The sequence below is a fragment of the Centruroides sculpturatus genome, unplaced genomic scaffold, assembly GCF_000671375.1.
Source record: "Centruroides sculpturatus isolate CEXI.00-Female unplaced genomic scaffold, Cexi_2.0 scaffold757, whole genome shotgun sequence".
In the NCBI taxonomy this organism is placed as follows: Eukaryota; Metazoa; Arthropoda; class Arachnida; order Scorpiones; family Buthidae; genus Centruroides; species Centruroides sculpturatus.
The window spans coordinates 240,138-312,226 of record NW_019385107.1 but is presented as its reverse complement, the minus strand read 5'-3'; the positions used below and the strand labels follow the sequence as shown (position 1 = coordinate 312,226).

The 72,089-nt window shown below is 31.0% G+C and overlaps 4 protein-coding genes across 4 annotated transcripts; 3 read left to right on the top strand and 1 right to left on the bottom strand.

Annotated features, from left to right (window-relative positions):
• Positions 1-903: 903 nt before the first annotated feature.
• LOC111634809 (patched domain-containing protein 3-like) lies at positions 904-5,162 on the bottom strand. The gene is made up of 3 exons (XM_023379642.1): positions 4,223-5,162; positions 2,998-3,315; positions 904-2,165 (listed from the first exon to the last, which is right to left on the bottom strand). Exons 1-3 carry the CDS (start codon positions 5,160-5,162, stop codon positions 904-906), a joined length of 2,520 nt encoding a protein of 839 aa, XP_023235410.1.
• A 19,228-nt stretch (positions 5,163-24,390) lies between these two features.
• On the top strand, positions 24,391-27,988 carry LOC111634808 (patched domain-containing protein 3-like). Its single transcript, XM_023379641.1, has 3 exons — positions 24,391-25,129; positions 25,207-25,524; positions 26,711-27,988. The coding sequence occupies exons 1-3, from the start codon at positions 24,391-24,393 to the stop codon at positions 27,928-27,930; spliced, it is 2,277 nt and encodes a 758-aa protein (XP_023235409.1). The 3' UTR covers positions 27,931-27,988.
• A 3,762-nt stretch (positions 27,989-31,750) lies between these two features.
• LOC111634807 (patched domain-containing protein 3-like) lies at positions 31,751-56,964 on the top strand. Its single transcript, XM_023379640.1, has 4 exons — positions 31,751-32,531; positions 32,609-32,926; positions 34,113-35,173; positions 56,836-56,964. Exons 1-4 carry the CDS (start codon positions 31,751-31,753, stop codon positions 56,962-56,964), a joined length of 2,289 nt encoding a protein of 762 aa, XP_023235408.1.
• Positions 56,965-68,927: 11,963 nt separating this feature from the next.
• LOC111634815 (monocarboxylate transporter 13-like) lies at positions 68,928-71,439 on the top strand. Its single transcript, XM_023379647.1, has 4 exons — positions 68,928-69,141; positions 69,411-69,554; positions 69,620-70,390; positions 70,943-71,439. The coding sequence occupies exons 1-4, from the start codon at positions 68,949-68,951 to the stop codon at positions 71,077-71,079; spliced, it is 1,245 nt and encodes a 414-aa protein (XP_023235415.1). The 5' UTR covers positions 68,928-68,948; the 3' UTR covers positions 71,080-71,439.
• The last annotated feature ends 650 nt before the right edge of the window (positions 71,440-72,089 follow it).

Below are 72,089 nucleotides of genomic sequence, written 5' to 3'. Positions count from 1 at the left end.
TCCACTTCTCAATAAATCATCGAGAAGTCCATTATTAATAAAATTTTATTTCGGCATCATATGTTAACTTCTCACGAAAATTGTTGATACTGGATGGTTCTGAAATTCTTTGTGATATTTCATCCAGGGATTTTTGAATTTCTTCTTGGGAATGATGTAATGTTTTGTTTAGGACAATTACGGAGAAAATGTTGATGTCTTGTTGTAAATGTTACTACACAAATTTCAAGATTAATTATAACAAATTAAATGTGATATTATATAAAGAAATATAACAAATACTTTATGTAGAGGAGTGGAAATAAATCAGCCAAATTATTTGTGGAGAAATCAGTGTATCAGTAGAAAAAATATATCTTGATACGTGCTTCTTGTCCTTAATTACACTATTTGTGTTCACTTTGGACATTCTTCTATACTAGGACTTTTTATAATGAGGGAAGAGAAACACACAATTTCCAATGAAAATATATTTATTGTAACGTATTCTTATATGCAACTACAATCGAGTATTTCAGGCCAATTTCCCTCCCTTTTTAAAAACTTATATATATTAATTGTAGTGTAATTTCTAAATTGTAATTATAAAATGGTTACGTCTGCTAAAGACAATGTAGCTCTAGATAATCCGGGTTATAACGATCTAAATGTGATTACTATAGTGTAATTTGAATTGATTAATCTTTGACATTGTACAGCACATCTAAATACTCAGTAGCAACAGGTAAAGAATATCAATGTACAATGTAAACAAACTTACCTTGTTTACATTTTCATTTTCTGCTTACAGTAAAATAGTTACGGCATAAAATAATGTAGTAGATAGGAAATTCGGTAGTAATATGATAATATACATTTATTAATATTAATAAATATTTTAAAAAATAACAAATATTCTCTTATTCATTTCATGCTCTCACTATTACAGACAACATATTCAGATACAGAACGATTATTCGTATTTTTATTTTTAGATGGAACTGGGATTATACTAAGAAACACAGGAATGACAAACACAGCATGGAATAATGTTTCTAGAGATATAAGAACAATAATTTTCACAAATGTTCTATATACGTACATATTAATATATAGAAATATCAGTAATACAACAATTGTGGACATGGAACCTTGCAGTATGGGAAAACCGACGTGGTAAAGTGATTCCTTCAACTTTGCTTTTGCTTCAGAGTGTGATGAAGTGAGAAAAGCGTAACACATGTGAGTCGGATAATTAACACAAAATCCGTTACAAAGTATTATAATCATCATGGAAATGACGTCAAGATTTACACCCCAGAAAGACATGTATCCGACGGTTTCTACGATTATTGAAACAACCGCAATTGCAACAGTTAATGCGCAAGCGAAATTCGGAACAAATGCAATAAACACAATAAATATTAATAGAGCTGTTAACCAGAATAATTGGAGAGTAACTCGTTTGGTAATAAGGCCTTGTTCCACCAAAGGAGAAAAGTAGGAATGCACAATAACGGGTAATTCGATTTCTTCTGCAATTTTCCACATATCGTTAATGACTTTACTTTCAATTTCTCCATGGTAAATATTCTTTGTCACTACGAAAAATCGACTTCGTATAATATCTGTGAAATTATTATTAAAATTTATGTCACTTGAAAATTGCTTGGCTGCACCAATTCTCAAAAAGACATTGCGAAGTCCGTCAATGAAATCTTGTTTTCGTGACACGTTGTAACCCTTCATTGTAAGCCTGGATATTGGATGATTCTGGAATTGTTTATAGTATTTTAACCAGGAAATCTCAAGTTCTGAACCAGCGACATTCGGATGAGACTGAAATTTCATCATTATATTTTCAATAGATTTCTGAACTTCTGTGTCGGAATAATCTAATGTTTTATTGATGACAATCTGAAGAGGAAATGTATATTCTGTGAAGTCGTCATAAAATATATGATATCCTTTTGTTATCTTTGAATGTTTTGGATAGAGTGTAAATAGGTTTACTCCTTCTTTTAAAAATGTTACACCCCAACTACCTATTCCGAGATTAATTATGTACAGAAGTATAATCATGGCTTTGATTACGGGTTGAGAAATAAATTCAGCCAATGTATCTCTAAAGAATTTCATAAATATGAATTCACTTTTCTGCTTTGAGCTGGATTCGCTGGAGTATTCTGAAAATGGTAAATCAGATTATATACAAACATAACAATATGCAAATACAGTATACCTCCTATAACACTGTAGATAATTCCGTGTTATATGAATTCCATGTTGTATTAGTCACTTAGATTTTACAAATACTTGTGTCGGTCTGCGAATGGCTCACGTATTTGTACAATCTAAGTGACTCGTACAACATGGAATTCATATAACACGAAATTATCTACAGTGTTATAGGGGGGTCTACTGTATAACAAATTATTTAAATGCTAGTACAATCAGTGTAGTGATTTTTATATAATTCATTTTCATATAAACAGGGTAAGTCAGATGGAGAGAAAATCAATACTATGTGTCACTTTATGTAAAGAACTATATGAACATAGGTATTCTTCTCAGTAGTTTAAGAAATATACTTGAAAGTTAGTAACTCACAAACAATAATAATGAATAGTATATGTGATACGTTCATAAAAAATGCTCAAATATTCCATCGTGAACGTCAATACACTTTATAATTTCTTTAGTATTTATCAATATCTTCATGTTTAATATCTGTTTTCAGGAGACTCGAATGTTGTGACTGAAGATTATTATCGCTGCCTAACTCAGAGAAACGACACGTCAACTTCAGACACCAGTTGAAAATTGTATTGAGGTTCAAGTGTTCAAGTATTGAGCATTTTATTTGAAAGTAACACATGTATTTCTCTCTCTTCCTGAGCCACCATATATTTAATAAGTAAAGACTGTAATAAGATAGATACATTTTACATATTTTTTAGTTACATTAACTTTTTTTCCTAAAAGAGCGTACAAATAAATTTAAAAATTAATTTTTACCTTTTACAGTTTTAAATGTGAACGGGTTAAGATCTCTTTCTTCTCTGTATCCACTAAGAGCTAGGCACGCTCCGAAGAACGTAATCTGATACAAATATGCAAAGCAAACACAAGTGGTAGCATAATAAGAGAAAAACCGTACACCGGGGAATTCTGTGGTCATCGCAATGCAGAAAGATAAAATATTTGTTAAAGTCGTTATAGTTATAGAAAGAGCGGATTTTGAATAAGTTTTCGCCATTCGCTCTTCTACTTTATCGTGAACGTTGGTAATTCTCCAGTTTGCTATTATCACAAAGGCATCATCTATCTCAGTAGCTACAAATGAAATAAAATTATTCTTTTTAATATTTTAATAAATGAAAAGAAAAACAAATAAAAATAATTATGTTAAATATAGTGTATCGGAGAGATCTTTATTATTATACAAATATAAAAATAAAGCGGTGCATTGAAATACAGTTTGAGGTGAATGAAATAATGACCGAAAAAGTTACTACTGGTAAGAAGTAATACCGCTTAAAATGCATTTGAAGAAAATAGAATGAATTAATTATTAATTCAATTGTCTTAACGTCCTTATATTAGTTGACAATAATATAAATACAGAATGTATCTACTTAGTATTTTTTACGTTCTATGCATTAAGTACAAGAGGTCTGACATGAGGCCCAAGAAGGAATATATAATAAAAGACAAAGTTAATAACAAGAAACTACTTCTACAGAGTGAAAAGGTGGTTATTTGTTCATATTCAATAAACCACTGTATTCCATGGATCCCCAATAGAACGCTTTTCTAAACTATTTCTCCGACCGGAACCTTTCGAGTTCTGAACACTTCTTGTTTCTCTAAATTTCTGCATTCATGTGTACTTGAAAGACACTCAGCGTTGACTTTTCATACTTCCAGTGATACTTTCTATGCACAGTTATTGCAAGTTTGTTTAAGTTAACAGCTAACCACAATACCGTACATGTTCTTTTCCGCGTTATCGCGATTTTTAATTCATCATTATAAATATTTGCAATAAGAAAAAGCTTTTTGAAGTATTCTTTCATTTGCCACAAATCGCATTTCAATGGACCGTTTAGTTTTTGTGTTATGAATTTGTATAATAGATCTCACTCTCTCGTACACTCTGTATATTTGAAGAATTATTACTTACCAAATATTAAAAAAGGTAAAGTAATGTTATAACTAATATTTTGTATTTCGAACGCACCCATCAGTCCAAATGACGAAACAACTGCTAATCCCGCAGAAACAGTAGCAGCAAATCCCATCCATGGTTTACTCCTTACCCAACTGTTTGTCATATAAGTCATCACGCAGAACAAAGTAACTACAACGATTGCAACGCTTATCAAAGGTGTAATTTTGTCAACAAGTGTTTTTATGTCTAATTCAGTTGCTAAAAATGGGCAAGGATATATCTCAATCGAATGAAATTTCAATTTGTTGACATTCCACAAAAATGCTTTCTGCCATTCTCGAATCCATTCTGTTTTAGACGAATTAGATTCATCAACAGCATAAATTAATCTTATAACTTTCACTTCTTTCACGTCTCCTTCATTATTATGTTTTACACCACCTAAATTCATTACCCACAAATGAGATGTGTAAGTAACCGGATCGATTTCAACTGGAAATTTTAATTTTTTTCTTCCAGAAAGTAGATCGTCCATCTGTGGTAATACATTTATTATTGGATTATCAAAGCATTTATCGTTGACTATTCCGCAGACCATACTATAATTGATCATCCTTCCATCTACCATAGTCGTTATGTTCCTGATAATTTCATCTAACTGTTTTATTTCCAGTAAAGTCTTCGTCTTTAATAAATTGCGACCGAATTTATTCTGGACGTAAATCATTGGTGATTGAGGACGTTGCGTCATTCTGAAAGCGTCGTAAAATTTGGAAGTGTTCATAGGAAACATCTTATCAATGAATTGTTTATCTGTAAAGACTTTTCCTCTGTCGGAATTTAATAAATAATCGACATTATCTATCGTTTCAAGATTAAACGTTCCAGCAGAAAATAAAGCTGTTATAATAATCGCTGTTATAATAAAATAAAGTGGATGTCTTGCGATAGTTCTTCCCAATTTCTCAAATAGATAAGATAAGGAGTCACTAATACAAGTTTTTCTCATTATTCCGTAATATTATTAAATCATATAATTTTGTTTCGATGTTTTCCTATATTATTCTTCCTATTGATGTAGACAGACTTCTGAAACACTGTAAGAAATAAAATTAATATGTATATTACATTAACAATATTTTACATCTTTAATATCCTTCAGCTGTGAACAAGTAACAGAAAATTAGAATGTGAAATGCATCGAAAAATAATTATATGATATAGAAGATATATACGTCATAGAAACTATTGTTGTACTATATGTGCAACTTCCCTCCTTATTGTCCGTACTAAATGTTAATGTATCTATAAAGGTACACTTTTTGAGTCTTGACGGAGTAAAGTATCACGGAAAGTCACACGAAATCGTTCCTTGCGAATAAAATTCAATACAGTTAACCCGAATTGACATAAGCACTGAGAAAGGGAAAGGAAACAAAGAATAAATTCATTGTTACTAAAGTAATTGCGTGTATGACGAGTTTATACGGATTTTTTAAATTTCATTTGTTGGCGATACCTTCATTTAGTATGATTATAACATCACTTTGCTTTCCATTCGACCCTAGCTATAACTTTTAAAAACAAGGTGTACTTCTCAGTGTTTCAAACCTAAACAACAGTCCATATTTATTGATTTTCTTTTTGAAACCGTGTCTTGTTCTATATTTGTGGCGTAGTAAACACTATTATTGTGTTTTATTTCAAAGACACATGGCAAATTTTCCATCAAATTCCTTTATTAGTTGAGTCGATACGGTACATTGTTTTGTACATGTTTCAGGCTTTGCCCCTCTTCAGTCAACTTGTATTTTCTCTTCCTTTCTGTGATCTTGGTGTCGGCTTCTTTGTATTTTTGTTTGATGAGTCTTGCCGTTTCTAGTTTCTGTAGATTTGTTGATTTCTAACAAAGGAATTTGATGGAAAATTTGCCATGTGTCTTTGGAATAAAACACAATACTAGTGTTTACTACGCCACAAAAGTACATATTTAGTTTATGATTAATTGACGTTTTTATCAATTTATTACATAACAGTAGAAATTTAATTACAGGTTTAAGTTGTACCGTATTAATAAATGACCTGAATTATTTCAGAAAAATACCGTTATTCCGTAAGACTTAAGAAACAAACCTACTGATAAATCGACAGTCAATTTGTAGATAAAGCTGTGTTTTATGTTTCAAAAATATCTTACAAATCTTAAAATAAATCTGTAATATATCGATGACATATTTAAGGATATTAAAATTAAACTTGAAAAACTTTACAAACTCTTTCTTTGAATTATTTGAACTAACGCATAGTTGCTGTATATTTTAATTTACGTGTGAAACACCCTACTGTATTTAAATGTAACTGTCATTTAATATTCATTGTACTGTCACTTCATAGAGTGTACATTAATGCTAATGTAAATTAAATATTGGAATTCATCTACGCTTTAAAATGTTTAAATGATTGATTTTAATAATGTAATTATCTTTTATATTTTTATTTTAAACAATGCAATTTGTATATATATTTTTTCATGTTATAAATCTAGAATCCTTTTTATAATACTTATACTTTTAATTAAAAGCGAGAAAATTATTATTAAATATAATGCATGGCGTCACGTAAAATTACAATCGAATTTCAGTTTCTACCGGACGTTCATATATAGTTAATCGGATCCTCCTGTGCTTCCCTCTTCTACCTCCAGTCATTACTTTCATCTATCTCACACCGTTCTCGAGACTGAGGAAGGACAGACAGACGGATGATATTGAACATTTGTGAGTCTACAATTTTTTTCAAATTGCATCTCAATAATAAATAAATAAATAGATATTGAAATGATAAAGATGAATAGTTATTTAGCAGCATTGTTTTTTAACACTGAAGTAAAAAAAAACGTAGATTCAGTTACTAAAGTAGATGAATCCGAGAATAACAAAACATTATATGAATATTTTCAATATACAGGTTGTCCCAAAAGTCTCCATATACTGAAATCAAGCCCACTAGTGGCCGAATTTATAAAACTATTGTACACGGGTATTTGGTCATTGGTTCGTGTCTGATCAATGGGCTGGCCACCATGCAGTGCTCTGGGTTTTCTTCATGTGTCTAACACTTCAACAAAATCCCCATTGGCAGATCATCCGTGTGTTCTGTTGCCTTAATCCGTCAATTCACTGACACAAATATTAATGCTGAAATTTTAATGTCTTGTGAATGAAGTTACATTTCACCTTTGTATGTATGGAAACATTTAGGATACCCTGTATTACTACAAAAAATGCAAGACGTTAGGAAATTTATTAAATAATTTTACAGAATTAACATTGATGGAAGTAAGTTAATGATTCGTTTTCACATAACTAGACATACCAGAAACAGAATCACAAGAGAAAACGTTTCCTGTTCTTTTTCTCCATTAAACCAGAAAATGAACGTGGTATTACACAGCAAATTTTCATCGATAATGATAGAAATTACAAGTAAAAATGGCTGACGATACTTTTATAACGCTGTATATCGTGTCAATGTTAAATTTATCGTTTCGACGCCACGTCGAAAATCAGTGGTAAACAAATTATTTGGTCCTTTCCTTTCAATTTAACTTCAAAAATTTAAGACGTCAGATAATGCCAGCAATTATAAAACTTAAGTCACCAAAATATTATTTTCCAATAGGTTAAGTTTAAAAATTGAATGTTTAACGGAACAAAAGAGAAATATATTTTAGTTTTCTACCGTTCGGAACCCGTTTGATCTGAAATTTTTTGGAAGAAAGTGACATTACGTTTCTTTTTCTGTTCTTTTTTTAGAATAATTTCCAGAAAACGAGCTTAAGACGAGCTTTTAAGACATATAATTCAAAAGTTTCCAATTGAAAAATGAAAAATCATAGAGCAATATTAGACTACTAACAATTCAACTCTAAAACTTAAGTTGTTAGTAGCTATAAAGGTATTAAGGCTCCATTATCAAAAAGCATGTACGAGTAAGAGATAAAGGGTTAATTAATAATTCGCTCTTAATATTTAAATTCTAGCAGAAAACCAGTGACTATCGCCATTACATTAATAACAATAAATCTGATTTAACTGTAGAACAGGTTCCAAATCTTTTAAATAATTCAGTTTTATTTTTCGTTAGTGCTTCTGATCTATAGCTAAAGTGAAACTTGTAATTCAGAATACGAAGAAAGTTTAAGAACAGTGAAAGAAAGATGTTATCATAATTAATTTTTAATATTTGAGACAGAAATAGTTTGAAATTTAACATATATTTGATTAAAAGGTTTCGTTTTCTGTACTAACTAACTACACTAGTGTAACAATACTGAGCATTGTTATAGCCCTGATAACATTCGAGAAATAAGTTGTACTTATTGATAATTTGTCAGGAGATAAAAAAAATCGTTAAACGTTTTAAAAAATCCAGCAACGAGTTGCTTAACTTTCCCGGCAACATTTGGTGGCAGCATTAAATACAGTACAGTTGTCCCTTGATAATCCGATAGGTATGGGACCAAAGGTGTGTCAGATTACCAAAAGTGTCCGGATTACCGAAAATAATTACATATTTCGCATTGTTTCGCTAGCAGTAACTTACAATATTTTTTACTCCAACTGTTCGAACAGAACTGCTCACATAAAACACACAAAATGTGTGTCATCGAGTAAGAATTGGATGGGGAGATTCACATCGCGACATTCTTCTGTGCAAGCAGACACGTAACGGGGACGGGTACCTTGATGGGAGGTGCGTCGGACTACTGAGCATGTCGGATTAAAAAACGTCGGACTATAGAGGGACAACTGTACTATTAAATTAATATACTCCCTTTATCTCCCCATCTCCTTCACCTTTAACCACAAAAATTTAACAGTATTAAACCTTCTAATAAACAAACTTCCCTGCGTAATTTCAGAAATTTTTGACAAAAAGCACAGGAGATATTAGGTTACAAAAGAATGAATAAAATCTGCCCCCCCATACACACACTAACATCCATACATATAGAAGAAAACCTCCGTATGTTTTTTGTATTTCTCGATGTTTCAAGATGTCCTAAGTCCAAAAATATAAAAATTTGCTATATTTCATGTATAACAGCCGGGAAAGTAATAAAACTTAGTTTCGATAACATTTTTTCTAGTGACCTCCATATAACTGGTTTTTTCGTTTAATAAGAAAAACTCCTTTTTAAATCAATAATATTACAAGTATTTCAGGAAATGATGTTCCTGTAGAATCAAATACTGATGCAGTTGAACAAAATAATACAAATGCCTCATACACAAATTTTGCCGTTTTCTGGCTTTCAGAACGTTTTCTGTACACAAAAAGTGTTTTAGATACTGATTACAAATGAGGTAATAAAACTTTGTATAAAAAAACGTGAATTACACAGTTTTTCAATCTCCAAACCTAATTTTTCTTCAAATTATTTCCTTCTTCCGCTTTCGCAATCGTTCTGTAGAACATAACACCTACAAGACAGTGTAATTGACTACTCAACCAAACTATGTTGCGACTGTTATGTTCTATGATTGGTTCCAAAGTTTTACCAAATGAACAATTCTATGTTACTTCGATTATATCATATAATAATAACTCAATAACACATTCTGCACCCATAATCGTATGCTTACCATATCCGTAAAGCATAATGATGTGCCATTCAATGAGCGAGTTTAGTAATTGAGGGAATTTTAATCTTCCTCCCTTGATTTTATCCATATTGAAAGTGGTGCCAGAAAACCTGTGAACGGCCTGTTTGCTTATTATTACCTTTTATTATTAATCAGACACGTCTATTACTACTTTAGGGAGTGCAGTTTATGTTAAATCTCTATAATAAAATAAGTTATATATATATATTATTATATAAGATTGATTAATTTAATGCTAGATGTAATTTAAATAGGCTGTATGGAGTGATTACTGTGAATATTAAATATCCAATTATATTCAAATACAGTATAGTGTTAGTTCTTATAGGATCTTGCCTTGTGTGACGTTGCGTGTCAGCAACCTTACATAAGGATAACATACAGTATTAAGATTCTGATTTATTGATACGATGATTAATATATACATATTAAAATATAAAAAATTGTTTTGAATATTTAATTTAGTAACGTTAATTAAATAATCTAAATTTGAAATTTATTTTTCACATTAGAATAAAATTAAGTCTATTTTAATGTAAGAATTATATAATTATAAAGCATTAAAATTTTAAAAGGCATGTTACAAAGATATGGAAATGTATTGTAAATAAGTCTAATTCTGAATAAAGTCCCAACGGAACCCATCGCCCAGTGAAATATATACAAAATAGATTTCTTTGTAGATGCTAATTTAAAAATTTAAGTGTAAAAAATATCAGAAAAGGAGCAGGAAATTGATCTTTAGATAATAAAGATTTCAAAACTTAAAATACTTAAAGGAAGTTCAAATCACGCAATATCGTTTANTTAAACTGTTTCAGTCATTACTAGTTTATAATAAAACTAGCAGATAAGCTCGGCGTTGCTTGGGCAAAAAGTAACGATAGCGAAGATTAAGATTATTACATTACAGCCAATCTTACTAGTTTTCACAGAATACAAGAATTACGTTCCCCTGTTTCCAGACTAATTAGAAAATTTTTAGATGGGTCTAAAATTATGTTCGATTTAATGTAAAAAACCGCATCTGCGCCTGTAAATCTTGCGCGTTGCTTTCTCTTAACACTTCCATTCTTAACACTTAACACTTCCATTCTTGAAGCCTTAATCCTGTCCGTTTCCCCGCGGAGGGAGAAGGGAAAAATTTTAAAAAATCCCTTGTTAGTGTGCGTTCTCGTGACGTACCCTAACTGTGTACCAAATTTCAAGTTTCAACTCCTAACCGTGCTGAAATGCTCACGATGGAATGCTCGTATACACGCACGCCATCATTCGTAGGATAAATGTACTATGCTAGAAACCTTCGAAGGAGTGTATTAAACAACTTCCCAAAGTTTCATGGCAATCGGATAAATGATGTAGTAATACATGAAGGACAGACAGCCATACATTCATTTTTATATGTTTAGATGAATACTTATAGCGTTAGATTATATATTATTGCCAATATAATTACTTTAACGTTAAACATCCTTTATAATATATTACGAGTATATATTATAAAGTATTTTTAACGTGTTTTTTAAATTAATTACTTTTTAATTAATCATTAATCTCAACAGACACTATGACCGTTGGCCAGTAGCGTATGGTAACATCTGACGACAAGGAACCTGTGTTTCTGTAAGAAGCCGACTTCCTGGGGCAATCAGTTAATCGCGTGTGATAGTCTAGGGTCCATTCGTATTCGTTTGTTCGATAAATCAGTAAAAACCGTAGATTTCTCTAAATGTATTTTTAATATCACAATTACATTCTGAATCGCTAGCCACGATCTAAGGGCTGAAATTAAAAATATAATTTTAAAAACTTACTCGGTGAAATAAAATGTGTGGTGGATACCTGGTACAAAACATTATTCAATNTCAGCAACCTTACATAAGGATAACATACAGTATTAAGATTCTGATTTATTGATACGATGATTAATATATACATATTAAAATATAAAAAATTGTTTTGAATATTTAATTTAGTAACGTTAATTAAATAATCTAAATTTGAAATTTATTTTTCACATTAGAATAAAATTAAGTCTATTTTAATGTAAGAATTATATAATTATAAAGCATTAAAATTTTAAAAGGCATGTTACAAAGATATGGAAATGTATTGTAAATAAGTCTAATTCTGAATAAAGTCCCAACGGAACCCATCGCCCAGTGAAATATATACAAAATAGATTTCTTTGTAGATGCTAATTTAAAAATTTAAGTGTAAAAAATATCAGAAAAGGAGCAGGAAATTGATCTTTAGATAATAAAGATTTCAAAACTTAAAATACTTAAAGGAAGTTCAAATCACGCAATATCGTTTAATGATTTTCTATCGATAACTATAGAATAATTAATAAGATTTTAATAGAATAATTTTTATATAAAAAAGTATTAATAATAATAGATTTATTAACCTCTTTCTGCCCTGTAGGCACTAATAGACACGTTTTAAATCGTACAAATCGTGGATCCGACCAAATCCACGAAAGAGGTGACTGGGTTTTAAGGGACGATAAACTATATATATATATATATAATACATACATAAGGGTATATTATATATAAGAGACGAACCCTACACATATATTAATATATATAGAGCTCGTTGCTTATTATATATTATATAATTTTTAATTATTTTTAATAGATGTAAATAATATTATTTAGTTACTCCTATATTAATTTTAAAGTTTTCATTATTATTAAAATTACTGTAAAAATATTATTTTTCTATTAATAGTGATTACTGTAAATTAAATTAGTAACAAAGTATTATTTATATAATATTAAATATGTAATATTTATATTCGTAATGAATAAATATTATATAATAACGGTAATTGTGTTTAAATTAGCGTATTTTTCATGTAAAAAGATATTTCATTGTAATGAACTTACCTGAAATTTAACCTGGCTTTTTCAATCTACCGAGTTTTGTTTAATAATTCCTTGTATTTTATAAAGTAACTAACATATATGTCATACGGAATGTATTGATTTTAATCATAAAACTTGCTTTGATTATAAAAAGTTACCCTTTGAACCAGTTTCTTTCTTATTAACTTACTCTAATATCATAAGATTATTGACATTTGAAAGCAGAATAAATCGATACATTGAAAGTGTCTAGATTTAAAATGTTTTTTTGATTAATATTTTTATTTAAAATTATATGTAGTATTCATTATTTACTTATAGTACGGGTTTTATTACTTTTGTTTGGACTGAAAGTAATAAATAATAGGAATTACTGTCGTTGAGGAATATCAGATTGAGCTAATTTTCTTAATTTTTAATTTAATCTACAGACAAATTTAATCGAAAAGATGAATTTATATATGTAAAATTTGTAAAAATAATTTTTTGAAGAAAATAATTTATTTGTTAGAAAATAAAAAACTATACAATAAAAGTTTCTTCTTCATGTCTCCTCTTCTCACACATCAGGATATAACAATCTTACGGGGGAGTCCATCTTTATTTAGAGGTTTCTCGTCTACTTCAATATGCAAAACATTTCCCTCTGCTGAGGCCCAATTAAAATACGCGTAGCTATTGACCTAGTTTAGTTTATTTGGTTATGACAATGCATCAAGTGGGCCATCTGCCAAGGAATAGACTATTAATTCTGGAATTGTTTTTAAGTAAGAAACTTCTGGAATCAATTACCATAAACAAATTACTTATTTCTTTATGATAATTGCCTCCAGTATCATCTGTCAGACAGTTTCAACATTCCCACTTCGTTTTATGTAATCACTTTCATTTCTGTCCTGGTTTTTTTCTCTACTTCATGGAGTAGAAGACTATTCCCTGTGCCACTCGATGGTGTAAAAGAATATTCTCTACGACCCCATCAAACTTAACAAACTTATGTTGGGTAAGGAAAACAGGCATTCTTATTCCTCACAGGGCTGAAAAGATTTAAAATATCATAAAAGAAAAGAGTGATAAAACTTCGAAATTGTATGATTAATCAAGTTAAATCATTGTTGTATTCATGAATTTCTAATATTCGGTAGTTTTCTCCATTCCTTCAGGATAAGAAAATTTTATTTATAGATGTAGTAACTTGCTAATATGCTAAATAAAAATCAAAGTGTTGACGTCAATAAATAAATCATACGTTTTATGTCTGTAGAAGATATTTCGCAAATATTTTTCGTGTCTAAAATTAATTTACAGTTAGATATTCTGATTACCAGATAAAGGTATAAATAAAACATATTTTAAAGCTGGTTAAAGTGATAAAAAAAAGTTGTTTCATTAAATTATTATGTCAATGGATGAATTATTCTCATAAAACTTATAAAAGTTAATAGAATTAAATTTGTCTATATAAGTTTATGAAATTATTACCTGTTTTTCTAATTAATTAAATGTGTGAGATTCTGGACAGACCTCCCTAATTAATTGAAAATTTATGTCAAATCCATAATTTTTAGAAATAGTATTTCTGATTTAAATGAAAGAATTTTAAGTTTAAAACGAAGGAAAGTGGTAAAAACTGACTTCCTTCTCAACAGAAGTTCTATATCATTTTTGTTTTCCCTTATCTTCACAAATTTTGAGTCACATACAGTCCAGTTACCCCTCTGTAAACCTCTACTCTTCCTAAACACGTGGGAAGAATACACGTGGAAAGAATTCCCTTTTTTGATGTTTTTCTCCAAGGAGATAGAAGAAAAACTTCAAAAAAACATAAAAAAAGGGAATTCTTTAGTATTATTCGGGGAGTATGCCACGAAATTCCATAAGAGAAGGACGTATTCCATACCCGCTCCTCACGGCCAACGCCCATAACTAATTCCCGAAGATCATACAAAGTTTATTTATAAGTTCCCAAGTTGACGGAAATGTTTATTGAATTGCTGTGCAAGAATTAATAACGAACATTCATATCGATCTAAATACAGAAGAATATAAAAGAATATACTTTGAGGTAGTACGATTTTAACTGAAATGTGATCTCTCTCTCTCCGTTATATCATAATTATATCTTGAAGATCGAACTTGTATATTTTCGCTTTTCTTTATTAAATATTCGATATTTTTATGTTAAATAAATGTCTAATTATGTCTGAATCAAAAGATCTCATCCTTTCCGTGTCGATTCATGAACGACTGTTAATCCGCGTGTAATAAATTCCATTAACTAGTGTCATCATCCTGACGTGGATCTGAATCTCAAAATTTGGATCCTTTTTAAACTCCCTTAAGGCCATCCTTTGACTAGAGACCGGATCTCTCGATCCGTGAACTCCCGAGAACAGATTTCACTTAATCTGTGCCGATTAAGTGGTACAAATTCTATGGATCTCTACCCCCGGCTGACTCACAAATGCATCGATATAAATTATTTTAAAAAATCTTTTAGACTTTCCTGGCGCTCGAACAGATTTCCATTTTGGGGGTAGAGGAATTTATAATAAATTGAAATGCCAAAAAATTCTTACCGCCAAATTTTAAAATATTTCGTCCACGGAGTCCTGAACAATAAGATAAATAATGCAAACACACATACACTCATACATCCATAAATATATAACTTTGTTCTAATTTTTTTAATGTGTTTGGAATTAGAGAATATTAATGAGAATGGAGGTATGCAACCTGAAAAATGAAATTTTCACCAATTATAATAGGGCTATTTTCCTCTGTTCTGTACTAACAGGGAAAGTAAGAAATAGTACAAACGTTATAGGACACCTGTTGAGAACTGGAAGAGTTGACATTATTTTAATACGGTAGAGCCTCGATTATCCGACCCCCGATTAACCGACGCCTCGGTTAACCGACCGTCCTAGTCGGCAAATTTCAAATGTCCGCTAGTGATGTGGCGCTACAATATTTGGCTATGTCTTGGCTACTTTAATATTAATTTTACGTGTTTTAGCTGGCAACACTTGATCGACCATGAAAGGGAGCCAGTATTTAAACGAGGCATAATTTTCTAATTTTTAACGATACAATAGTGACGATTATTATTTTAAAAAATTTTTGTTAGGCTTAACATCGATGAAAATTCAACGCGAAATAGGTTAATAGCGATATACTAATATACTAATTACACGGGATATAATAATATACTACACTAATAATGGATTTTTTCATACTTTTCGGTTATCCGACTTTTCAATTATCCGACCAACTCCAGTCCCCAATTGGGTCGGATAATCGAGGCTCTACTGTATAGCCTACAGATCCTCTTACAGACTTTTTATAATAATTCACTAATATTAGGAACCTCTTAGGGTCTTCTACAATTATTTACTTATGGAGTGTGAATCAAGACGTCGTAGCTTTCTCAAATACTAAATTTAGTAAAGTTTTTTAAATTTTTAAAAATCCAGCAATCGGTTGTCTCACTTTCCCGGAAAAAACAGCGTGTCACTATCTGAATAAAATTCAATTAAAAGAATTTTTTATAGAGGAGAAGGTGCTATTATGGAACCCCAATTATATTTTAGTGAATTGTAAACGAAGTACCATAACTACACCCACATTTTTTGTGCGAAAAGTACCGGTAACTAGTAAACTAAATGTTCCTAATTGGATTTTTCGCTAGTGTAAGTATAAGTATGGTTTTTGAAGGCTTTTGTACAAAAAGTCCGAAAGTAGGCTTAGAGAAAATCTGGTGGTAATATGGAACCTTACTGTTTATTTTCAAAAAAATGCTTTAATGTAGCCAAAAACAAATAGGAAAGGACAAAAAATGTTAAATAATTACAAAATTATTTACTCCAATGTATTTTATCGCAAAAATGCTTTTATAATAGAAAAATATGACCTCCATCAACAATATATATTCCAGCAGCTCTTTTACGATATTTTCTGACTTTCTACCTAGTGTCTTTTTCACAAATTGCTCCGGACGAATGTCTAATTGCAAAGAGAGAGTTCGGAGAAGTTGAGTTCCATATTACTGTAAAAGCACCAAAGGGGTCCGTATTTCCGCATCGCCATCTTGAATTAACTTATATCTGTCGAGACCAAAATTTAAAAAACGTGAACATCACACAGATTAATATGTACCCCTAAATCTCTGGAACGGAATACATGCACCAGTGAACCTACAACTATATGATTTATATTTTAAAAATAATTAAATTCACTTAGCATTCAAAACTTGCGAATTTTGAAAAAAACAAATTTGCTGATTAAATGCGAACAACTGTTTAACTGAAGTAAAACGGGTTTTCCCCTTGCTATGGATGTCTGCCTAGTTCAGTTCAGCCACATTCCGCTACAGTTCGCCTTTATTATCAGTTCGAAACGGGGTGGTTCCATAATACCTGCAGTGTTCCATAATACCACCTTCTCCTCTATTATTAATTTTTTATAAAATGGCAAAAAGCTTCAATTTAAGGGTGGAGATGAGTTTTATTAAATAAATTTAAATACTAAGAACGAGTAATATATTTTGAAACTTGTTTTCTATTTGAAGCTTAATAACTCGTGTGCTTTTAGTCGAAAATTTTTGAAATTTTGCAAGGTGGTCTGTGTATTAGGGGGATTGATGCTATTTAATTTTGGAGGTTAATGGGGTGGAAAATAAAAAAAGGTCGCGTGTATCTCCAGTAGGGTCGGACGTAATGACGATTTCACTCGTTATTACTATTTAGAATTTTTTATAAAACTCATTTCTACCTTCAAAATTAAACTTTTTGCTATTTTATAATAGTTAAAAATATAAAAACTTTTTAAAAATAAATTATGATAACAGATGACGCCACTAATATTTTTAAATGTTGCCGGAAAGTTGAGCAACTCGATGCTAATTTATTATTATTATTTATTTATTTATTCGTTCATTCATTTACTATTTTGCATTTCTCCGCGTTTCAAAGTGCTCTGAGTCCAAAATGTTAAAATCCTGAGTGGATTGCCATACTTTCCCTGTTATATATTAGCCAGGAAAGTAAAAAATTAATAATAAAATTGGAAAGCTTCCACTTATTGTGATAAAAATACACCATCAAAAAACTACAGTTATATTTTAAGAAAAAAAAATCCAACAACGAAAGTTGCGTAACTTTTCCGGCTGCTGTTATAAAACATGTTTATTATTATGTGAACAATAAAATTGTATGTGGCGCCATCTCTTATCAGAGTTCATGTTATTAATCAAATTATTTACATTCCTTTTGTAAACACATGGAGATAACCTTGTACATTTGCTACGACATAATTCCTTGCAGGCTGTATTATCTCAGAGTTTATAAAACATTTAAAAATAACTTATAACTTAAAACTAAATAAACCTAAAAGTATGTTTAGGTTTAGTTTTAACTGTTTGTTGGAACAATAGTTTTAATTAAGTATATATTATTACATATGTTTTATCTAAACGAAACAGCTAAGTAATATGTTAATTTTTAAATAAATTTTCATAACTTATTAAATATCAGTTTGTACAGTACTTTTGCCCTGATTATGGATCTGTTTATAATAAATTATATTAAAAAATTTAGTTTATTTATCAATACATTATTTCGAAACTACTTATTGTTTGCTGTAAAATATTTTGAAATTTAATATATAAAATTATATTGATTAAATTGTTAAAATAAAAAAATTGCACTCCGATATTTTCTATTAAAAAATAATGAAATTTATAACTGGGAAGAGAACTTTGTAATTCTTTATCAATGAATTTTACATTATCATTATGAATCTATAAACTCATTAAATATTATTTTCTATGTTTTAGTTATCTATCTTCTGAGCATTTTCAATTGGTGTATTGAAATAAATTTAAGAAATACACCATGTACAGTTACATTATTTCTAATACAGTTTGAAAGTTTAGAATTTTACTTAGCAGCTACTTGAAACCATTCTTAAATATTAAAAAGTAAGTTTATTTTCTTTCACATTTCTTTATAATCTGACAAAAATTCGTTGATAAAAATCTTGTTTATAAAAAAAACTATTTATATTTTATTATAATTATAATTATTATTATTATTATTAAACTGTTTCAGTCATTACTAGTTTATAATAAAACTAGCAGATAAGCCCGGCGTTGCTTGGGCAAAATATAACGATAGCGAAGATTAAGATTATTACATTACAGCCAATCTTACTCGTTTTCACAGAATACAAGAATTACGTTCCCCTGTTTCCAGACTAATTAGAAAATTTTTAGATGGGTCTAAAATTATGTTCGATTTAACGTGAAAAACCGCATCTGAGCCTGTAAATCTTGCGCGTTACTTTCTCTTAACACTTTTATTCTTAACACTTAACACTTCCATTGTTGAAGCCTTAAACCTGTCCGTTTCCCCGCGGAGGGAGAAGGGAAAAATTTCAAAAAATCCCTTGTTAGTGTGCGTTCTCGTGACGTACCCTAACTGTGTACCAAATTTCAAGTTTCAACTCCTAACCGTGCTGAAATGCTCACGATGGAATGCTCGTATACACGCACGCCATCATTCGTAGGATAAATGTACTATGCTAGAAACCTTCGAAGGAGTGTATTAAACAACTTCCCAAAGTTTCATGGCAATCGGATAAATGATGTAGTAATACATGAAGGACAGACAGCCATACATTCATTTTTATATGTTTAGATGAATACTTATAGCGTTAGATTATATATTATTGCCAATATAATTACTTTAACGTTAAACATCCTTTATAATATATTACGAGTATATATTATAAAGTATTTTTAACGTGTTTTTTAAATTAATTACTTTTTAATTAATCATTAATCTCAACAGACACTATGACCGTTGGCCAGTAGCGTATGGTAACATCTGACGACAAGGAACCTGTGTTTCTGTAAGAAGCCGACTTCCTGGGGCAATCAGTTAATCGCGTGTGATAGTCTAGGGTCCATTCGTATTCGTTTGTTCGATAAATCAGTAAAAACCGTAGATTTCTCTAAATGTATTTTTAATATCACAATTACATTCTGAATCGCTAGCCACGATCTAAGGGCTGAAATTAAAAATATAATTTTAAAAACTTACTCGGTGAAATAAAATGTGTGGTGGATACCTGGTACAAAACATTATTCAATTGTATGAATATACTTTTAAAAAAAGTATATTCCTACAATTATATATTCATCAATACAATATCCATCATAATTAAATATAGCTTTGTAAAGAAACCCACATAAAAATAATATAAAATATTCTTTACTTTTTAAATCTTAAAACAATCCACTTAGTCAAATAGCTCTCTACGAGTGGCTAATGGATGGAATCAGAGACAGTCCTGGTAGGTGTGCAGTGCGTGCATGTACGCGGGCTGTCAAATCCCTAGGGTGCCAATACCGGTCAGTGTCAAATGCATCATTTGTGGCATCACTCGTATACCTCAAAGAGACGCGACAGGGTTGTTGTAAATTTTAAACGTTTCTCACCATAGCTGTAAAAATCTAAATAAATTAAACTTGATAGATTGTCCGTCGTTTGTTTTCTAACTAATTCATTTTACGATCAGGTGGTGTCCACGGAAATTTCTAAAATTTACAACTTTTCGTTCACTCTCGTTGAACTCAAAAAATTTCTGTCTTTATTACTACTAATATTACGAAGAAATCAGTCCTCACTGTGCTCGGCTAGAGATTGGTTCAGTTAAGTTGTTTAAGTAAAATTTCGGCTCTTTCACTAGGGTTTTATTTATGTGCCTAATTCCCTAATCGCTTAATTATTAAGTAGAAATAAGTCGAAACTGGTTACTTTGTATTTGAATATCTGTAATCTTGGGAAAGATGTGAAAAGACAAATTTTTATGACAACGGATACATAAATCGTAAATTTAAAGAAAACAAATTCTAAAACTTTTTTGTACCTTGTACATCTATCTCATTTACAATGAGATTTTCAAAGTTTTTTCTGCATCCCCTCATAGATGGGACATACTAAATAGTAATATTACTAGTTTAACATTGAAATCTGTAAGCAATACAAGATGGCAGAGCAGAATAGAAGCAATATAAATGTATCAAATATTTTAATGAATTATTTTAAAATCTTGTCAACTATACAAAACTATCATAAAAAGATACCAGTAAACTCTTTCGGTTGGGTTAAGTTATAAATCTACTCGCGATTCACATAATGGGGCGAGGGAGGCTAAACAGCCCAGAACCGGTCCTGGTTAGAATCATTGGAAGCGTTATATGATATTTTAGTGTGTAGCATCCACCAGCTCGGTTGGTGTTCTTTAACTTAAAGTGCTTGCGCAAATGCGTATAATCTGGCTGCTTTACACTATTCAGATATTTTGGCCGTAGAAGCTGTCCCGTATTCGACAATACATCGCTTCCATTCCGCCAATGATATTCGAATATACAATAGTAATCTTATCGTTTTTTCACATGTAGTATAGAAATTTGTAATGAGATACATAATGCGGTTATAATAAAATATTAATTTTAATTAATTCAAAGTACACACAATATGTACTGTACTTTCAAGGACGGCACGCCACTGCCGTTGGCCTTTTTTCAAGTGCCAGAAAAAATACAAGATAAACAAACAACAAACAACAGGGAGGGGGAAAGACAAATATTCATTTTTGTGTTTTAATGCAAAAATGCAGATACGTTGATTTACCTGTTAAAACATTTCTGCTTTGAAGATTTGGCTAAGGGGTTTTTTTGAATGTTTGATTTAAATTTCGTCTTATCAGTTATCTCTTGAAAATCTTTATGTAACAAATTCCAGTATTTTATCATTTGGAAAGCTGCCACGTAATATTTAAAAGATGACTGTTATTCGTTTTAAGATTTATAAATTTAAAAGAATAAAGTATAGTTTGTTTTGCATATAATAGTTTTATGTTGTCAATTTTTTTTATAACAATAGGAGATTAATTTATAGTAGTTTAATTTAAAAATGGCTCTCATTAGATGATTTTGTTGTATTTGTATTCGGTTTGCGATATAATCAGATATAGTTCCCCATATAATTATGCCATATTGAATTTTCGGTGTAATACAGGTATGATATAGTCGCATTATCGTATTTATATTCGGAAAGTTTTGTATTTTCCTAATTATGGCAGTAAACTTAGAGACAGTCTTAGTTAATTTTTCGATGTGTCTATCAAATCTGAGTTTATCGTCTATCAAAACGCCGACATATTTTATGCAGTTAATTCTTTCTATCTTCTTTTGATTCATTTATTTTTTTTTTTTAAGTTGTTCCGTATTACAATTTTATCTTTATTTACAAAACCGAGATATTATGTTTTATTTGCGTTTAGTTTATCCTCTTGCGTAATTATTTTATTGATTATATCAATTAATTCTTCTTTTTTGAAAAGCTGGTACTCCTACGATTTCTAACATAGAATTATGTGATATTTGCTCGAAATTTTTTATTTTATTATTATTTTAGTTCCGATTTTATACTAGTAACTTCTTGGTTCAAATCGGGGATATTTCCTCGAAAAGTGCTATTATTATTATTTTATAAAGACGTTATTCTTGCCACTAAATTATCGAAACTAAGCGAGAGAAAAACAATAGATTTTTGTATTTCACTGTTTTATTAGTGTTTTCCACCTCTTTGTATATTGTCTTCAATTCTTTAAATATTTTATCAAAATTCTCTTGTACAGTAAAGTTAAGTATCGTTGGAGTGTGAGATGTTTTATCGTTTTTGACTGCCAAAAGATTTAATCATTTCGCCTTCTCTAGGTTCATGTTAGAATTGTTAGACTCACCCGAGTTATTTTCGTCTGTTATTTCCACTAGGTTTTCTGCAAAAGCCACCTTATCCTTTTGACATTTTTCTCGTCTTGCAGCTTGAGCATTTCCAATTTCCCTTGGACGTTTTGTTTAACTTTAAAAAATTTGAACGAATTACATCGTAGCAATCAAAATGCGCTGACTTTAAACATTTTTTAGTTTTGCAATTTGATTATTACCTTAAAAATTTATTTGTCAATTATCTTTATTGTTTCTGTTATATTTATAAAAGATTTAACGGTTTTAATCATTGTTTCGGAGCTGCAGTATATAGTGTATCAATGTGTATTTCTAAGAAGAAAAAAAAAGTAAGGCTGTTACAAAAATCACTGCATATTTCTAATATTGGAGAACGGCATAATTCATTGTGTATGAAAAACTAGATTTAACTACCCGAATGTACAGTACGCCCGATCTTCGCTTCAATAGGTATTAATTCACATATAACATATTGGTCCGTGGATGGACAAATATGCTTATATGTGAATTACATGCCATGTGCACTGATGTCGCCCAAGTCGGCTCCGTACATAATCAGTATGTTACATCTAAACTAGGTTTAATAAATTTTAGAAAAATTTGGTATCTTTGAAACACGGGTTTTATGTATTTGCAAGAACAATATAGCAAATATGAAATGTGCCATAAATAATTTAACCACGACAGATTCATTTCTAACTCTAATGATACAAACAAAATTGAAACTATTTCGCCGGAATAACAAACTGAGGAACATGATGAATAAGAACACGACCACTGGACAGTGTAGCCTAAGTGATTGGGATGCCACGTATAAAATGATTGAACGGTTTCTAGTTTTTCAATCTTATTGTGAACAATAGAGTTGAAGTTAAGTAAAGATGAATGGGAAAAAGTGAAAAACTTAAAAAATTCTCTCGGCTAAGTTAAACCACACATCAACCACACTTTAAGAGCTGATGTAACACTTGGAGGTTTCTTAAAATAGTGGCATAAACTCACTAAAACTTTGCAAGACAATGCAGATGAAACTGCAATGGAAATTTTATGAGAAACCATGAGGGGAAACTTTGAAAACGTATAATTTCTTGCCGGAGATTACGGAAGGATTTTACTAAATCTAAGTAAATAATGAAAATGAAAGAAGTAGTCTTAGATATAGCCCAGTAACTTGAAAAATAGAAAAATTTTCGATATTTCAATACGGCGCAAATGATTGAAGGATTCGAATTTTTAATAGAATAATCTCATAAAATTTTTCAGTTATCGCAGCAAAAATACAGTATCACTCTTCCAAAAGCACTTCAAAACATGACGATTTTTAAAATGAACTCGATAAACAGGAAAATGTTTCTGAACTCACAGTTCAGCCGCTCACGTTTCGCATGTAGTAACTAATACAAATGCTAGCGCTACTATTTCTTAAAATTTTAAAACATTGTCCGTCCTTATATGTACTTTAGGCATATATTATAAGCCCTTGCTCTGTGAAACGACAACAAACAAAACCTTATGATAGTAAATTAATTTTTTATCCTTCTATTTTTCAGAGATCCGTGGTGTACATCAATATGTAAAGAATTGCAACAACGATTGAGTATAAAATAACATTAAATAATGGTAAGAAAAACTTTTATTAGTGATAATTTTTCCTATTTTTTCGATAAATTGGGAAGAATTATTGCACGACATCCTTCTTCTTTCTTCATTTCACCAATATTGCTATCAGCTTTACTCTCTGTTGGATTATTTAAGCTCAAAAGTATAGAAAATGCAAATTATCTACTAAATTCTGATAGAGGTAATGTGTTCAAAGATAAAGAATTTATAGACAAGATGTTTCCTACGAATACATCCAAGCACTATGACTTGATTAGAATGACACAAATTCCTCGATCAGCAATGGTTTACGTTCTAAATAAATTTGGACAAAATATGTTGCAAAAAGAAACTTTACTCGAAATTCAAGTTTTAGACGAACTTATTAAAAACATAACCGTTGTTGTAGATGGAAGAGTAATAAATTATAGTAACATTTGTGGAATAGTCAACGAGAAATGCTTTGAAAATCCAATACTAAATTTAATGCCGGAAATGGATAAATTAATTTCCCGAAAGAGAAAAGTAAAGTTTCCTGTAGAAATTGACCCGCTTACATACAAAACCCAATACTGGATAATCAATTTTGGGGGTGTTAAATATGATACACGAGGATATGTCAGAAATGTAAAAGCTATGAGATTAATTTATCCTCTTGATGAATCAAATTCCTCTAAAGAACAGTGGCTCCAAGAATGGCGAAAAGCATTTTTGAAAAACGTTAAACAATTTAAATTTAATTTCATTGAATTGTATCCATGTCCAGTGCTCTCGACTGAGTTAGACATGAAATCAATTGCTGACGATACGTTATTTTTGATTAGTGTCGCCATTATAGTAGCTGCTTTATTTTGTGTAGTGACTTATACGACAAATAGTTGGGTAATGAGTAAACCTTGGATGGGAATTGCTGCTGTCTTCTCTGCTGGATTAGCAATTGTTTCTTCCTTCGGATTGATGAGTTCGTGCGGAGTAGAAACCATTAGCTATAACATTTCATTACCTTTTCTAATTTTAGGTATGTAATTGCAGTAAAATATTCGTGTAATTTTCATATAACTGTATTTATAACAAATAATTTTAATTTATTTACAGCTATAGAAATAGATGATTCTTTTGTGATAGTAGCAAATTGGAGAGTTACCGAAGTTCAAGACAACGTAGAAGAACGAATGGGGAAAACTTACTCAAAATCCTCAGTTTCTATCACAATAACAACGTTAACAAATATTTTATCTTTCTGCATAGCGATGACTGCAGAATTTCCTGGTGTGAGGATCTTCTGTTATTACGCTACTACTTGCGTGTGCTTTACTTATTTCTATCAGATTACGTTCTTCGGATCGTGTCTAGCCCTTAGTGGATATAGAGAAGAAAGATGTCTTAATGCATTCACATTTAAAATGTTAAAAGGTATTAACCATATATATTTAATAACTTAATGTGTTTTGTTTAATCTACTAATTTTTTCATTTGGCGCACAAAATATTTTAGATATTATTATACTTTAATTGCGTGAAAACATTACAGACACGTTCTAAATAGCGTGTAGGTTCTCCTCCAACACGAATGACACTCTGAATACCGAAAGGCATTGACTTAATCAGATGCTTGGGGTTTGCTGGAGGAAGCCATGCTCAATTAAACCTGAGGACTTGGAAAGTCATTGGATAAACATTACTTAATGGTCTTCGAACTCTGAAGAAGGTTTAAAAATGCTAGAAGGAGAAGCTAAAATGAATTCACTTTTTGTCATGTCCAATCATCAGGAACAACATTCTTCCATTACAGAGACAACTTTTTAGTTTTTTCAACGTATATTCTACTTGAAACTAATATCTCAAATAGTTTATTAGAGATGACAGAGACTTATCACACAGTTACTGGTAACATTAAAGTGAAACTTCTATTACCAAAATGTAATTTTATTACTGGAATGTATTTCAGTACACAAGACCCTCGTCAGTTATATATATAAAATTATATAGATATCTGTTGTAAAACAAATTCGCAGAGAAATTGACATTAATTACAATCTGTTTATCCACACTGCACAATACCATGAGGATTACATTATAAACAGGCAATAACTAAAAGAGAAAATCCTTTGCTAATCCAATATATATCGGTTGCGGTATAATGTAATCCTCATGGTATTGTGCAGTGTGGATGGACAGATTGTAATTAATGTCAATTTCTTTGCGAATTTGTTCTACAACAGATATCTATATATTTTTATATATAACTGATGAGGGTCTTGTGGAAATATTAATATATACTAGTCTCTGTTATCTCTACTATAGTATTTGAGATACTAGTTTCAACAATTTTCGAGGCAAGAAGCTCTTTTATAGTATTTTCACTGAATGAATATACTATAGTAAACTCTGGAGGGTGCTACTATATACTTTCCTTCACCATTGTCCAATGTTTAATCAATCAATGTATTAATTAACGTTGTAAAATGATTATTTTAAACATAAATTTTTATTTATTTACTTATTACAATTGGATAACACTTTTATTATACAATTCACTATTTTTTAATATATTTTTTTTTATAATTTTTAACTTGAGATCTACTTTTCTATATTTGCAGAAAAGTCCGAAAAATACACCACCCATCACAATCATGAATATCTGACTATGAAATTCTTCAGGGATAATGTCGCTAGATTCATTTCACATCCTACAATAAAAATAATAATTATTTTTATATATTTTTGTAATCTTGCCATAGGTATTTGGGGTGTAACATTTTTAAAAGAAGGATTAAACATTTTTACACTTTATCCTAATCATTCAAAAGTGACAAAAGGATATCGAATATATAGCGATTATTTCACAGAATTTTCATTTTCTGTGCATATTGTTATTAATAAAACATTAGATTATTCTCAAGAAAAAGTCCAGAAATCTATAGAAAATATGATGATGAAATTTCATTCTCATCCTAATATCATTCCCTCGGAATTTGATATATCTTGGTTAAAATACTATGAAAAGTTTCAGAATCATCCAGTATCTCCGTTTACCATGAATGGATATGATGTGTCAAGGAAACAGGATTTTATAGACGGTCTTCGCAACGTGTTTTTAAGAATTGGAGAAGCCAAACAATTTTCAAATGACATCGTTTTTAATGATAATTACACAGAAATTATATGTAGTCGCTTTTTTGTGGGAGCAAAACACGATCATCTAAGAGGAACGGAACGTAAATTAATTAATGAAATGTGGAAAATAGCAGAAGAATTCGAATTTCCAGTTATAATACATTCTTTTTATTCTTCTGCGATAGAACAAGCTTTGATCATAAAAAGAATAACTATTCAACTTTTCTGGCTGACAGCTCTTCTGATTTTTATTGTATTTTTTGCATTTATTCCAAATTTTCTTTGCGCGCTTCTTGTAGGTCTCTCGATTACTTCAATAATCGTCGAAACATTTGGATATATGTCTTTTTGGAATGTAAATCTTGATGTCATTACCATGATGATTATAATAGTTTGCAATGGTTTCTGTGTAAATTATCCCACGCATATGTGTTACGTTTTCCTGACTTCGTCGCATTCTACAGTTGAAGAAAAGTTAAAAGAATCACTATATCATGTTGGTTTTCCCATACTTCAAGGTTCACTGTCCACAATTCTGGTATCGGTAATATTTCTTTATAATAATATGTACGTGTATGTATCATTTGTAAAAATTGTTGTCTTTATTTCTTTACAAACTCTCTTCCATTCTATTTTTGTTATTCCTGTATTTCTTAGCATAATAGTTAACCTATTTCAGAAAAATAATAGCAATACTTTGTAATAAAGTTTATTATTGTATTACAGTGGAATTGCCAAGAGTACAAGTCTACCCCCCTATAACACTGTTGATTATTCCGTTTTATATGAATTCCATGTTGTACGAGTCACTTAGATTTTACAAATACATGAGCCGTTCACAGCCTGGCATACGTATTTATAAAATCTAAGTGACTCNAATTAAATTCACTTAGCATTCAAAACTTGCGAATTTTGAAAAAAACAAATTTGCTGATTAAATGCGAACAACTGTTTAACTGAAGTAAAACGGGTTTTCCCCTTGCTATGGATGTCTGCCTAGTTCAGTTCAGCCACATTCCGCTACAGTTCGCCTTTATTATCAGTTCGAAACGGGGTGGTTCCATAATACCTGCAGTGTTCCATAATACCACCTTCTCCTCTATTATTAATTTTTTATAAAATGGCAAAAAGCTTCAATTTAAGGGTGGAGATGAGTTTTATTAAATAAATTTAAATACTAAGAACGAGTAATATATTTTGAAACTTGTTTTCTATTTGAAGCTTAATAACTCGTGTGCTTTTAGTCGAAAATTTTTGAAATTTTGCAAGGTGGTCTGTGTATTAGGGGGATTGATGCTATTTAATTTTGGAGGTTAATGGGGTGGAAAATAAAAAAAGGTCGCGTGTATCTCCAGTAGGGTCGGACGTAATGACGATTTCACTCGTTATTACTATTTAGAATTTTTTATAAAACTCATTTCTACCTTCAAAATTAAACTTTTTGCTATTTTATAATAGTTAAAAATATAAAAACTTTTTAAAAATAAATTATGATAACAGATGACGCCACTAATATTTTTAAATGTTGCCGGAAAGTTGAGCAACTCGATGCTAATTTATTATTATTATTTATTTATTTATTCGTTCATTCATTTACTATTTTGCATTTCTCCGCGTTTCAAAGTGCTCTGAGTCCAAAATGTTAAAATCCTGAGTGGATTGCCATACTTTCCCTGTTATATATTAGCCAGGAAAGTAAAAAATTAATAATAAAATTGGAAAGCTTCCACTTATTGTGATAAAAATACACCATCAAAAAACTACAGTTATATTTTAAGAAAAAAAAATCCAACAACGAAAGTTGCGTAACTTTTCCGGCTGCTGTTATAAAACATGTTTATTATTATGTGAACAATAAAATTGTATGTGGCGCCATCTCTTATCAGAGTTCATGTTATTAATCAAATTATTTACATTCCTTTTGTAAACACATGGAGATAACCTTGTACATTTGCTACGACATAATTCCTTGCAGGCTGTATTATCTCAGAGTTTATAAAACATTTAAAAATAACTTATAACTTAAAACTAAATAAACCTAAAAGTATGTTTAGGTTTAGTTTTAACTGTTTGTTGGAACAATAGTTTTAATTAAGTATATATTATTACATATGTTTTATCTAAACGAAACAGCTAAGTAATATGTTCATTTTTAAATAAATTTTCATAACTTATTAAATATCAGTTTGTACAGTACTTTTGCCCTGATTATGGATCTGTTTATAATAAATTATATTAAAAAATTTAGTTTATTTATCAATACATTATTTCGAAACTACTTATTGTTTGCTGTAAAATATTTTGAAATTTAATATATAAAATTATATTGATTAAATTGTTAAAATAAAAAAATTGCACTCCGATATTTTCTATTAAAAAATAATGAAATTTATAACTGGGAAGAGAACTTTGTAATTCTTTATCAATGAATTTTACATTATCATTATGAATCTATAAACTCATTAAATATTATTTTCTATGTTTTAGTTATCTATCTTCTGAGCATTTTCAATTGGTGTATTGAAATAAATTTAAGAAATACACCATGTACAGTTACATTATTTCTAATACAGTTTGAAAGTTTAGAATTTTACTTAGCAGCTACTTGAAACCATTCTTAAATATTAAAAAGTAAGTTTATTTTCTTTCACATTTCTTTATAATCTGACAAAAATTCGTTGATAAAAATCTTGTTTATAAAAAAAACTATTTATATTTTATTATAATTATAATTATTATTATTATTATTAAACTGTTTCAGTCATTACTAGTTTATAATAAAACTAGCAGATAAGCCCGGCGTTGCTTGGGCAAAATATAACGATAGCGAAGATTAAGATTATTACATTACAGCCAATCTTACTCGTTTTCACAGAATGCAAGAATTAGGTTCCCATGTTTCCAGACTAATTAGAAAATTTTTAGATGAGTCTAAAATTATGTTCGATTTAGCGCAAAAAACCGCATCTGCGCCTGTAAATCTTGCACGTTGCTTTCTCTTAACACTTCCATTGTTGAAGCCTTAATCCTGTCCCTTTCCCTGCTGGGGGGATTTCAAAAAATCCCTTGTTAGTGTGTGTTCTCGTGACGTACCCTAAAGCCGGATGCACACATGCGGCACGGCAAGGAAAAGCGGCAGGATGACATCACTTTTTCTTGCCACAGAAGTTGGTTGAATTTTATCTTTTGCGTCAACTGACGCCAAGATGCGTTTCTATCAGCCAATAACAGTTTGTCTGGTAGTCACGTGAGAAAATACAATCATGTGATGTTTTAATGGTGGAAAGTTTGACGCGGTTAACCGAGATAACTAACATCAGAATAAAGAGGAAAGGATAATAAATTTAACACAAATTCTACACAAATAATCATATATAATTTAATTCAAAAAACAAAACAACCAAATCTTACTCGAAATAGTATTCTTTATCGAGGAATAAGCGTATTTTGTACACCAGTTCTTTATCAATCCAAGAAAATATCTCTAATCCAAAANTTGTATAAAATGATTGAACGGTTTCTAGTTTTTCAATCTTATTGTGAACAATAGAGTTGAAGTTAAGTAAAGATGAATGGGAAAAAGTGAAAAACTTAAAAAATTCTCTCGGCTAAGTTAAACCACACATCAACCACACTTTAAGAGCTGATGTAACACTTGGAGGTTTCTTAAAATAGTGGCATAAACTCACTAAAACTTTGCAAGACAATGCAGATGAAACTGCAATGGAAATTTTATGAGAAACCATGAGGGGAAACTTTGAAAACGTATAATTTCTTGCCGGAGATTACGGAAGGATTTTACTAAATCTAAGTAAATAATGAAAATGAAAGAAGTAGTCTTAGATATAGCCCAGTAACTTGAAAAATAGAAAAATTTTCGATATTTCAATACGGCGCAAATGATTGAAGGATTCGAATTTTTAATAGAATAATCTCATAAAATTTTTCAGTTATCGCAGCAAAAATACAGTATCACTCTTCCAAAAGCACTTCAAAACATGATGATTTTTAAAATGAATTCGATAAACAGGAAAATGTTTCTGAACTCACAGTTCAGCCGCTCACGTTTCGCATGTAGTAACTAATACAAATGCTAGCGCTACTATTTCTTAAAATTTTAAAACATTGTCCGTCCTTATATGTACTTTAGGCATATATTATAAGCCCTTGCTCTGTGAAACGACAACAAACCAAACCTTATGATAGTAAATTAATTTTCTATCCTTCTATTTTTCAGAGATCCGTGGTGTACATCAATATGTAAAGAATTGCAACAACGATTGAGTATAAAATAACATTAAATAATGGTAAGAAAAACTTTTATTAGTGATAATTTTTCCTATTTTTTCGATAAATTGGGAAGAATTATTGCACGACATCCTTCTTCTTTCTTCATTTCACCAATATTGCTATCAGCTTTACTCTCTGTTGGATTATTTAAGCTCAAAAGTATAGAAAATGCAAATTATCTACTAAATTCTGATAGAGGTAATGTGTTCAAAGATAAAGAATTTATAGACAAGATGTTTCCTACGAATACATCCAAGCACTATGACTTGACTAGAATGACACAAATTCCTCGATCAGCAATGGTTTACGTTCTAAATAAATTTGGACAAAATATGTTGCAAAAAGAAACTTTACTCGAAATTCAAGTTTTAGACGAACTTATTAAAAACATAACCGTTGTTGTAGATGGAAGAGTAATAAATTATAGTAACATTTGTGGAATAGTCAACGAGAAATGCTTTGAAAATCCAATACTAAATTTAATGCCGGAAATGGATAAATTAATTTCCCGAAAGAGAAAAGTAAAGTTTCCTGTAGAAATTGACCCGCTTACATACAAAACCCAATACTGGATAATCAATTTTGGGGGTGTTAAATATGATACACGAGGATATGTCAGAAATGTAAAAGCTATGAGATTAATTTATCCTCTTGATGAATCAAATTCCTCTAAAGAACAGTGGCTCCAAGAATGGCGAAAAGCATTTTTGAAAAACGTTAAACAATTTAAATTTAATTTCATTGAATTGTATCCATGTCCAGTGCTCTCGACTGAGTTAGACATGAAATCAATTGCTGACGATACGTTATTTTTGATTAGTGTCGCCATTATAGTAGCTGCTTTATTTTGTGTAGTGACTTATACGACAAATAGTTGGGTAATGAGTAAACCTTGGATGGGAATTGCTGCTGTCTTCTCTGCTGGATTAGCAATTGTTTCTTCCTTCGGATTGATGAGTTCGTGCGGAGTAGAAACCATTAGCTATAACATTTCATTACCTTTTCTAATTTTAGGTATGTAATTGCAGTAAAATATTCGTGTAATTTTCATATAACTGTATTTATAACAAATAATTTTAATTTATTTACAGCTATAGAAATAGATGATTCTTTTGTGATAGTAGCAAATTGGAGAGTTACCGAAGTTCAAGACAACGTAGAAGAACGAATGGGGAAAACTTACTCAAAATCCTCAGTTTCTATCACAATAACAACGTTAACAAATATTTTATCTTTCTGCATAGCGATGACTGCAGAATTTCCTGGTGTGAGGATCTTCTGTTATTACGCTACTACTTGCGTGTGCTTTACTTATTTCTATCAGATTACGTTCTTCGGATCGTGTCTAGCCCTTAGTGGATATAGAGAAGAAAGATGTCTTAATGCATTCACATTTAAAATGTTAAAAGGTATTAACCATATATATTTAATAACTTAATGTGTTTTGTTTAATCTACTAATTTTTTCATTTGGCGCACAAAATATTTTAGATATTATTATACTTTAATTGCGTGAAAACATTACAGACACGTTCTAAATAGCGTGTAGGTTCTCCTCCAACACGAATGACACTCTGAATACCGAAAGGCATTGACTTAATCAGATGCTTGGGGTTTGCTGGAGGAAGCCATGCTCAATTAAACCTGAGGACTTGGAAAGTCATTGGATAAACATTACTTAATGGTCTTCGAACTCTGAAGAAGGTTTAAAAATGCTAGAAGGAGAAGCTAAAATGAATTCACTTTTTGTCATGTCCAATCATCAGGAACAACATTCTTCCATTACAGAGACAACTTTTTAGTTTTTTCAACGTATATTCTACTTGAAACTAATATCTCAAATAGTTTATTAGAGATGACAGAGACTTATCACACAGTTACTGGTAACATTAAAGTGAAACTTCTATTACCAAAATGTAATTTTATTACTGGAATGTATTTCAGTACACAAGACCCTCGTCAGTTATATATATAAAATTATATAGATATCTGTTGTAAAACAAATTCGCAGAGAAATTGACATTAATTACAATCTGTTTATCCACATTGCACAATACCATGAGGATTACATTATAAACAGGCAATAACTAAAAGAGAAAATCCTTTGCTAATCCAATATATATCGGTTGCGGTATAATGTAATCCTCATGGTATTGTGCAGTGTGGATGGACAGATTGTAATTAATGTCAATTTCTTTGCGAATTTGTTCTACAACAGATATCTATATATTTTTATATATAACTGATGAGGGTCTTGTGGAAATATTAATATATACTAGTCTCTGTTATCTCTACTATAGTATTTGAGATACTAGTTTCAACAATTTTCGAGGCAAGAAGCTCTTTTATAGTATTTTCACTGAATGAATATACTATAGTAAACTCTGGAGGGTGCTACTATATACTTTCCTTCACCATTGTCCAATGTTTAATCAATCAATGTATTAATTAACGTTGTAAAATGATTATTTTAAACATAAATTTTTATTTATTTACTTATTACAATTGGATAACACTTTTATTATACAATTCACTATTTTTTAATATATTTTTTTTTATAATTTTTAACTTGAGATCTACTTTTCTATATTTGCAGAAAAGTCCGAAAAATACACCACCCATCACAATCATGAATATCTGACTATGAAATTCTTCAGGGATAATGTCGCTAGATTCATTTCACATCCTACAATAAAAATAATAATTATTTTTATGTATTTTTGTAATCTTGCCATAGGTATTTGGGGTGTAACATTTTTAAAAGAAGGATTAAACATTTTTACACTTTATCCTAATCATTCAAAAGTGACAAAAGGATATCGAATATATAGCGATTATTTCACAGAATTTTCATTTTCTGTGCATATTGTTATTAATAAAACATTAGATTATTCTCAAGAAAAAGTCCAGAAATCTATAGAAAATATGATGATGAAATTTCATTCTCATCCTAATATCATTCCCTCGGAATTTGATATATCTTGGTTAAAATACTATGAAAAGTTTCAGAATCATCCAGTATCTCCGTTTACCATGAATGGATATGATGTGTCAAGGAAACAGGATTTTATAGACGGTCTTCGCAACGTGTTTTTAAGAATTGGAGAAGCCAAACAATTTTCAAATGACATCGTTTTTAATGATAATTACACAGAAATTATATGTAGTCGCTTTTTTGTGGGAGCAAAACACGATCATCTAAGAGGAACGGAACGTAAATTAATTAATGAAATGTGGAAAATAGCAGAAGAATTCGAATTTCCAGTTATAATACATTCTTTTTATTCTTCTGCGATAGAACAAGCTTTGATCATAAAAAGAATAACTATTCAACTTTTCTGGCTGACAGCTCTTCTGATTTTTATTGTATTTTTTGCATTTATTCCAAATTTTCTTTGCGCGCTTCTTGTAGGTCTCTCGATTACTTCAATAATCGTCGAAACATTTGGATATATGTCTTTTTGGAATGTAAATCTTGATGTCATTACCATGATGATTATAATAGTTTGCAATGGTTTCTGTGTAAATTATCCCACGCATATGTGTTACGTTTTCCTGACTTCGTCGCATTCTACAGTTGAAGAAAAGTTAAAAGAATCACTATATCATGTTGGTTTTCCCATACTTCAAGGTTCACTGTCCACAATTCTGGTATCGGTAATATTTCTTTATAATAATATGTACGTGTATGTATCATTTGTAAAAATTGTTGTCTTTATTTCTTTACAAACTCTCTTCCATTCTATTTTTGTTATTCCTGTATTTCTTAGCATAATAGTTAACCTATTTCAGAAAAATAATAGCAATACTTTGTAATAAAGTTTATTATTGTATTACAGTGGAATTGCCAAGAGTACAAGTCTACCCCCCTATAACACTGTTGATTATTCCGTTTTATATGAATTCCATGTTGTACGAGTCACTTAGATTTTACAAATACATGAGCCGTTCACAGCCTGGCATACGTATTTATAAAATCTAAGTGACTCGTACAACATGGAATTGATATAAAACGGAATAATCAACAGTGTTATAGGGGGGTCGACTGGTACTTTAGTTCTTGTATGAAAATAGGTAATTTATTTTATCATCACTTAAAAGTAATAAGCGTGTTTCCCTCTACAATTTCAAATAGTAGAAAAATAAGTATCAAGGGCTAAGAATTTCCACAGTTTCCAGAAACAGTCCACAGAAATTTTGCTAGTGTGTTGCACATGTTTATATTTTATGCTAGCACTCTGTTACAGTATAAGTCTATTGCGCGATATTGTCTTGTAATACTATACTCGTTTATATAAATATTTCTATGCGTTTAAGTTTGTAATTCATATATCCGATTATAATAAAAATGGGTTTAAGAAAATTAATTCTTTTGTTTCTTATATCGCTGTAAGTTTAGGATTACTCGTACGTATAGCAACGCGACACATTAACCATCTTGGGGGAATGCCTTCTGTTAGGTTTTTTATTGGAAACTTTGGTGTTACCAACGTGAAGAAAGCACAAAAAAAACTGCAATTGGTTCAATCGCATTGAGATGAAAGTAAATTATTAAATGCTTTTTTTAATTCTCTACTCTATCATATTCACTTTAGAAGATAATCTATTTTTCAATTTTTATAAGTCAATTAAACTATTCGCACACATAAAAACATTTGAGAGTTCAAATTTGGACACAGCCTTAAATGTGGTTACAAATATAAGACTGTCCAAATCACCCATTAAACATTTGGTAATTGTAGTGTGTAGAAATATAAATAATTATTTAACAACAATATATCCAAATTATACTTTTCTACCAAAATTTTCATGTTAAGAATAAAATTTATGTTCGGTTGAAAGTAATATAATAAACACATTGAGTAGCACAGTTTATTTGTGCTTTCCAATATACTTAAAATACATACGTCTGCATAGTCGCACCCTTAGGATGCGACTATGCCGACGCGAATTTAGAGCGAGCGAGAGGTTGAGAGCGATTTAGTTTTCGCAAAGGAAAACCATGCACAAACGCGAAGCGAGAAATAACGCTGGCAAGAGCGAATTTCTGGTTCTCGCACATATCTGACAGGTTTTGATATTTATCGCTTCTCGCCTCTTCTCGTTACATATTCTCGCTCGCTCGGAAAATTCGCTCTCTCGCGTGTGTATAGTCGCACCCTAACGGTCGAATTTCCGACTAAAATTGAATGAGTCATCGAACGAGAATGAATAAGAACTGTTCCGGGGGTCAGAACTGATAAGATAGTGCATATAGAAACGAGTAGAAAAAAAGCACTTCATCTTTGCTACTTGAAAGATGTCTGCTAGTACGAAACAAGGAAAATGAATTGAAACCCCAGAATAGACTTAGAACCCTGGAGTATGGACTCACGATGTCAACGACTTTAGACTTGTACCCGGCTAACCTAACCTAATATCCTTGTTAGCAGTAACAATATCCCAATGTATACGTGTTGTGTTCATAACTATTTCGCTATGGAAAGTTGCGATATCGGGACGTCAAGTGAGCATTCAGATATTGAAATCCATAATCGTGGCATCTAGAATTATTTCACTCAAACAAACAAATACTTGGCAGTGCATTCTTTATGTATGTATTGTGTTACTAATGATTTCGGAATTTATTTCATTAAGTACAGTTTGAGGGAATTACGATCACATTATACGCAATTTAAAGCAACAGGGAATGAAAGTGTGATCTGCAAAGAACGAAATTCTTTTAATTTAACGCACCACCAAGTGTTTTTTTAATACATAAATATTCTTCTTTAAAAGCGACATTGCGCATCGATATCAATCTGCATTTAATGAAATAATTCTTGACACCACTATTATGGCATGGCTTTCAATGCCCGAATGATTACATCAATTTCCTGATGGCACAACTCTGCCTAGCGAAATGATTATGAGTATAATACGAAGACGTTGAATGGAGGTATCATACTTAATTTTACTAAAATGTGTTTAGTGTACATTTAAGATAAAACGGTAATAATTTGAAAACGATTTATCTACACAAGATTGACGGCATTTCTTTTACTTGTAGGATTTACAGATATATTTTTTGGGGTACCACTGATTTTATGATTTCGTGTGCTTTATAAACAGTTAGATTATTTTATTTGCCTACAATTTATTTATTTGTGAAAGACTATAAGATGAAACACGTCGCATATGGTGCCACAGTTGTACCAGGTATGTACTGTACTGCACATCCATCACACATTTTATTTCACCGAGTAAGTTTTTATTATTTTATTTATAATTTTAGCCCTTATATCGTAGCTAGCGATTCGGAATGTAATTACAATATTAAAAATACATTTAGAGAAGTCTACGGTTTTTACTGGCTTATCGAACAAACGAATACGGATGGACCCTTGACCATCACTGACTCGCAATTAACTGATTGCCCCTGGAAGTCGGCTTCTTACAGAAATACAGCTTCCCTACTATCAAATGTCACGGCACGCCAATGTCCAAATGCACACCATACCATAACAGTTCCACACACCTTGCTGCCTTCTTGAATGAATTTATTCATTTATCCTAATATTTTGCCTATAGCTTCTTCAGCCATTTTGCCCCTAATGACTTTTTCATCCATATTTTTCCACATTTTTCTTCCACTAGAATTGATGTAATTCGAAGGGGAGTAAAAACGACTCTTCATGTGGCAAAATGAGAGGAAATTCAGATCCAGTTGGGCTTCGGGGAAACTGATTAAATATTCATTACGTAATTCTGCATTTATAAATGGTTTTTCGCTTGTAAATATTAATATCATATTTTAAATGACAAATTTTCTAAACGTTTAAAAAGGATTTGTATATAAGTTAGAGTCATATCCACGAAAAAATCAACCTTATACAACTTTCTCTTTTACAGGAAATGTTAACTCTCTATTGTTAAATTGCTTACAGCTTTAGAGGATCGTTATATAAAGGTTTCTGAAACAATAGATAATTTAATAAAAATAAATCCCCCCAGGCTGTTTTTAATAGTCGTTGCCACTCTCTTACATCCAGTTTTATTACTTCCCTGTAAGAAACCGGCACGTGATCGTACTACAAATAAGTCATTGTGATTCTGATCACCATCGAGATCTCACTGTCAATCGTCTATAATGGTGTCATTTAAATGTGTACAAAACCACCCTCGCAAATTTACATTTTCCACTTATCTTTAAGATTATTTGAAAATATTAACAGTAAATAATTTAATAATATATATGTTCATAAACAATTAAATTTATACTGTTTCATAATTAAGTTATCAATGGTGATTACTATCAGTGGTGTCAGGATAATTACAACCTGTTGTGTTATTTTTAAACTTAAATTACTTTAACTCCGAGAATTATCTCATTATTTTTCCCTTTATATAATTCAATAATTAATAAAATTTATTAAAGAAAAGATTTTGCATTTTATTATATATAGGCTATAAGTCAGAAGGACAAGGTCGTCGAGTACATTTCATATATAAATAACCCTGCTTCGTACAGACAGAATATTGTAATTATTAAACTTTTTTCGATAATTTTACGTTCTAAAATGAGTAAATTATACAGGGATTAGAAATGCAGTAAAACCTGTCCAAAACGGAAAAATATCAGTCGAAAATGGGGTAATTTTCTATGTCAAAAATAACCTGTTCGAAAAGGTAACCTGCCAAGAATATTCGTTACCGTGCCTTCCGGTTTACGCAGGTTTTACCGTAGATATTTTGAATTATATTGCGATTCAGACATCCTTTCAAGCTGTGATGTTCGTAAATTACGTAAGGAATTTATTAGTTTCCCCCTGTTAAAATTTTTCAATTGAAATCACATGAATTCCGGTCTAGACCGGAAGTTTTTATATAGTTAATCTGGACTTCCTGCCTATAAACTTACCGTATCTGGTCTCAATTTTCATCTATCTAACATCATTCTCGAGATTAAGGAAGGATAGACACGCAGACATACTAGAGTTGAATTTTATAGGGTAATTTACGAGACGACCGGTCACTAGGCGCGCGCCTAGTGAGCCTATGGTTATTATATTTTCTAAATAATACATTAAAAAATCGAATAAACTTTAAGTGTATTAAATATCGAATTATAAACGTTTCGTACAGTGCAAGTTCAAGGTAAGGGCATCGTGCAATTGTGAAATGTACATAGATTAACGCGGGAAGGGATCCAGTTGATTCATTAATACATGAGGAAGTGAAATAATTAAATATGCTATTAAACACAATGACTCGTTATTCTATGGGAAAAATGGGCAAATACTTATGGCCCCTATTATATGGAGGTCCAAACCAATCTTTTATAAGAAAAGGTTTTTCCTATGAAAAAAATGTCTGAAGTGAATACTGTACAACATGAGGCCCCCTAACTCAAATCTGCCTTGACCCCGTGAAGCTATAAAGCGCCAATGTAAGCTCACCATTGGTTGAGGGCAACCACTGAACACTATTAATTGGTCGTGGGTTCGCGCCTCTCCAACTGGCAGATCACGTGCACTTTTTCGGCCTTCTTCACCTTGTAAAATCTAAATAGGGCTCAGTTATCCATAAAAAGTCTTTCTGTGAGGCATCCCCCTATGCAGATCTGTGTGATAGCTATATATATAAAGGTTATGAGGTCATTAACTTTTTTAATACATCATTTATGAATTGTACTACGGCTCTGTTGTTTCGCCTGTTCGTTTTAAAATTGAAATGCGTATATAATACATAAAATTACATATGATTTGAATCTAACACGTGTCTTTGTACAATTTGAAAAATAAGGAAGTTGTGGTGTTTATATAACACTATAGACTAATACATTATTGTGAAACCAGTTTTATAAACAGATATAATCAACTTAAAGAATGTTTAATGTCTGGATTTATTTAATATTATAAATGTTCAACAGACGAATATTGTAATGTGATCGTATTATATAATGTACTGTACATACCAAGGTTCAAAGTAGTAAGATAAATTACAAATTAGAAAAAAATCCAGCAACGACTTGCATAACTCACCCGGCAACAACGTTTAAAACTGTGTGTGATGCTATATTTTATTATAATTTTTTTAATATAATTAATGGCAAAAAGTCTAATTTTAATTTTATAATAAATTGTAAATACTAATTGTCATTAAGTACTATCCTACTCGAAACATGACACACGATTCCCGTCTATCTCCCCCACTCCTTGACCTTTAACCACCAAAATTTGCTAGCATTAATCCCCCTAATACACGAACTTCCCTGCAAAATTTCAGAAATTTTCGACAAAGGGCGTATCAGTTATTAAGCTTAACAAATTAGGGTCACCCACACATTAAAATCCCTACATACGGAAAAATCCCTAATTTTTTGCATTTTTTTCGACATTTTAAAGTGTGGCGAGTCCATAAATATAAAATCTTATGGGTAATTTTTTTGACAGATCCTTATATAAGCTATAGTAGAGTATCGAGTGCAAGATTCCTTGAGAACTTCTATGGGCTTGAAAACAAAATAGGCCCCTTTAACCTTGTTTTTAACAAATAAAATTCACAGAATGTTACTTTATTAATAATCAGTAACTTTAAAGTGTTTACTTTCAGTCAGTAAACATAACATTGATTTATAGACGTAGGAATTTTCTGCTCTTCCCCCCTCTGGACGTCCCTGGTTGTATGTTAATAAAGTCTTCTTATATAATGATGGAGACTTAGCAATGAACAAGATTGTAATTTATAAGGTTTTATATAATTCAACAATAACAAATCTTGATAAATTGGAAGTAGGGTCAGGCGACATCTATTGTTACGTAATGTGAAGTGTTTAACACAAGAACTAGTATCAAGGTCTTTGTATTTTTAATGAATTTTCCAGTTTTTATTTTTCCTGATAGATTAAGCAAGACATGTTAATTAAATGATAACATTTTTAATTACTTTTAAATTAAACATATTCACATTTATGGTGGGGTGGTTGCACTTTTGTGTGTGTTTTTCTATAGAAAATTATAGTGAAAATAATAATTATAACCTATTACCTGTTCCTATTACCTGGGGGAAAATATCGTAATTTATTTAAATATAACACTAGTTATTAAGTGATAAAAATAGAAAGATAAAAAAAACAGCACGAACCAAACAAAACCGGTATTTCTCTAATACTATTTACTGTTTTATTACGGTGTATTATACATTAAAACACTTGGAAAATGCTTCTAGTTTCTGCCATTCACAACGTGCCAATAAGTGAATTAGGGCCTCGTTATCTCGAGGGCCTCAAATATTAGGCAGCAAGGAGATAATACCCCCTCAAAAATTTGGTGAGCATTTATAAAGCTTTAAAAAACGTATTGTCTTTTTAATATTAAAACAAAAAAAGGCCTTATAAATTGCGCCTAGAAAAAATATATTTTTATTTAAAATATAAACATATATACTATAAGTGTTGTTAATAACTCAACGAGTTTTAAAGCACAAAAAATAATAATAGGACTAATTACATAATACATAATTATCTTTACAACTGTTTAAAACTAGTGTTTTTAGTTTAAATATTCACTTTTAGACACGTAATCTTTTATTTTATCACAGAATGTTTTATAATTGTTCATTATCTATATATATATCTCTACGTTTTCTGCATACAAATTTTCAGTTTTACCTTGAATGTCGTCACTATTACACACCCTCCTGCTGTGGCGGATTATCATACGAACAAAAAGGGCAATTGCCTGAAGGGCCCCACCAACACAGATCTTTTATAAGAAAATATTTCTTCCCCGAAACATTACCTGGAAAAAAAAAAAACATGTCTGAAATAAATACCTTACGTGGGAGCCTTATAAATGAAATTTTCTTTGGCCCCTTGAAGATATAACAGAGGAAAAGTATGCTGATTAGAATTAGCCCGGAAAACTCCACGTGACAGGCACGTGGGTGAGGCACAAACCCGCGACCATGCTCGTGTTCCTAACTTATTAACGTGTTTTAAATATCAGTTCTATGTTAACAATAAAGATGAATTAATATCGGATTTTATTATTTTATTTTATTTTAAATGTAATATATTTATAAATTAGTTGAACGTCCTTTCAACTAATTGTAGAATATAAAATTATCGAAAAAAAAATCCAGTAATTACACTGTTTAGTACGCACGAAACTGGTTTGTTTATAACACAAATCTTCCTGTTGTCCTTGTCTATTGTTCCCACCTTTTATCTTTCATTAAAATTCTATAAATAACGAATTTTTTTTCTAAATAATTCCTAGGAGGGATCTAATTTAAGAATTTAATTTTAATTAAATAAAATCTGTAAGTACAAATTTCTAATAGAAGATAATGATGTCAAAGCTCTTACCTTGACCCCTATCTGAATCGTCTGTGACACGTCTATGCAAATATATTAACATATTTCTGTCACGTTTATGACCTGTAATCTTTTTATTACTTTCAGTTTTTACGTCAGTGCTTCTTCCAGAAAATATACTCGGGGGATGGTACTTTTTATGATCTGAGAGAATCATTATTGCAATTTGCCAATTAATTACAGAATGAATGAAGCTTAAACTGTAGAAAAAATATTCTAGTAGCTGTGATTATAAAAATAAATTTAATTTAAAAAGAAGTGATCGTACTGGTCTTTGTTTTATCGTACCAAACAATATGATATAACAAAGATTTTCTTCTGCTAAATCACCATTTCTCTCGTAGAGGTGCGGACAGTTGGTAAATAGTATATGGATGAACCCTCTACCAGAGTCTACTCTCTTATTTTTGACCGATTATTCAAGCTTCTAAAGTATTATATACAAGAAATAAACACAGTAAATATAAGTATGAGTAAAATATTTTGCAAATATTCAATTATTCCACTTATTTTTTAACAGCAATTGTGCGTAAATGGAACACGTATCAAACACAGTAATTACACGTGTTAACACTATACAGTCGATTCCCCTATAACACTGTTGATAATTCCGTTTTATATGAATTCCATGTTGTACGAGTCACTTAGATTTTACAAATACGTGACCCGTTCACAGCCCGGCACACATATTTCTAAAATCTAAGAGACTCGTACAACATGGAATTCACATAAAACGGAATAATCAACAGTGTTATAGGGGGTCGACTGTATTATATTATATATATAATGCTTTATATGTAGAGAGAGAGAGAGAGAACACATATATCTGTCTATAAAAGATAATTGCTTCTCTATGTATATTAGTTTTAGTACTTTTAGTACTAAAACTAAATTTATGGGGTGGGAAATTTTCCTAAACGCATAGAATATTATATTTCATACGTATTTTATTCTGTATATATGCACGAAATTTATACAATATAATAAATTTCTTTTAATTAAATCCATAAAGTAAACCTGTAGTAAATAAATTAATTCTCTGGTTACTTAATTTAATCACCATAAATAAGGTTGACATTGTATTTTGTAACGAACGTCGAAAGAGACTTGCTGATCAGCCATGGGTCAATCAGTAAATCAACGAGGTCATCGACTAAATCGCAGATTTGCTGGAGTGCTTTCGCTACACAGAAATATTTTGTTACTAACAAATTGGCAAAAAAGTAATCTTTTAAAAGTATTTTATTGTAAATATACAGTATTTAAATACATAATTTAATATACAAATTTAATTTATATTGAGTTGTTTTAGCTCTGTATTGCACACAGGGCTGAAATAACCTTTTGTTTTGTTTAGTTATGGCAACGCAACAGTTGGGCAATCTGCCCTCCGGCTTAAGGAAAACTGGCCCCTAATGTTATTGTTAATTGTCTACTTAGACTTTACTTATTAATAGGACTTAATACTGGTGTTTAAAGATCATCAACCAGTATTAAAGAACACCAGTATTAAGTTCTATTAATAAGTAAAGTCTAAGTAGACAATTAACAATAACATTAGAATTTAAAAGGACAGTAAGGCTTTTACAATTACAAAAACTGGCCTCTATTTAGGCTGTAAGTTACAGACGTGGAGAAAACCCGAAAGTTTCTAAGTGGCCAGCCCGTCCATTCCGAGTGTTCAGGGACGAAGACCGCTTGGCTACCGATGGGCCAATAAACCCTTTATAGTATTTCAGTAATCTTTGCCGTATTTCTAGCTTAACTATGGAATTTCAATTAGTTTGTTGCGTTATAATCCTATTTAATTCTTCTATTAACGTACAGTACAGTTCAGAATTTGGAAAATCTAATTCGTTAATTCTAGACGTATTTTTAATGATTTTAAAAATTCATATAAAATTAAAGAATTTGATTTCGAAAATTCTGAACCGTATGTTAATAAAAGAGTTAAACAGCATTTTGAAGCAAAAGATTGGTTTGTTCTATCTGCTTTCGTTTTCGAGAAATTTGGAGAAAAAGGATTTTCTCATAGAAAAAGCATATATAATGCTTTTTCTATGAGAAAATCCTTGGAGACCGCGTGCGTATTGATAGAGGTTACAATTACCTTTAATAATAAAATATAAATAATAAATAAATCAATTAAACAAGCCTAGTATTAATCTATGCATTGTTTTCACAGAAAAAAATCTATATATTAATACAATGGACATTTTTTTCTTTTAATAATACGAAAAGGTCTACTTTAGCTTAATTACTCCTGTGCATTTTGTTGAAAATTTTTGAAATTTTGCAGGGAGGTTTGTTTTTTATGAGGTTTGATGATATTTAATTTTGATGGTTAAAGGTCATCGGAATGCGGAGATAAAGGGGTCGTGTGTATCTCCAGTTGGGTCAGACTTAATGACGATTTTACTTGTCATTAGTACTTATAATTTTTTTATAAAACTCATCTCTACCCTGAAAATTAAGCCTTTTGCCATATTATAATAGTTAAAAATATAAAGAATTTTTAAAATAAATTGTGATAAGAGATGGCGCCACCAAACGTTGCCGGGAAAGTTAAGCAAGTGGTTGCTGGTTTTTTGAAGGTAGAAGTGAGTTTTATATAAAAAAACTTGCACATTTCAATTACGAATTAAATCTTTTAAGTCCCTTGACATTTAGCCGATAGCATCGATCCCCTTTATACAAAATTTTAGAAATTTTCGACAAAAGACACAAAGTTAAGCTTCAAATAGGGTGAACAAAATCGTCTCAAACACACACACTAACATCCATACATGTAGAAAAAAATCCCTAAATTTGTTTGCATTTCTCGACGTTTTAAGGTGGCAGGAGTCTAACAATTAAAACTCTTAGGGGCCATTTTTTTGACTGAACTCCACACTTACCCTGTGTTATATACTGTATAACAGCCGGAAATACGAAAATTCTACATACCTCCTGACTAATCGAACCATATACATGCAATTTTTGATCCGCTCTATCAATGTTTATAGCGTTATGGATGACAATTCGATACTGCAAATCTTGGCATGCAATTCGACACAAACAGAATTGTAAACGCCCGAATTGCACACTAGAAGACCTCAAAATAGTTACTCCACATTCCTTTAATAACTGTGGCAATGGCTTAATGTAACCAGTATTTTTAGCATGTTCTGTAGGAATTTCTGTATTGTAACTGGATGATCGTGTTGCCCGACTTCTGGGCAGTTCTGGCTTAACTGTGTGAAGATAATGAATGCGTGAAGTTACATAATGGACCGGCTCTGAGCGCCCCGGACGGATCATCAGAGTCACTCTGATGATCTCGTCCTGAGACACACACTAATAACTGCACCCCTAGTAGTGACAGGAAACATAGTAGTACGTTCAGGAAATGTTTGGTCCCGATGTGTGTGCCCTTCATATTGCAAACAGCTATTTTTTTTTTTTTTAGAAATATAATGCTGGGTTGCACATAGCGTTTCCAGGAATGCTTCCTTCGTGTTGCTTTATTTCCTTGACCTGCTCTCTGTTCAGATTTATAGGACTAGATGGGATGACAGTTCGGACACTTACGAGTTGTTACAGCGGTTGCAACGTCTGTGAATGAGTCTGTTGCAAGGTAGCAAGGTGCTTGTATGCTTCCGTGTCTGATCGTATCGAAGATATTTAGGTAAGAGGAGATTTTACAAAGTTCTAAGAATCCTTTACGAGAAATTTCGTGTTTGCTATGATATTGTGTGAATTTTTTCTATCTCATTACGTTCGCTTAATACAGTTTCATTCGATTTCAATGCCTTCTTCCTTGTGGGTAAGATTTTTTTTAATGGGTAAGAAGTACATTTGCCTGAGGGCCCCAAACCAATCTTTTATATTTCCCGAAGAAAAATATCTAACACTTTACATGGGGTTTCCTAATTCAAATTTGCCTAGGCCTCATGAAACTATAATGCGCCACTGTCATGATATATGAATAAGTCATAAAAGTAAGATTTATTTTATGTTAAAAAGACCTGTTTAAAGAGGAAACCTGTCAGACAGGAAAAAATATTCGGTACAGTGCGATTCCTGCTTACGCAAGTTTTACTGTGTATATACAGAGGGTGAAAAAAGTAGTTATACAGCTGTTAATGTGGGAAAAACATGCATAAATTAAAAAAAAACTTATTTTTATGCATAAATTAAACCACAAGTAGGGAATACTAAATAATAAAAGAGAGAGAGGGAAATAACAAACACTAAACATCTGTTTTCTCAGATTTATAACTGTATACACACAGTAAAACCTATGTAAACCGCGGAATTGCATAATTTTTTTTCCATTTAGGCATATTTCCGTTTTATTGAGGTTTCGTTTTAGACAGGTTTCTGCGCCGATATGCGCCACATTAGTAATCTACGATTCCCAAAATTTAAATTTGGATATTTTTATTACAGTAATGAGTTTATACAGGATTAGTATGGGGGCCTCTTGTTAGTGAGGCCACAGACAATTACCATTTTTACAATAGGGTATCCAGTATACGTTAAGAATTCATTACATATTCGTATTTATTCCGAGAAAAATTAATTTTAATTGTTACTTGTTATACAGCAGGGATTTACTAAATTTCTTACATATTTTATGTTAAAATTTTCTCAGAATTTGTATGAAATTTAGTAAATCCCTGCTTTATTATTTCACAAAATAAAGTAATAATTTATTCCATTTTTATTATTTATTAATATTATTATCATTTAGTAACATATGAAATTATTATTTTATGATATTTTATTTAGTTTTTTTTATGTATTAATAATTAATAGCGACTATACGAGACAATTAAATTTGTGACATTAATTGAAGGAGTGAGTGGAAAAGTAGTACAACCTAAAATAGAAAATTCGTTTATTCTATTACGATTAATTAATAATTAATTTGAAAATAAAGGAATAATAAATGTCAGTAGTATTAAGTATAGTAAAACCTATCTAAAGCGGACTCGCACGATATCAAATATTTTATTCGGTTTGGCAGGTTTTCGCTTTGAACAGGTTATTTCTAACACAGAAACTTGCTGGGTTCTGTAGAATTATTTCCATTTAGGCATTTAGGTTTTCGTTGTAAACAGGTTATTTCTAACACAGTAACTCGCTGGGTTCTGTAGAATTATTTCCATTTAGGCATTTAGGTTTTCGTTGTAAACAGGTTATTTCTAACACAGTAACTCGCTGGGTTCTGTAGAATTATTTCCATTTAGGCATTTAGGTTTTCGTTGTAAACAGGTTATTTCTAACACAGAAACTCGCTGGGTTCCGAAGAATTATTTCTATTTAGGCAGGTTTTTGTTGTAAACAGGTTATTTCTAACACGGAAATCTCTTGGTTCCGAAGAATTCTTTTTATTTAGGCAGGTCAGGTTTTCGTTGTAAACAGGTTATTTGTAATATAGAAAATTGCTAGATTTCGAAGAATTTTTCCATTTAGGCAGGTCAGGTTTTCGTTGTAAACAGGTTATTTGTAATATAGAAAATTGCTAGATTTCGAAGAATTTTTCCATTTAGGCAGGTTTCCGTTTTGAACAGGTGTTTTAAACAAAGAAAACTTATTTATTTAATTTATAAAATATGCGTTTGTAAGCAATGTTAAATTTGATCTCTAATATATTCAAGTCAGATTATTTGTCACTTGTACAACTTTCTCCGTTAAAACCCTTATTTTAATTAAAATGAAATGTTAATCACGTGATTACATTTTAAAAAATCCGCTTTAAAAAGTAGAATTATAATTAATAAACAAGGAAATTTTCTTCTACAATTATTCAAACGAATTGCAAGTTTGACATTCAATGAAGTTCTACTTCTAAGAATTGTTTTAAAGGATGGTTGTTACCAAAATGATTTATAACTTAAATTTTATTACAGTGTAACCTGTGTAAACCGGACACCTGCTGTTTGGCAAGTTTCCATTTTGAAGAGAGGTTTTTAAAATGATTTTTAATGCCTTTTTTAAAGATTTTTTCCGCTTAGACAGGTTTCCGTTTTATTAAGGTTCTCCTGGGTCACTGACAATCGATCAAAAAATGTTTTTTTTTTTTACAATTTTAAACTTTTAGAAGTCGAAAAATACAAACAAAAGTTGTGTTTTTTTATCTGTATATACTGTACTGTACAGTACGTATGGGTGCATGAGGGCACAATTTTATTTACCCATTTTGAAGCTTAATAACTCCTGTTCGTTTCGTCGAATATTTCTGAAATTTTTCGAGGAGGTTTGTGTGTTAGGGAGATTTATGCTGTCCAATTTTGGTGGTTAAATGTCAAAAACGTGGGAAGATAGACGGGGTCAAGTGTATAATCACGAGTAGGGTCGAACTTGACGTTTTAACTCGTTATTAGCGTGTACAATTTCTATTGAAACTCATCCCTACCCTGAAAGTTAAGCCAATTGCCATTTTATAATAATCAATAATATAAAAATCTTTTTGAAAATTAAATCTCAATCAGATGATGCAACAAACAATTCCAAAATTTTTGCCGGAAAAGTTATGCAACTCGTTGCCGCATTTTTTGTTTATTAGCTAGTAAATTTAGCTCTCAACCATGTGAATACCTGTATTAATACCATAGTAAATCTCAAAATAATATATAATATAGACAAAATGTTTACATCAGTAAAAAAAATGATATTTTCCTCATTTAATTATTATTGCATAATCAAGAGATATAAATAGTTATACGATAAAGTAATCGCGGAACGTGTTATGTAATATAATGATTATTGTTTCGACTGAGCTTATTTATAAACTTATAAGTTTTAAAAGGTCATTTAAGATTGCATAAAACGGTTGCAATCAAAAATTCTACTTAAATAAATTAAGCAGTTACTTACGAAGAAAAGGAAAACAGAAGTGAAAGTATTATTCCTGTTGTTATTTTTCCTTATTTCTTCTTGAAATTTTGCATTATTAATTAAATTCTTTCATCGTGTAATAACACTTTTATTGCTACATTATATAGAATATATTTAAGAATTACAATTACATATAATTAGGAATATATACAATAAAAATCCCACTGTACACAATATTTTTCTTCCTAGTTCGGCGGGTTCCGCCTTGAACAGGGTTTTATATTGATATATATATATATAAGAAAATTCGCTCGACATATTTTTCCGTTTAGGCAGGTTCCGCTTTATAAAGGTTCCGTTTTAAACAGGTTTATTTAATGTGCACTTCTAAACCTTTTGACTTGTCTGCGCCAAGGTTTTTTGTAGTTAATAATCTCTATGATCCTGCTGATAATATAGAAAACCTTCAAACTTAAACCCTCACACTTCCCCTAATTTCGTCCCCTTGACACTACGTGACAAACCTAAATATGATATAGTAAAATAACCAAAATTGTAATATGTATTATAATATATAGTAATGAAAAAAAAACCTGTTTAAAACGGTAACCTGCTAATCGGAAAATGTATTCAGTACAGTGCGATTGCGGTTTAAGCAGGTTTTACTATAATATATAAACGAATTAATTTAATATTGTTACACTTATANCGCCTAGAAAAAATATATTTTTATTTAAAATATAAACATATATACTATAAGTGTTGTTAATAACTCAACGAGTTTTAAAGCACAAAAAATAATAATAGGACTAATTACATAATACATAATTATCTTTACAACTGTTTAAAACTAGTGTTTTTAGTTTAAATATTCACTTTTAGACACGTAATCTTTTATTTTATCACAGAATGTTTTATAATTGTTCATTATCTATATATATATCTCTACGTTTTCTGCATACAAATTTTCAGTTTTACCTTGAATGTCGTCACTATTACACACCCTCCTGCTGTGGCGGATTATCATACGAACAAAAAGGGCAATTGCCTGAAGGGCCCCACCAACACAGATCTTTTATAAGAAAATATTTCTTCCCCGAAACATTACCTGGAAAAAAAAAAAACATGTCTGAAATAAATACCTTACGTGGGAGCCTTATAAATGAAATTTTCTTTGGCCCCTTGAAGATATAACAGAGGAAAAGTATGCTGATTAGAATTAGCCCGGAAAACTCCACGTGACAGGCACGTGGGTGAGGCACAAACCCGCGACCATGCTCGTGTTCCTAACTTATTAACGTGTTTTAAATATCAGTTCTATGTTAACAATAAAGATGAATTAATATCGGATTTTATTATTTTATTTTATTTTAAATGTAATATATTTATAAATTAGTTGAACGTCCTTTCAACTAATTGTAGAATATAAAATTATCGAAAAAAAAATCCAGTAATTACACTGTTTAGTACGCACGAAACTGGTTTGTTTATAACACAAATCTTCCTGTTGTCCTTGTCTATTGTTCCCACCTTTTATCTTTCATTAAAATTCTATAAATAACGAATTTTTTTTCTAAATAATTCCTAGGAGGGATCTAATTTAAGAATTTAATTTTAATTAAATAAAATCTGTAAGTACAAATTTCTAATAGAAGATAATGATGTCAAAGCTCTTACCTTGACCCCTATCTGAATCGTCTGTGACACGTCTATGCAAATATATTAACATATTTCTGTCACGTTTATGACCTGTAATCTTTTTATTACTTTCAGTTTTTACGTCAGTGCTTCTTCCAGAAAATATACTCGGGGGATGGTACTTTTTATGATCTGAGAGAATCATTATTGCAATTTGCCAATTAATTACAGAATGAATGAAGCTTAAACTGTAGAAAAAATATTCTAGTAGCTGTGATTATAAAAATAAATTTAATTTAAAAAGAAGTGATCGTACTGGTCTTTGTTTTATCGTACCAAACAATATGATATAACAAAGATTTTCTTCTGCTAAATCACCATTTCTCTCGTAGAGGTGCGGACAGTTGGTAAATAGTATATGGATGAACCCTCTACCAGAGTCTACTCTCTTATTTTTGACCGATTATTCAAGCTTCTAAAGTATTATATACAAGAAATAAACACAGTAAATATAAGTATGAGTAAAATATTTTGCAAATATTCGATTATTCCACTTATTTTTTAACAGCAATTGTGCGTAAATGGAACACGTATCAAACACAGTAATTACACGTGTTAACACTATACAGTCGATTCCCCTATAACACTGTTGATAATTCCGTTTTATATGAATTCCATGTTGTACGAGTCACTTAGATTTTACAAATACGTGACCCGTTCACAGCCCGGCACACATATTTCTAAAATCTAAGAGACTCGTACAACATGGAATTCACATAAAACGGAATAATCAACAGTGTTATAGGGGGTCGACTGTATTATATTATATATATAATGCTTTATATGTAGAGAGAGAGAGAGAGAACACATATATCTGTCTATAAAAGATAATTGCTTCTCTATGTATATTAGTTTTAGTACTTTTAGTACTAAAACTAAATTTATGGGGTGGGAAATTTTCCTAAACGCATAGAATATTATATTTCATACGTATTTTATTCTGTATATATGCACGAAATTTATACAATATAATAAATTTCTTTTAATTAAATCCATAAAGTAAACCTGTAGTAAATAAATTAATTCTCTGGTTACTTAATTTAATCACCATAAATAAGGTTGACATTGTATTTTGTAACGAACGTCGAAAGAGACTTGCTGATCAGCCATGGGTCAATCAGTAAATCAACGAGGTCATCGACTAAATCGCAGATTTGCTGGAGTGCTTTCGCTACACAGAAATATTTTGTTACTAACAAATTGGCAAAAAAGTAATCTTTTAAAAGTATTTTATTGTAAATATACAGTATTTAAATACATAATTTAATATACAAATTTAATTTATATTGAGTTGTTTTAGCTCTGTATTGCACACAGGGCTGAAATAACCTTTTGTTTTGTTTAGTTATGGCAACGCAACAGTTGGGCAATCTGCCCTCCGGCTTAAGGAAAACTGGCCCCTAATGTTATTGTTAATTGTCTACTTAGACTTTACTTATTAATAGGACTTAATACTGGTGTTTAAAGATCATCAACCAGTATTAAAGAACACCAGTATTAAGTTCTATTAATAAGTAAAGTCTAAGTAGACAATTAACAATAACATTAGAATTTAAAAGGACAGTAAGGCTTTTACAATTACAAAAACTGGCCTCTATTTAGGCTGTAAGTTACAGACGTGGAGAAAACCCGAAAGTTTCTAAGTGGCCAGCCCGTCCATTCCGAGTGTTCAGGGACGAAGACCGCTTGGCTACCGATGGGCCAATAAACCCTTTATAGTATTTCAGTAATCTTTGCCGTATTTCTAGCTTAACTATGGAATTTCAATTAGTTTGTTGCGTTATAATCCTATTTAATTCTTCTATTAACGTACAGTACAGTTCAGAATTTGGAAAATCTAATTCGTTAATTCTAGACGTATTTTTAATGATTTTAAAAATTCATATAAAATTAAAGAATTTGATTTCGAAAATTCTGAACCGTATGTTAATAAAAGAGTTAAACAGCATTTTGAAGCAAAAGATTGGTTTGTTCTATCTGCTTTCGTTTTCGAGAAATTTGGAGAAAAAGGATTTTCTCATAGAAAAAGCATATATAATGCTTTTTCTATGAGAAAATCCTTGGAGACCGCGTGCGTATTGATAGAGGTTACAATTACCTTTAATAATAAAATATAAATAATAAATAAATCAATTAAACAAGCCTAGTATTAATCTATGCATTGTTTTCACAGAAAAAAATCTATATATTAATACAATGGACATTTTTTTCTTTTAATAATACGAAAAGGTCTACTTTAGCTTAATTACTCCTGTGCATTTTGTTGAAAATTTTTGAAATTTTGCAGGGAGGTTTGTTTTTTATGAGGTTTGATGATATTTAATTTTGATGGTTAAAGGTCATCGGAATGCGGAGATAAAGGGGTCGTGTGTATCTCCAGTTGGGTCAGACTTAATGACGATTTTACTTGTCATTAGTACTTATAATTTTTTTATAAAACTCATCTCTACCCTGAAAATTAAGCCTTTTGCCATATTATAATAGTTAAAAATATAAAGAATTTTTAAAATAAATTGTGATAAGAGATGGCGCCACCAAACGTTGCCGGGAAAGTTAAGCAAGTGGTTGCTGGTTTTTTGAAGGTAGAAGTGAGTTTTATATAAAAAAACTTGCACATTTCAATTACGAATTAAATCTTTTAAGTCCCTTGACATTTAGCCGATAGCATCGATCCCCTTTATACAAAATTTTAGAAATTTTCGACAAAAGACACAAAGTTAAGCTTCAAATAGGGTGAACAAAATCGTCTCAAACACACACACTAACATCCATACATGTAGAAAAAAATCCCTAAATTTGTTTGCATTTCTCGACGTTTTAAGGTGGCAGGAGTCTAACAATTAAAACTCTTAGGGGCCATTTTTTTGACTGAACTCCACACTTACCCTGTGTTATATACTGTATAACAGCCGGAAATACGAAAATTCTACATACCTCCTGACTAATCGAACCATATACATGCAATTTTTGATCCGCTCTATCAATGTTTATAGCGTTATGGATGACAATTCGATACTGCAAATCTTGGCATGCAATTCGACACAAACAGAATTGTAAACGCCCGAATTGCACACTAGAAGACCTCAAAATAGTTACTCCACATTCCTTTAATAACTGTGGCAATGGCTTAATGTAACCAGTATTTTTAGCATGTTCTGTAGGAATTTTTGTATTGTAACTGGATGATCGTGTTGCCCGACTTCTGGGCAGTTCTGGCTTAACTGTGTGAAGATAATGAATGCGTGAAGTTACATAATGGACCGGCTCTGAGCGCCCCGGACGGATCATCAGAGTCACTCTGATGATCTCGTCCTGAGACACACACTAATAACTGCACCCCTAGTAGTGACAGGAAACATAGTAGTACGTTCAGGAAATGTTTGGTCCCGATGTGTGTGCCCTTCATATTGCAAACAGCTATTTTTTTTTTTTTTAGAAATATAATGCTGGGTTGCACATAGCGTTTCCAGGAATGCTTCCTTCGTGTTGCTTTATTTCCTTGACCTGCTCTCTGTTCAGATTTATAGGACTAGATGGGATGACAGTTCGGACACTTACGAGTTGTTACAGCGGTTGCAACGTCTGTGAATGAGTCTGTTGCAAGGTAGCAAGGTGCTTGTATGCTTCCGTGTCTGATCGTATCGAAGATATTTAGGTAAGAGGAGATTTTACAAAGTTCTAAGAATCCTTTACGAGAAATTTCGTGTTTGCTATGATATTNAACAGAATTTTTTAGTCTTAATCAGTATTATGAATTTTTAACATAAACTAAGGAGTTATTTCCAAGAAAATCTATGCACTAGATTAAAGCTACGTGTAACAAACAAAAAACAAACCATAGACAATGAATTGAGGTACTCCACATAATATATTGTGATATTATAAAGTTATATTTATTGTAAACCATCCTTCTAACATTATAAATTATTATGTTTAATAAGACAAGACATTAGTTATCAACATACACGTTGTCCTAATTATTATGTAAGGAAATTAGTCAGCTTTCTCAAAGATAATAACAAATTAAATGGATTTACTTAATTTAAAAGATTCAGTTCTTAATCGAATTCTTCGGATTTACAAAGATGTATTTTAATCCTGTTCGAGAAAAGTGTTGATTTCTATTTTTCCGCTACTAAAGACATCATTGGCATCGAATCAAATTCTATTTTTATGTATAATTTTCGAATGTAGAAAACTTCTTACCTTTTGATAGAAATTTAAAAACATTACAGTGATTTTACGATTGCATTTATAAATTATGCAGCTATTTCTAATAATTCTCAATAAGCTGTTCTACTTATTATATTATACGTATAAAAATAACACTATCAGAATTTATTGAATTTAACGTTGATCAATAGAAAATTAAAGTTTTCTGCAATGAGAAATTATATCAAAACGTCATATTCGTTAATTTAAACATTTCAAATATAAATTTAACAATAACACATATTGTTATTTTCCATAATTTTGCTTATAATGAGCATCTTAACTTGATGTTTCTCATAAAATCATAACCATATGAAGCTAAATACTGGCAGATATTACACGGCCATCAAGTAATACCGCTTCAAATAGAAATAAATATACCGAGTGATCGTAACTAAAGTACTCTTATTCTTATTTAGCAGTTCAAAAGCAAACAAATCTAGTATGGTGTCAATCAGGACAAGAGGAAGACATTTCCGTAAAAAATTAGTATCGAAATTTACCACTATGGCACTTTTGGCGCTGCAAGCAACATACTGGTAAGTTTTGGTACTAAATTTTTCCCAGTGTTCAGGGAACGGAACCTCTTGGCCACTGAGGTGCTCTCAAAAATGTAATCTATTAGCATCTAAATTTAATTTTTGTAAGCCATAGATAGAGAAATAATAATGGTCTTCATCTTTGTGAAATTCTGTAAAACTTTTATTTAATGAGAAGAAAATCAATAGATATTGTTAAGTAGCATTGACTGCTTCAGAAACTTCTGGTTTGTAATTTTTCAGCCGTTCTCTTAATCCTTTGGAATTTTATCTCTTCTGCTAAAGTTATAGGAAATTAAGAAAAAGAAAAACATTTTTCTTAAATTTTCTGTGAAAAGTATACGTTAAAATTATGTAATCTTTGTATTTTATTACGTAGACAAAATTCATACAATTTTCCTTAAACAAGTTGAAATTTTCAGCCGCATTACTTGGATAATAATGGAATGATGAAAGCATAGTGTAAAAAATAAAATCGAATTAAAAAAGAAAAATATTCCAAAGTATAAATTTTAAAATGCGGAAAAAATTTTTCAAGTTTATTTGTCATGGAATTTGCCGATTCGTAAAGGAAGGTGCATTTTTCTCGTAATCTGCGATCCTGCTCACTAATGCAAAGAGATATTGATCATGCACAAGGAAGAAAAAGTGCTTTGTCTATTAAATTTTTGTTATTCTATCGGTAGGGACGTCCCGATACTGACGATACCAATATCGGTATCGCTACTTTACCTCTGGTATCGGATATGGTATTGTTTCATTCTTCACAGACAGACCGGAACCGGATTTTGCAGCCGAATCAGAAACCAGAATGAAATTTTACACTATTTTCGGTTAAGTTAAACTTACATAAAAATATATTTAATTTCCAGAATATATCAATATATATTATACCGATATCGATACTTTAAAACTACTCATTATATCAGTGGTATCGGGACATCCCTATCTATCGATATGTAAATGGTTCCTCACATAAACGATTTTGACAGGGATAAAATCCCAAATTACCAAAGGAAAGAAAGTAAATCTATACTTTATTTATATCCAACTAATTCTAATTTCTCCGTAACAATCGGAAATAAAATATTACAGATGTTTTTATGACATTCCTTTTTATTTTGTTTTTTAAAATTAATATACAGTACATATGACTATACGCAAGAAATAAGATTTATTGTGTACAGTACATGCTATACAATATAAATTCGAATGTTTTATTGTCTTTGCAAAAATATTTTTGTTTACACTGTGTATTTTTAGTATGAGAAAACAAATTCGTCTAATATAGTTTTATGTTATTCGGCGCAATATATCATCGTTAAAGAGAATCTGTTAGAATTGTGTGTATCATAGGAAAGAGATATGTTCTTATCCTTTAAGTTGTGGCATTTGCCAGAGTTAGGCAATAAGAAAGTAAACGAGAGGATACGATTTATGTTATCCTGGCAAGAATAAACCGCAAAATAAACATGGTATCAAAATATGGGATGATAAATGCATATCATGGTGTGTACCTGATTCTCATAAAGCTATTTTTCGAAATGCTTGGTTTGAAAAAGGTAGAGATACAAAGGATATTTTGTTGTGTAATAATAATTTTCTGCGCAGTCCGTATTATTTTTTCATGCGGCATTATTCGAACAGTAACAATCGAATGATAACCGCTTCTAAAAATAATGGGGATTGCACAGTAAACTGAAGTTAGTTTAGTCAGTTATCCACAGATAGTATACATGGATCGAGTAGTGAATTGTGGATAAACTAAACTCTTCCGTATTTGATGTGTTGTTCATCTTTCTTCCATCCTTTATTTATTTATTTTGTTTCCGTAAATAACGTCCGCTAAAAAAGGCCAAAATGGCAGTGATCGTTTTTACAAATATAAATCTTCAAAAAGATAATAGCTTCCTCTCGGATAGAAGGGATATGACGTTCAATAGTAAGCATTGCTAAAGAAATTAGCCTTTCTTGTTCTATTAAATTTCTTAAATAATTCTTAATTTATTTTAATTACATATAAAAATTATGTATTTTATTATAATATAACAAAATAAAATATAATTTGCTTTCGTTTAATTGTAAATACTTAGCCTAATTATTACGAAAGTAGTATACAGTTAACATATAATGATGCTTGTTAACCTTTAAAACGGGATGAAATTCTTTTTATAATAAACTTTAAATTTTTTATAAGTTTTAAATTCGCAGTTAATTAATGTCCTTATTTGTAATAATAATTAAAAAACATAATTTGTTAAGATATAAATCAGTATTTTTTGATAAATATTGACAAATTTTTAATCTTCTTGCAAAATCTTTATATAAGATTAAGGTTCTAAATTTGTTCATAGAATAATCGTAAGCATTATTTTCACTTAAATGTAATAAAATTCCAGCTGTAATTATTAATTGATAAGAGGATAAATATACTTAATGATGGATCTTTATGAAACTTCAGTTAACCCATTAGAGATTAAATTGATTAATTAGTTGCTTAAACAGTAATTAAAAATTATCTGTAATAAAAGAAGAAAATATTTAAATATTAATAGAAAAAAAACGTTGAATAAATTTAAAAATTATATCATTACTAAACGAGATATAATACAAAATAAATTAATTTGATGTTTATAATGTTGCAAATTAACATAATCAAATTTGTCGATGAAGGGCAGAGCCGTCAAGATGAGGATACGATTCCTACCTCTATAAAATTAACGTTATTTTACTAACGGAAAATAATATTTAAGAATACTTTTTATTAATAAATAAACATTTTATTATTTCATTTATTCAAATAACAAAAGGCTAAATGGGCTCTCTAAGTTAAAAGGGACTTTAGAGAACTTGTATGGCACTGTACCATTCGTTGATCCTGATGAAGGATATTGAATAAAGAACATTATTTTATTTTATTAACTGCAATTATTTTTTTATTTTACTGACAACAAAATCTGATTTGTAAAAGCCGAATTAAACGTCATCACAATCAGATTTTATTATTGGTGCTTTGCTATACTTCAAAATCCAATCAAATTCGCCGTTTGAGTTTATATTATTTCATCACAAGATCAACAGAATTTAAATTTACGAACAAGGAAACTTTACAAATAAAGAGTTCGAAGTTACTGCTGTTCATCAGTATATAAATTTTGGTGAGAGATATTCATTATACACGTTATATATAACGTTATATATTTAATTAATGGGCAGCTTCACGATAAGTCATAAATTACCTTCCTGTCGATTGTAACGGTAAGTTATTGATGATTTTATTCAATTTTAATGCTCTTATATTATCTACATTTATTTTTATTCTCGACTTATTCTCTCCTGTGGCACCAACCAGGCCCGCAATTGGGCTGTTAAATGGTGAGGAACGGGCCTTATATATTTAAATTACAAAGAACACTAGAGATAATAAAATAAATAATGCATACGAATAATTTAAAATTAACCAATAAGCGTTTAAGTACATTACTACGTAAACTCTTATTGGTTGATTTTTAACTGCAATTCTGTAAAATGAATGGTAATTGGTTAAGAATTTCTATTGTCGAGTTTGTCGTTTTTCAATGATTTTTCTTTTATTCATAAAATAAGCTGCTTACGAACTCGTGATTTATTTGGCATTTATAGATCCAAAAAAGATCTAATTCTCTTTACAATACTTTTTTTTGGAATTTAGTTTAATAAATGGGAATTTTCACTTCTTTTACGAACTGGAATTTTTTGTAAATTTACATAACCATTTAAATGGAACTAGGCTTCATCGGGGAACTGATCGAATCATCAGCTGATCAATCAGTTTTTGATCGATCGCTCCTTCTTATCAGCTCGAGTTTCTGAAAGATTTCGACATGGCATGGATCAATTCGAGCTGTTCTGTAACCATTTGTAAAGTCATTGCAGTGTTTTAGGCAAGTTTTCTTGATGCTTTTCTCGGAATCTTAAACATACACGCCTTGCTGTCTTGGTGGACATTACTCAGAACAGGAGAAAGACCAGAACAGTATACCTTTCGCTTTTAAAGAGGCATTGACTCATATGTATTCAACTCTATTGAGTTTGTGAAAGGATTGCTAAACGCATCCTACGTGATCAGCACACATTAATTTTGTGGATAAAAAATCTTGTCATAGACAGGTTACATTCCTTTCAGGAGGGTAACGTGCTTATGACAACATTAAAATCAAGGTCGTCTCATCAGTAGTAACGTATAGAAGGAATTAACAATAGAATAATATTCTGTTGTAATGAATTTATGTAAATTTACATATAACTGTGGAATTATAATCCATTGCATAAAATTTATTATGCTCATAAATTATTAATTAAACTTGTTTTTAATTAACAATTAATTGTATAATATATAATTGTGAGAGCCGAGGGGATAGAGCGTCGAGCTTCTTCTCCCCACTTACCGGCGGCTCTGTCAGAGATGGCTGTATAGGAGGGCTCAAATGTGAGTGGGGAGGGATAGCGAGATCGTTACAAGGTATCGGTCGCACTCAAGGATGACACATAATTAAATATATGAATAACATATTTAATTATCTAAAGCTATACAATAAGTACAGATAAAAAAGGTTACAATAACGGAGTAATTCGTCTATTAAAACGACAAGTGTTCTTTATAACCAGGTTGTCTGGAGGACTACGTGGTCATGTTCTTGTGTAGCTGATTTCCTCCAGTGTATTAGCTCTTAGTAAAAATTAATTTGATTGTAACATATCAGCGATAACATTCGATGATCAACGACGAATAACTGTGTTAATCGTAGAGGTACTAGAATGAAATGTCGTTGACTTTCATCATTGGACGCTGAACTGGGGCATTCGACTCAGTCTTCTCCCAGAATATAGGATCCTCCTCCCAATTCTAAATTCCTCTCTCAAATTAGCTAATATAAAACTAAAATCCTATCCTCTACTAAATGTCATATCTATCTTCGTAAAATTCTCGCCTTTGCGTCATAAAGGTAAAAGAGGTGATCGACTTACGCGTACAGTATAGTGAGAAGTCGACGGATCTAGACGTATACTTAATAATAACACCTAGAGCGGGAACATGAACTTCCTGATCCATCAGTCCGGTCGTTTCGTTGTTTTCGTACACAAGGAAAACTGTCCCTTCTCTTCCGCTAGTATCGATCGGAATTAAGTTGGTGAAAGTCAAGGGATAGTAGCTGATCGCATGACGATTGTCACCCTGATTCATCTAACTGTTATGTTGATTTGTACTCTTTAAAATAAGCATAATTCATATTAAAAGTTTAATTACTTCAATGTGTCTCTTCGAAGAACTATGTATACAATTTACCAAAAATTCCACTCTCTCTCCTTTTTTTCTCTTTCTCTCTAATAAAACTAAAATAAAAATGGCCTATATATTCGAAAAAGAACTCTACCTTATTTCATATCTATCCCCGAAGTGACTATTCTATATCTAGGCTAAGGTTATAAGTCAGTAGTAATACTGCTTCTTAGCTGTTACCTCCCTATCTAACTAGTAGTTCGAATTTTGTCAAATCGCGATTGAAATTTTATATGATCGATAAATTTTAACATTTCCGATAAAAGATCGGATTGGGGCTCAGTATGGCTTTTCATCTCCTCATTACTATATTCTCGGGTAGCCTGCTCCTCCAATAGGGTAGAATGACTAATTTCCTTTTTCCCTAAACTCTTCTCCCGCTGAGAAGACAATTCTATATGAACCTTTATAGGAATAACGGGTTGAGGAGGACTTCGTCCTTTTTTTTTTCGCTTTTTCCGCCACGCGAAATTTTCTCGGATTATTTAAACGTTTTCCCTTTTTGGGAGCGTTCTATTAGGAAACTCGACCCTTTTTACTGGTCGTACCAGCTTTCCTGGGACCATCAATGGGCTCAATCTGATATGATTAATTTCAGCCGTCCGTTTGTCTCTTCCCATCCTCCGCCCCTCTCCACGCGGTGCCATCGCTGTGCAAAAATGAACTCTTTTCTTGTTAGGCAAGACTATTTTCTCTTTTGCGGCATCTATACTAATTCCTTGGGCTTTAAAAATATCTCTGCCCATAATTTCCTGACATTGATGTGTTATATCGGACCACACGATTCTATATATTTGAAAAAATTTATACCTTCTAAATTTGAAATGGGGGATGACTACGCCTATCGTTTTAATTGTCTCCCCGCTGACGCCATTAATTCTATTCTTGCTACCAAATTTCACATGTTCCTTTTCTTTTAATTTATTGGCCAACTCATTGGATATAATTGTATTCTGTAAACTTGGATCTACCTGAAATTTTGCGGGAATATTGTTAATATACCCTAGGATAAGGTCAAAACATCTGCGGGGACACCTGGGTGATAATTGTGTCATTGTCGGTAATTTGATATGTTTCCTTATCGTTTTAATTGGATAGCGTAAGGAGAGGTGGTGGTTTATTCAGTCTACCCTTTTAGTTGACCTTTTTGTTACTCTCTATCATGCAACAGGTGGGGATTCTCATTAATTGACTCGTTATTCATACATTGTATCGAAGGTGGAACTGAATAATCCCCTGTTATGAGGGGAGAATTACGTCGGTTGTCATAAACGTCTTTGAAAGTCGAGAAGATCGCCTTTTGAAGTGACGTAGTACACTAATAGGTCAAAAGGTCTAGCTTTAAGGAAACTGGAGAAAAAAGGGAAATAATGATAAATAATAAAAATTAACGAAGCTCCAAAAATTCACGCGAATTCTTACATAATTAGGGGAGACCGGGGCAAGATCGGCATGTTAAGCTTTACTTAAAGTTTGTGTAATAAATACTGCTGTAAACTGAAAAAAAAGCTTTGCATATTGTCTATTGCAGCGCTGTCCAACTGGCGGCCAGCGGGCCGTATACGGCCCACCAAATAATTTTCACGGCCCGCGAGTACATTTTACTACGAATAAATTTATGTTACTAAATNGAATAATCAACTGTGTTATAGGGGGTCGACTGTATTATATTATATATATAATGCTTTATATGTAGAGAGAGAGAGAGAGAACACATATATCTGTCTATAAAAGATAATTGCTTCTCTATGTATATTAGTTTTAGTACTTTTAGTACTAAAACTAAATTTATGGGGTGGGAAATTTTCCTAAACGCATAGAATATTATATTTCATACGTATTTTATTCTGTATATATGCACGAAATTTATACAATATAATAAATTTCTTTTAATTAAATCCATAAAGTAAACCTGTAGTAAATAAATTAATTCCCTGGTTACTTAATTTAATCACCATAAATAAGGTTGACATTGTATTTTGTAACGAACGTCGAAAGAGACTTGCTGATCAGCCATGGGTCAATCAGTAAATCAACGAGGTCATCGACTAAATCGCAGATTTGCTGGAGTGCTTTCGCTACACAGAAATATTTTGTTACTAACAAATTGGCAAAAAAGTAATCTTTTAAAAGTATTTTATTGTAAATATACAGTATTTAAATACATAATTTAATATACAAATTTAATTTATATTGAGTTGTTTTAGCTCTGTATTGCACACAGGGCTGAAATAACCTTTTGTTTTGTTTAGTTATGGCAACGCAACAGTTGGGCAATCTGCCCTCCGGCTTAAGGAAAACTGGCCCCTAATGTTATTGTTAATTGTCTACTTAGACTTTACTTATTAATAGGACTTAATACTGGTGTTTAAAGATCATCAACCAGTATTAAAGAACACCAGTATTAAGTTCTATTAATAAGTAAAGTCTAAGTAGACAATTAACAATAACATTAGAATTTAAAAGGACAGTAAGGCTTTTACAATTACAAAAACTGGCCTCTATTTAGGCTGTAAGTTACAGACGTGGAGAAAACCCGAAAGTTTCTAAGTGGCCAGCCCGTCCATTCCGAGTGTTCAGGGACGAAGACCGCTTGGCTACCGATGGGCCAATAAACCCTTTATAGTATTTCAGTAATCTTTGCCGTATTTCTAGCTTAACTATGGAATTTCAATTAGTTTGTTGCGTTATAATCCTATTTAATTCTTCTATTAACGTACAGTACAGTTCAGAATTTGGAAAATCTAATTCGTTAATTCTAGACGTATTTTTAATGATTTTAAAAATTCATATAAAATTAAAGAATTTGATTTCGAAAATTCTGAACCGTATGTTAATAAAAGAGTTAAACAGCATTTTGAAGCAAAAGATTGGTTTGTTCTATCTGCTTTCGTTTTCGAGAAATTTGGAGAAAAAGGATTTTCTCATAGAAAAAGCATATATAATGCTTTTTCTATGAGAAAATCCTTGGAGACCGCGTGCGTATTGATAGAGGTTACAATTACCTTTAATAATAAAATATAAATAAAAAATAAATAAATTAAACAAGCCTAGTATTAATCTATGCATTGTTTTCACAGAAAAAAATCTATATATTAATACAATGGACATTTTTTTCTTTTAATAATACGAAAAGGTCTACTTTAGCTTAATTACTCCTGTGCATTTTGTTGAAAATTTTTGAAATTTTGCAGGGAGGTTTGTTTTTTATGAGGTTTGATGATATTTAATTTTGATGGTTAAAGGTCATCGGAATGCGGAGATAAAGGGGTCGTGTGTATCTCCAGTTGGGTCAGACTTAATGACGATTTTACTTGTCATTAGTACTTATAATTTTTTTATAAAACTCATCTCTACCCTGAAAATTAAGCCTTTTGCCATATTATAATAGTTAAAAATATAAAGAATTTTTAAAATAAATTGTGATAAGAGATGGCGCCACCAAACGTTGCTGGGAAAGTTAAGCAAGTGGTTGCTGGTTTTTTGAAGGTAGAAGTGAGTTTTATATAAAAAAACTTGCACATTTCAATTACGAATTAAATCTTTTAAGTCCCTTGACATTTAGCCGATAGCATCGATCCCCTTTATACAAAATTTTAGAAATTTTCGACAAAAGACACAAAGTTAAGCTTCAAATAGGGTGAACAAAATCGTCTCAAACACACACACTAACATCCATACATGTAGAAAAAAATCCCTAAATTTGTTTGCATTTCTCGACGTTTTAAGGTGGCAGGAGTCTAACAATTAAAACTCTTAGGGGCCATTTTTTTGACTGAACTCCACACTTACCCTGTGTTATATACTGTATAACAGCCGGAAATACGAAAATTCTACATACCACCTGACTAATCGAACCATATACATGCAATTTTTGATCCGCTCTATCAATGTTTATAGCGTTATGGATGACAATTCGATACTGCAAATCTTGGCATGCAATTCGACACAAACAGAATTGTAAACGCCCGAATTGCACACTAGAAGACCTCAAAATAGTTACTCCACATTCCTTTAATAACTGTGGCAATGGCTTAATGTAACCAGTATTTTTAGCATGTTCTGTAGGAATTTTTGTATTGTAACTGGATGATCGTGTTGCCCGACTTCTGGGCAGTTCTGGCTTAACTGTGTGAAGATAATGAATGCGTGAAGTTACATAATGGACCGGCTCTGAGCGCCCCGGACGGATCATCAGAGTCACTCTGATGATCTCGTCCTGAGACACACACTAATAACTGCACCCCTAGTAGTGACAGGAAACATAGTAGTACGTTCAGGAAATGTTTGGTCCCGATGTGTGTGCCCTTCATATTGCAAACAGCTATTTTTTTTTTTTTTAGAAATATAATGCTGGGTTGCACATAGCGTTTCCAGGAATGCTTCCTTCGTGTTGCTTTATTTCCTTGACCTGCTCTCTGTTCAGATTTATAGGACTAGATGGGATGACAGTTCGGACACTTACGAGTTGTTACAGCGGTTGCAACGTCTGTGAATGAGTCTGTTGCAAGGTAGCAAGGTGCTTGTATGCTTCCGTGTCTGATCGTATCGAAGATATTTAGGTAAGAGGAGATTTTACAAAGTTCTAAGAATCCTTTACGAGAAATTTCGTGTTTGCTATGATATTGTGTGAATTTTTTCTATCTCATTACGTTCGCTTAATACAGTTTCNTTAAAAAAATAACTGTAGTAAGAAAAACAAATGAAAAATGCGAACTAATGTAACGTCGTATGGTGAGTTTTTGTTCGTATCGTGGAGCAAAAATATGTTCGAATTTCATGTCGTATCCTGAAAATTTCGTATGCAGGACGTTCGTAACCTGAGGTACCACTGTACAATTGAAATATTAATATAATTGTTTTTAATATATCCACAAGTTTCCAGAAGGTATTTTTGAATTCTGACACACGAAACCTTATGTCGTGGAAGCCATTAAAATGCTGCTCATTGTTATTGTAGGTCTGCAATTTTCAGTTTTTCATTGGCGACATGCCTTATAAAACCAATTCAGGTATATATTGTGTAATTGTTGGCCACCGTGACAGCCAAAGTATTCTTTATACGTGGTTTGAAGCTGTATCTATGTACACGAAAACGATGCATCGAGATTGTCCACGTATTCAATCGTCCCAGTTTCATTTATTTACACGTGATGAAAATTGAAGAAGACAATGAGTAACCCGCTTCGCATGTACTGTATATCAAGATTGTTAAATAACTTCGCCATTCTTTATTAGACGCTCAAGTCCACACAGAATTACTACTTGCAAATAGAAACCCTGTCTGAGAGTGATGGCTCTACATTTGTCTTAACAAAACAGTTAGTTATTAAACAAATTTTATCCTTTTATACTGGTAGATTATTAAAAAAAAGGGTTATAATTTTGTTAAGAACCCTTATATAAACAATCTATGTCAATATTGGTGTATCAGACAATATAACAATAAAGAACAGACAATAAACAACCTGTGATTTTATACGTTTTAAATACTATTGTTCGATATAATATTCGATTCACTGACAAGAAGTATTTTAATATTTACTAATACTGGATTAATATAGAACTTCATAATTAACATTTAGTCAGTTACCCTTTGGCCCAATAGGTTTTGTTAACTCTCGATTTCTTGTAATTTTTCCACACGTACAGTAATTTATACCCTTTCGTTTTGTTTTGAAGAATATTACCAAACAATAGAAGAGAATTTACAATTTTATTTCAAATGTAAGTCTACCATTTAAAAAAATTCTGGAAGGCACTATCTTGAAACTACAGTAAAGAAAGGAAGAAACATTATGAGAAAAATAAAATAGATTTATTGATAATAATTTCAAAACGATTGATCTATGCATGCTTGATGGCAGTTTTTGTACCCCTAAATTTACATGAATGTTCTTGGAGATTATTATATAATATCCTGATAAACCAATAATCAATTTCTTTTCGTTGTTTTCTAACGTCCTTGTTATTTTTTTATTAATGTCAATATTTCACGGTGCCTCTATTATTTCTAAATATAACTTCGCGAAGCCGATGTAGTGACGAAGCCGGAATTTTGAAATTTTTGTCTAGGGGATGAGACATTTGAGGTCAAAATCATCTGCGTAAACTCTGTGGGCCGATTGCCAGTAAATCGAAATTACGATTGTCATCAATTTGCATTAATCTCAATGGCAATTTTATATTTTGGTGGTGAAGTCACCCTACGTATTATATATAAAGTTGAGATCAATGGACCAATAAATTCCCCGCTATGGATCAGATATCCCAGGTAAATGTTAGTCACGGGTTTGCACCTCTCCAGGGAATTAGCCATGAGGAGTTTCTAGTGTTTCTTCACGTGTATCACCCCTAAATAGGGGCTAGTTCTCATTGAAATTTCTCCCTTCAGGGAATTGAATCGGATTGGATTATACAGAACCTTAGTTAAATGTGTTTCGCTTAACTGGGAATATAAATTTGTATAAATTTATGTTAAAAAAAAGCATTTTTGTATCAAAAACATATAGAGTACGGTATATACATATGATTATTTATAGATAAAATAATAATTCGTTCAAACTTCAATATAGTGCAGCTATTGCTAAATCGAGTAAGACATTAATTCGAAATACCTCGAGAGAAAAAAATTATAACTTATGTAGAAAAGTTCATAAATATATATGGTACTTTATAGGGTGACACTATATAAAAGAGCGCAATATCGAGGTTGTAATTAAACCGTTCAGCGATTAGACACGTGAAGTAAATGCAAGAAAGTCCACGTGGCTAGGTCATTGATTAGCGGCAAAGCGGGACAAACTATGGTTCTATCTACATTGCCATACAAAGTAATGGGGAAAAATTAGTATTTATTGTTAGTTTGATAGATTATTTTTGTGAAAAATGATTTTTATTAAAATAATTCCCTTTAAAATTATTTTTAAAATAGAAATTAACGATAGGTTTTATAGAAAACAGTAAGGAATCAATTCTAAATCGTGTAAATACTTATACAAATTGTAAAGAAGCTTAACTAAAATATTTATGACATTTATAAGATAAATTTCCTTGAATTTAATCAAATTTATAAACAAAATTTACAAAAGTAATTGGTAAATATATTATGTTACTTACGCTATCGCTACAATAGATAAACGAGATAAAGAAAATTATTCAGTAGGATAGAAATATTATAATTTGAAAGCTGAAAAAAGAAAATATTTGCGGATTAATTTATTCCATAAGTTTATATACAACACTAAGAAATTAAAATAACTAAAATTCGGCTGATAAAATGTCAAATATCACGTGACGAATTAGGAAACAGATTACAAACTTCATGCTGTATAATTTATAGATGTATAGTCTATTATTAATGTTTATACAAGATGATCCCCGATAATGTTACGCAAAAGAAGAGTAACTACTCGTTACTATTTAAAATAAATCAAAGGTTTCGGTGTATATGCATTCAAAAATATATTCCTGTAAAAAATGAAACTGCGTACACCAGATAAAGGGTGGGCATGGGTGGTATTAGTTGCTTCTTTTCTATGCACAGTTTTTGGAGTGGGTGTACTTAGAGCCTCTGGTATTCTATTTTTGGCATTTAGAACAAAGTTCGATATATTAAGAGAAGAAGCAGCTTGGCCTTTGACAATAAGAAAGATTGCTGGAGCATTCGCCGGTAAGTGTAAACTGTTTTTTAATGTTTAATTTTTCATTGTTTGCTTTTATATTGTCAACGTAGATCTTGTTTATAAATAGGACTTATTATATTGGTGTAGCTTCGAATTAGCAAAGAGTGAGAGTCTTAGACAAAGTCACCCTTTACTAATTCGAAACTATACCAGTATAGTTACTCCTATTTATAAACAAGGACAATATAAAAACAGAAATTGAAATACTAAGAACATAGAGGAATACCGATTTGATATAATTTTTTTGTCATTTTAGGTTTTCTTATTGGTTTTCTTTCACACTTTGTTAATTTAAAGACACTAGTAATTACCGGAGTTACGATTGCAGCGATCGCTCTTGCAGCATGCTATTTTGCTTCAAATATTATAATGATTTCCATACAGTTTGGATTTCTGCTAGGTATAATTATTTTCTTCTTTTATAAAATTATGCGTGCACAATTTAATTGTTTTCTTTTCTTGTAGGATTAGGAATTGGTATGCTGGGTTCTACCAATGTTATTATAATAAATCGTTACTTTAACAAATACAGAACCATAGCTTTAGGAATTTTATACTCTGGAACAGCTACGGGTGGATTTATGTATCCTGTTTTAACTACCTACCTGCTTGATGAGTACGATTTACAAGGATGCTTTCTCCTTCTATCCAGTGTACTTATGCAAGCTTTAATAGCCGTTACGCTCTATAAAAATCCTCCTTTGCAGCAAGAATCAACAGAAAAATCTTCAAAGGAAGACCAACGCGCAAATTTATCTGAAGTTGTGCAATCATTTTTCGGATTATTCCGCACTGCGATGTTCCATGTAATCTGGTTCTCTGTAGCTATATACAGCGTAACTCACATTATTTATCTAACTGTATTCATGGATTTTGCATTGGATTGTGATATACCTCAATACTCTGCAGTTTATATACTATCTTCTGTTTCTATAGCGGAATTGTGTGGCCGATTGACGTGTGGATGGATAATAGATTTCGGATGGATGAAAAGGAGAACATTTGTCGCATTGGCATTTTTGGCAAAAGCGATTATATACGCAACGATACCTATGTGGAACACGTATTCGGGTCTTTTTGTTACGACACTATGTCTCGGTTTTACAGCTAGTTGTTTGAGCGTTAATGTTTCCGCTCTTTACACAGATTATTTAGGATTAAAGAATCTTCCTTTAGGAGTAGGAACAGGAAAGGCTTTGAATGGTTTCCTTCATTTCGCTTCGCCAAGTATTATTGGTAAGTACAGTACATAATATTTAATTGAATAAAACTTTGTTTAAGCATTTAAGTTTCGATTTAGACAGAACAAATAGAAATATTTTTAGTTGTATTCTATTATAAGACAAGATATTTAGAAATATTTTGATAAGAACACTATCTAATTTCAATTATTATACAGTAAAACCACTAAAATAGTTCTGATGGGTTTCCACTAAACTGGCAATAATAAGGTGCTGTGAAAAACCTTAATAAAATTCGGACAGGTCGAAAAACACCATGAATTCTTCGGGGTAGTCAGTCTAGTATCCATCTCTCACTATTATGGGATTAGCCCAAGCCATAATGGGTTTGCTAAAAAAAGCTTCTCTTAGTCCCCACAGGCCTAAAGAGTCAAAAATACCTGACAACCGTTCTTAAACAAAGGCCATGTTGTTAGGGAAAGTTGAATAAGCAAGTCAATGAACTAGTTCCTGAGTTATACCATGAATTCAAATTTAGAAGATTTACTGTATATTTTTATTTTACATTATTACAAATAATAATATAAAATTTCATATTTATCTTTAGGTTATTTCAGAGATGTTAGAGGAAGTTACCATGCGATGTTTTTCTACTTTGCAGCGGCGTATTTGTTTTCTTCCTTTCTCTGGCTTCTAGAACCAATCATTATGAAGTTTACAAAACGTGAAACTACGAAATTATAAACATTATTTTAGGCCTGTCACATATCACCAAGCTGTATAGAAACAATGTGTGCTCATTCCAGGGTACTTACTATCCAATTATGTGAATCGCAAGACGAATATATTTGGACTGTCACGTGGTGCAAACTCGTTCAATCTCATTGAACCGGTCGGTACAGATGAACTCAGAACGCGTCTGTTGCTACTCACGTGAGTGTGACGTTATCACAGTATGGAAGTACTACCGGAAGTTAACTTAACATACGGACTATGGATAGGAGATATTATTTAAACTATAGGCACGATAAATTAAATTAAATTTGTTGTAAATTACAAAAAATTATTAAAAGATGTAAAGTAGAAGTAATCGTTTCTCACGTGTTTAATATTGCATAATAAATTGTTTCTTATTGTTTTGTAATTTCGGTATTTAATTGTGCATTTATCTCCATGTGCTTATACATTGTTTTTTTTTTGTTTTTGTAAATAAAATATTATGTAATATTGTCTCGAATTCGTTATCTGGAGATCAATCGCGACGCCAAGGCATTTCGTTTGTCTGTCCTACCTTAATCTCGAGAAAGGAGTGAGAAAGATAAAAATGGAAAATGGATATATAAACTATAAAGGCAGGGGGCCCAGATTACCTATACAAGAACGTCCAACGCAAATTGGAAGTCATATTATTTTAATTCAAAATTTGTCTCTGAAAGATGGGAGTTAAATGACTTACACGACTCTTTTGTTAAAAAAAATATATGATGTATAAAAGCAAGCCACTACTAATTTGAGATGGAGAATATATATTGTAAATGGAATAAATTAAAAATTGCAGCCCAGCATTGCGACTATGTCACAACTTTCAAAATAGCCAAAAGCTCAAATTGAGCACGATTACAAACTTTCCTGGGAAAGTAAAAGTGTTGACCAACGGCCTTTTTCTTTAAATGTAATATTTGAGACAGATAAAGAATACATAATCTTTTAATAATTTATAAATACATATGAATAGTAAACTATGAACTTTCAAG

Coding starts and splice junctions, on each gene's coding strand:
- LOC111634809 (XM_023379642.1), bottom strand. CDS start 5,162: ATGAGAAAAACTTGTATTAGTGACTCCTTATCTTATCTATTTGAGAAA. Junction 3,316..4,222: donor TTCGTCATTTGGACTGATGG/GTGCGTTCGAAA, acceptor TTTCATTTGTAG/CTACTGAGATAGATGATGCC. Junction 2,166..2,997: donor CACATTTAAAACTGTAAAAG/GTAAAAATTAAT, acceptor TACCATTTTCAG/AATACTCCAGCGAATCCAGC.
- LOC111634808 (XM_023379641.1), top strand. CDS start 24,391: ATGACACAAATTCCTCGATCAGCAATGGTTTACGTTCTAAATAAATTT. Junction 25,130..25,206: donor ATTACCTTTTCTAATTTTAG/GTATGTAATTGC, acceptor ATTTATTTACAG/CTATAGAAATAGATGATTCT. Junction 25,525..26,710: donor CACATTTAAAATGTTAAAAG/GTATTAACCATA, acceptor CTATATTTGCAG/AAAAGTCCGAAAAATACACC.
- LOC111634807 (XM_023379640.1), top strand. CDS start 31,751: ATGTTTCCTACGAATACATCCAAGCACTATGACTTGACTAGAATGACA. Junction 32,532..32,608: donor ATTACCTTTTCTAATTTTAG/GTATGTAATTGC, acceptor ATTTATTTACAG/CTATAGAAATAGATGATTCT. Junction 32,927..34,112: donor CACATTTAAAATGTTAAAAG/GTATTAACCATA, acceptor CTATATTTGCAG/AAAAGTCCGAAAAATACACC.
- LOC111634815 (XM_023379647.1), top strand. CDS start 68,949: ATGAAACTGCGTACACCAGATAAAGGGTGGGCATGGGTGGTATTAGTT. Junction 69,555..69,619: donor ACAGTTTGGATTTCTGCTAG/GTATAATTATTT, acceptor CTTTTCTTGTAG/GATTAGGAATTGGTATGCTG. Junction 70,391..70,942: donor CGCTTCGCCAAGTATTATTG/GTAAGTACAGTA, acceptor ATTTATCTTTAG/GTTATTTCAGAGATGTTAGA.